At 42.1% G+C, this 71,274-nt stretch overlaps 4 protein-coding genes across 9 annotated transcripts; 1 reads left to right on the top strand and 3 right to left on the bottom strand.

Annotated features, from left to right (window-relative positions):
* Positions 1–2,223: 2,223 nt before the first annotated feature.
* On the bottom strand, positions 2,224–4,936 carry LOC102716207. The gene is made up of 4 exons (XM_006652027.3): positions 4,763–4,936; positions 4,224–4,336; positions 2,388–4,139; positions 2,224–2,295 (listed from the first exon to the last, which is right to left on the bottom strand). The coding sequence occupies exons 2-4, from the start codon at positions 4,332–4,334 to the stop codon at positions 2,266–2,268; spliced, it is 1,893 nt and encodes a 630-aa protein (XP_006652090.2). The 5' UTR covers positions 4,335–4,336; positions 4,763–4,936; the 3' UTR covers positions 2,224–2,265.
* A 4,762-nt stretch (positions 4,937–9,698) lies between these two features.
* LOC102705527 (LRR receptor-like serine/threonine-protein kinase RGI1) lies at positions 9,699–13,186 on the bottom strand. Its single transcript, XM_040523746.1, has 2 exons — positions 11,005–13,186; positions 9,699–10,207 (listed from the first exon to the last, which is right to left on the bottom strand). Exons 1-2 carry the CDS (start codon positions 13,184–13,186, stop codon positions 9,699–9,701), a joined length of 2,691 nt encoding a protein of 896 aa, XP_040379680.1.
* Positions 13,187–21,311: 8,125 nt separating this feature from the next.
* Positions 21,312–31,136, bottom strand: LOC102715933 (protein AAR2 homolog). 4 transcript variants are annotated; one of them, XR_001550024.2, is made up of 14 exons: positions 30,959–31,136; positions 30,807–30,889; positions 30,061–30,118; positions 29,293–29,352; positions 28,222–28,351; positions 27,879–28,105; positions 27,622–27,714; positions 27,484–27,555; positions 26,220–26,252; positions 25,972–26,112; positions 25,470–25,526; positions 24,962–25,048; positions 24,786–24,871; positions 21,312–21,532 (listed from the first exon to the last, which is right to left on the bottom strand). XR_001550024.2 is itself a non-coding variant. In XM_006652026.3 (13 exons), exons 1-13 carry the CDS (start codon positions 31,085–31,087, stop codon positions 24,839–24,841), a joined length of 1,203 nt encoding a protein of 400 aa, XP_006652089.2. In that variant the 5' UTR covers positions 31,088–31,136; the 3' UTR covers positions 24,183–24,838. The 4 variants fall into 4 exon arrangements, 2 of the variants coding, with proteins under 2 accessions (XP_006652089.2, XP_015691653.1); XR_001550023.2 differs by lacking the exon at positions 21,312–21,532 and adding an exon at positions 24,183–24,597; XM_006652026.3 differs by lacking the exon at positions 21,312–21,532 and having other exon boundaries at positions 24,183–24,871.
* An 8,960-nt stretch (positions 31,137–40,096) lies between these two features.
* Positions 40,097–63,477, top strand: LOC102715654 (sterol 3-beta-glucosyltransferase UGT80A2). 3 transcript variants are annotated; one of them, XM_015836594.2, is made up of 16 exons: positions 40,097–40,178; positions 40,915–41,586; positions 43,530–43,638; positions 45,819–45,891; positions 46,628–46,864; positions 47,001–47,112; positions 47,203–47,373; positions 48,409–48,472; positions 48,561–48,618; positions 51,165–51,342; positions 53,528–53,658; positions 60,147–60,249; positions 60,346–60,422; positions 60,721–60,768; positions 60,877–61,026; positions 62,921–63,440. In XM_015836594.2, the coding sequence occupies exons 2-16, from the start codon at positions 41,541–41,543 to the stop codon at positions 63,095–63,097; spliced, it is 1,734 nt and encodes a 577-aa protein (XP_015692080.1). In that variant the 5' UTR covers positions 40,097–40,178; positions 40,915–41,540; the 3' UTR covers positions 63,098–63,440. The 3 variants fall into 3 exon arrangements, with proteins under 3 accessions (XP_015692080.1, XP_015692081.1, XP_015692079.1); XM_015836595.2 differs by having other exon boundaries at positions 40,915–41,183; positions 62,921–63,439; XM_015836593.2 differs by lacking the exons at positions 40,097–40,178; positions 40,915–41,586; positions 43,530–43,638 and adding an exon at positions 44,679–44,963 and having other exon boundaries at positions 45,710–45,891; positions 62,921–63,477.
* Positions 63,478–71,274: the final 7,797 nt, after the last annotated feature.

Raw genomic sequence — 71,274 nt, 5'->3', positions numbered from 1 at the left:
ATTGACAAACCGTTCCATTATGGCAATCCCTCCTTTCATAAGGTTTCCCTAGAATCATCAACCTTATGCTCTGTGTTGTTTCCTGTATCTTTGGTTCTAATCACCTGTGCACATGGGTCGTCGGAACGAACAGGCCACTAGAACCCCACTCGCTTGAGTACCTGCAAGGGTAGACGAGCGATCAAGTTTTTGGGGAGCACATTCTTGCACGCAACTACTCGCAATCTTCATCGACTTCTTCATCCACTAAATTGTCATGTCTACTAGTGGAGACAATGGTAGCGACAACAGAGAAGAAGATGGCAATGGTATTGGTGGAGCTAGGAATGACTTCACCAATAGAGGCAACAATAGTAACAATGCCTCATCCAGCTTAGGAGCATACTCCGGATACTTTATTTCTGTCATCCTTGTATTAAACTTGCTACTAGTTGATGTTTTCCTATTATTAACATGTGCATGTTTAGCACTACCAATATATCACTTTATATACATGTCATTTCTAGTATCATGTTTTTCTAGATTAAAATATATCAATAATGACTAGATTTTCAACAAATGCCCCACCAGTGGTTACGTACATCCAGTGGATGTAGAGGCCAAGTCTTACCCCATTTCAAAAAAAATCTCACCCTAGAAAAAAGAGAGAATCCTAGAGGCACAAGGCTAGTGGAAGGTTGTATACCTTGGAAGAAAGGCTTTCCAAAGTGGACGGTAAGACTGCAGAGGAGGCTCACTTGTGAAAAAAGATTACTGTTGATATGATTTGTTACCAGATACACTTTAAACATGACATAATTTTGCATATTTACCAAAAAAATTAAATAAGGTAAACGGTCAAACATAAATTCAAAGTCAACGGTGTCGGATAAAAAACAGGAGGGAGCATATGGAACCATGCTTCAAGATGGTTAGGCGGGACTGGATTAAGGCATGGCTTCATTTGGAGTTTGTTAAGCCCAAGCACATGAATGAAAGGCTATCCATGTTTGTGAGTCGAAGAATCAAGAGGGTAAAAAATATTGGTTAGGCTATCCTTGTACATTGCTCATATTTTCTTAGTATTTATTCTTAGGATGTAGTGCAAGCTAAGGATGAAAACAGCTCAAAAACTAACGGAAACCAGCTCTATCATTTTCATTTCTGTATTATTGGACATAAAAATGGAATGTATCATTTTCATTTCCGTATTATTGGACATAAAAATGGAATGCATACAGTAAGGAGTATTTGTCGGAATATAGAGACCCTCATACTGATTCCAATTTTTCTATAAAACAAATCATCAGAAATTCCAAATATTAGCAACTAACAATAACACTGTATATCATAAGGATAATATCACAGTTCACGTATCTCAGACTCATGTTTATAGGGTAGAAGTGTACATCTCAATACCACATTTCACAATTATAGATTAACTTCTCCTGGGGTGACATTGTCAAATTTATAGAGTAGGAAGTGCATAACACAAAACACAATTACTCACTGACTCACAACACAGACTAAGTTCACTTCCATTTCGGGAAAAAAAAAAGCTAAATTCACTTTCAAGAAATTATCCGAAAAGTTTCTAGCCGATTCTGCTTTCTAGCAGATAGGTGCTCCCTAGTCAATGAGAAAAACAGGCATGATAAGGGCTCTAAATGGAGACACAACCATCCAAATATGGCACTCTTCAAGGAAGTTAACAAAACTGCAATGATCATAGTAATGACTACATCAAAAGGAACTTTTTAGTATGATAATGTCGAGGCACTGAGGTCTTGACAAGTAATCTACAAACGAACCTTTACAGGCAGGATAGTTCATAAAACAACCTTATACATAACAGCTTAAATTATGGCCTAATGTTTTTTTATATTTTAGTCTTTTAGAACAATTGAAGTTATGAAAAAAGGTCCCACATTGTAGGGATGATATAGAAATTTTGAATGACAGGATGTACAACATCAGCACATACAAAGCTACAATTTAGATGGTTTCTGTGTGTCTTCGGTCTTAACAAATCCAGTTCCCCATGTTGTTAACGCAGATATGTTGCTTTCTAACAAAAGTAAAAACAAGACATGTGACGATACTTCCATTGCCTTGTCCAAAATAATCTTTTACCCAAATGAGGCTGATCATCTACCATTCTGTTCACAAGAAGAAAAACTACTTGTGAAACAAAAATTACATGCTCATTTGTTCCCACAGATCTGCACATCGGCTGGATTTGTCTTTTTTTTTTGTATTGACCAAGTTCTTGCACATCAGTGAACATCATAATGATGCGAGAGAATGCATAATGACCTGAATGTAGATAAAGAAAAAAATCAGAAAATTAGCATCTATAGCATATAATATGATGTTTTCATTAAAGAAATTTGGATATGAGGAGCCACCTGTATTTTCTGTTTTTTCCCCTTCTTCGCATTCTCTTTAGTCCGTAGGTGTGATGTGATAGGTAGACTACCACTCGTCTCCTTCGAATCCAACAGCATTGGAGGGCCCATCAGTTCTTGTTTTCTCTTCTGTGACGATGTTGATTGCATCATATGCGTAGATTTCTGAGTATTACGGTGAGATCTCTGTTTTCTCATCTGTGGAGGTGGAGGGGGGTGGGGAGTCGGACTCTTCTGTTGCGTTTCATGCACTGGTAAGATGCCTCCATGATGTGCTGGAGAAGACACAACCTCATCATCATCATCCAGAACAATGTATTGTTTCAACCATGCGATGGGATAGTGTACAGCTTGCCCAAGAGTTGTGACATTGTCCTCTGGTGGTATATCTAGCAATCTGTTGAGGTACTGGGGCCTCACAAGCTCCAAATCTACCCTCCCGTAACCATCCGGAAGTGGACATCCATGTAAGACCTGACCAACCTCGCACGGGTATGCCATGCCCGCGGCCACCTCTTTGCTAAGGTGCTTCCATGGTATGTGGAGCTTGCACGAAGTTGGTTTCGTGATCTCATCCACGGGAAAACTAGAGGGGAAATGTACATCGTGCTCAGTAGATGCACAACTGTTCTTCCTAAGACCAGCTAGGTTCGCTCCTGCTGGGCTAGGTAATTTTGTGCTGTTAGCTTGCATCTGGCTAAGAGCATTTTGTAACTTTTCTTCAAACTGCGCAGATAATAATGCTGCATGTTCATCAAGCCTAGCTTGGAGCTGTGACGACACCGCTGCAGTGATTTCTTGCTGCAAACTAAGACTCTCTACAGCCTTGCCCCTACTACGCGATCTATAGCTATTTCCTGAGTCTGGAAAGCCAACCTTCCATGGAACCAAACCCACTCCTCTCGTGCGGCCAGGGTGCTCTTTGTTCCCAAGGGCCAGCGTCAGCTCATCATTCTCACGGTCTGGTACGAACTCGCCTTGCGATGATTTGTCATAAGCCTCAACTATCTTATGGATAACTTCCGCTTGTCGAGTACCTCTTAATATCAAGCCACCGTCCTCCGAGAGAGTCAACCCCCTAGCCATGGAGTAGTTTCTCATTCTCCTAGACCATCCTTTCACCACTGGTTGGATACCCTTCGACTCTAATTCCTTTTGCTGCTGATCCCATATTGCCTCCTTATTGACATAACCACCAGGGCCAAGACGGTGTGGGTTTGTATTCTTTAGAGAGTTCGCCTTATTTCGTTCACTAATTTCCGTTGCCTCTTTAGATGTCTTGTATTCGACGAATTCATCCCAGAAGTCTGCCAATTTTTCCCACCGTGGAAGTTTAAAGTTTGGTGTCTCCCCCTTGGCGACGAACTTCTTGAAAAGGTCACTCTTGAACTTCTTAAATAGGATACCCATTGATTGCAAGCTTGCTCTCTTAGCTATGTGTTCCGAATCTGGCGGAAAGGTGATCTTCTCCTTCAGCTTGTCCCAACATAGCTGTTTTTCAACATCCGGCACCACTAGCAGATCTGGGCATGTACGATTGGGTCTCCACGCTTGGAACTTGATGGGAACATAGTTTTTGACAATGTAACCACACGACGTTCTCCATGCCTTCACCGCTACGAGGGGCACGAGGGGTTTACCATTCGCCGCGACTTCCGTAACAATGTAGTGCCCTCTCGGCATTCTATTCGGTCCTCTTGGAGGATGTGCCCTTTGATCATTGCTGGTGGAGGTCTCTGAACGCCCAGATGCCTTCAAACAAGGAAAGCACGGTAAAATTTAGCACTAGTTTTGAGCCCCCAGGATTTAATTTACCAACATTACTTATTTATCTACCGGGTCATTGTCAGGGTCCTGATTCTCGTTCAAGTTCAGGTCACTGGAGGAGCTGCCTCCCAGGCTTGAGTCGCCATCTGCCGCATCGTATCGTTCTTGTTCGTGCACCATTCCTGTCAGTATAAATCAAATGTATATGAATAGTTAAGAAACAACGATAGGTGAAAGTTAACAAAAAATCATGTACGCATGTTATCAATTTCTTTTCACAAATTCCATGTAGGAGATGAAATTGTAAACAAAAAAGAACTGTAGCCACATATCATCGCGTTCGACGAAGTCCATGTACAAGATTAGGGATGAAAAAACGTTGTTTCTTTCGAACAAAAATGTGGTTCATCCACTGCCAACAAAAAAAATAAATAAATAAAATAAAAAATACTAAAACACAGCCCATATCCAAGATCATATACAAGATGGCATTAGCACGATTCAGAACACAAGCAATCCAACTCATCGATTACCAACTTGAAATTAAAGAAAGAAAAATACTGAAAAGTAGAGCAGATCCGGGGGAGGAGTAGGGTGGAGAGGCGTACTCTCAGCTAGCGGCGGTGGTCCAGTGCCGCCCGTGGTCGGGGGTGAGGGGGAGGGCGGTGCTCCTGGGGCGAGGCCGGCCGGCGGCGCTACGGCAGCTCGGCGTCGGGGGTCCGAACGGCGGCGTGGATCCGGGGGTGGGGGCGCCACTGGGTAATTTTTCGTCCCACGCGACTGTGCCGGGTGCTGGCCACACCCGCTACACATTGCCCCTATCTTATCTCTACCGGGTGCTCTTTTCTTTTTTTTTTTTCCCTTCTCCTTTTCTCAGTATTAGTGTAAATAATGTAAGACGAGTGTTTTGGTTCCAAACATCTTATACTTTAAATAGAGCATCTAACTTCAAATACTTTTATTACTTGATTGACATATATCGGGAAAATTCTGACTAAAAAATTACGTCGATGTAGCATTTACAAATAAAAAATACTCCATCCGGTTTCACTCTTTTGTTAGAGGTTGCAATTCTCCCCACAGGGCCGGGGTGTTTTCGCCCTGTGGGTGACTCACGAGTGACCCACGAGTACCCATAATAGTCATTGTTACTATTACTCATGAAATAGTCAAAAACTAACTCAAAGTTAACATCCAGTTAGTCCACTAGGCCTTTACTAGAGACAACCATGTAAAATCATATCCAACCGTAACCTTAAAAATATTTCCATTGCCACACCACAGCCCCTAGCTGTCATTACCCCTTGACACCACCGCCACATGCCTTTCCCAATGCAGCTGCTGCCAAATGTAGTGCTATGCCCATATGCAGGCGTCATCACCCGTCGTTGGATGCCGTTAGTTGTCACCGTTGTTCGATACGTCTAGCCTGCTGCTACCGTTAGTCAACTTTGCCGCTTTCTGTTGCCACCTGACAAAGCCTGTTGACGCCGTCATCCACTACCGCTTAACAAAGTCGGTTGACACCGCCCGACGCTACTGGTTGATGTCGTCGGCTGATGAAGCCGGTCGATACCACTCACCGTCACCCAATACCTTTGGATATCGCATGCTCTCATAGATAGCCATGGAATTCAGGCTGTCGCTCACCTGCCAGGTCTCTAGTGGGATCAGGGTCGGATGATGATTTTTCCCCATGATGGTCTATGGGGCTAGGGCAAGGGCGAGGACGTTCCTGCCCAACGGAGCCTTGCCCACCCTGTTGCCAACACTAGAATCTAAGAGCATGTTCAGATTGTTGCCTAAATAAACCTTATGATATATTGGCAAAGCCAAATTTTGGCATTGCCAAAATTTTGGCAAGGTCATGATATGTAGCCTATATTTAGTTTGATACCTTGCTAATTTTTCGTATACTTTTGTGTGAGTAGAAATTTCTAGAATTACCAAATATTAGTAAGGTTATGATGGTAAGGTTTAATTTAGTTGGTTACTTACCAAAAATTTTGGCACCGCAAATATTTCAACTGGTTGATTTTGGCAACAAACTTAATAGACCCTAAGTTTGACCATTTGTTTATTCAAAATTTTCGTGCAAATATACAAAATTATAAATCAAACTTAAAATACATTTGATGATAATGCAAATCGCAACAAAATAATTCATAGTATTTATGTAATTTTTTAATACAATGAGTGGTTAAACATATATCCAAAACTCAACGGTATAAAATAAAAAATTGGAGGAGGTAAGTTCTTGTTAGAGCTACCTAGCAAAGTATCTAGGTTCAGACAATAGTGTATTTAGACACTATTGCTTAACTCCTCTGGTGGATCTTCTTCACCCTCCCCAACCACTTATTCTTAACCCAATGGTATGTTTATATTGATTTTACACTCGTGCCCATGGTAGTATTTATGTCCACACTTCCCCAAAATGAACACTACAATATGTGACCATGAGTGTCTATGTAGTTGCACCTTTATTTTATAACACACCGAGACACTGGTGACTTAGGGTATATACAACAGTGAGACAACAGCCATCTATATATGTCCACGTCAGATTAGCAATCCTACGTGTCATCATTAACTCAAGAAAAACTAGATTGCCATCTCTTTGCTCGACTACTACTTGGACACATGCTCCCATGTTGCATGAAACCTTTTTCTAAAGAAATACTTCATACATTGGTTGCATGCAATAAATATAAACATAAAAGATAAAGTATTAAATATGCTAGAGACAGTCAAATAGACAACTTATTGTACAAGTTGTCTATTTAGCTGTTGTCGACGATTTGGATGTCGGCAATATATGGGGTGGCTAGCGAGACGTAAAGATCGATGGTTAGGATGAAGACACAGGGTTACCCAGGTTCAGGCTCTCGACTAGCAAGATAATACCCTACTCCTGCTTAGCGATTGTATTGGATTGTGGGCAGATCAACTAGAAGATAGCCGATCTAAATATACCGTCTGTCTGACCCTCCCCATGAGGGGTGCCCCTATCCCCCTTATATAGTAAGGGATAGGGCTTACAGATAGAGTCCTAATCTGATGAGACTAAGATCTATCCTAATTCGGTTACAACTCGGATCCGGTACATGCGGCATGCAATCCTACAGTAACCAAACTTCGGTTGATACCATACAGATATAATCTACTTCCTATTTGGTACCCCTACGACTATATGTATACATGTAGTCTACGGATACCTCTAATACAGGTATTCTATAGCAGCCCCCGAAGTCGTACATAGCCGCGCAAATCATCTGTGTAGATTGTTGATCATCAGGTGTATCTTCACACAGTATGCTTGACATTACCCGAGTGCTTCCCAGGCGCTCCCCGAGTGCTTCCTGAGTGATCCCAAGTACTCTGTGATGATTGTAGAGGCTGTGGATGGCTCCGAATGGAAGTAAGGAATAGGTGTTTCGATGCACCTATTAGGTGTAGCCCCCGACTCTATGCTTAAATGTGTAACAATTAAACGTAGAGTCTTTTGAAGACTGTATAAAAAAGGCTTAGGTGCATCGGAGATGCACCTAATAGGTGTAGCCCCCGACTCTATGCTTAGATGCGTAACAATTAGATAACAACCGTTTATACTGTTGTACATGCCCTTAGGGGGTTTCTCATCAATTATCTCTAGTTCATCTTGACCGACTTTTTTTATTTTATACCTTTTTTAATAAATAATTTTAATACTAGACCTTGTAGCAACATATTTTCAAAAATAAAACTTTTTACTGAGCCATTGCAACAAGCGTATCCAAAACTATACTTCCACGCCGCTAGTCTTGGCATGGCTAAAGGTCCACGGTGACAGTCTTTTCCATTGAAGTTATATATAAATGTGCAAATGCAAAATAAGTGCTAGGAAGACCTTTTAGTATTAGAATTTTTATTTATTTTTCGGTTACAGAGAATGGTGTCGAGTGGTGGTGGTGGTGTTGGTCTAGGACTAAAATCCGAATTGGATGTGAATTTTATGCTCGATTCAAGCAAAACATCTGCCTTTATTATTTTTAAAAATAGTAGTATCGGAATCGTAGCGTTGTAGTGATTTCATTTTTCATGTTAATTGCATTTCTACTTGGTCTCTTTTTAAAATATAAAAGGTTATTGCATCCCCACTTTATTGATGGTAGATACTTATCGGATATAAAAACCATAAAAAATAAATCATGATATTAAAAATAATAAATCAAAACTGCACTGGCAGTGTGCAGGTAAAAGGCTAAAAAAAGTTAAATACAACTCCTAGGAGGATGGAACCCTAGATCTAAGGTTAATAGCCCAATTATCCATTGGGGGCCAGAATCATTTTGTATTAATGTCTAGTGCGAGTCAAATTGAACGAACAGACACTCCATGTGATTCGGAGAGACGGACGAAAAAAAAAAAACTCTAATTTTTATAATAGTAAAGATAAGAAATTTTGTTGTGTGACGATTTTTTTAATAATTTCAAGGCCTGTATGGGTTATGATGAACATGTGAATTCTTTATTTAGAAAATTGGTACTAAATAGGTAGCGATGGGATAAAGTATCTGCGTTATTTGTGAGGTATTATTAGGAAACTTCGTATGCGGTTGTGGGCTTGAATTATGTGTCGAAGAAATGAAAGGTTCTGGAATTGTCCCTTAATGGATGGAATTTGGATACGGTGTATCTCATATCCATAGCATTATATCCCTGTTCCTTGTTTTCACTGCAATTTGGACGGATGGAAATGACAAAACATGTCATAAGCAATCACCTGACGCGGAGGCAACTTTATTAATGAAAATGAAATAGATCCATTAGTTCTTGATTCGTGAATCATACAATAGCATCAACCATTAGGAGCATATGATAATAAAGGTAAAAAAAAGTCTCATGTATGAATGATATTAGTTTGTATGCGGCGATGAATCTAGCTTGAGCTACTTTCGAAATATTTATAAACGAAAAACAGTGTGAATAAAATTTTTATATACATATTTTTGGTGTTCTAAAAGCCAATGTTATAAAATGAACTTTGGTGAGAAAACATCAAAATCAACTTTAAATTTAAAATTTTAATTTTAATTTTTAGCTTAAAAATATAAGCATAACGAAAAGTTGGGGTATAGGTTTCCAGATTTTAAAACTGGGGCCTGACAAAAAAAAAACTTTTCTCTTGATTACATTGAAGTCAATAATCCTGGGCATCTGCGTAGACAAATTAGGAATACAAGGTAATCTTGGATCTTTATTCAACTGTCATGCATACACTGAAACACTAACAAAACAAGGCTTCTTCAGGTTCTAGTTCTTCCTAATTCCTCAACTTCTACTACTACTACTACACTCTCCAAGAAAAAATAAAAGAAGAGACAAATGCAAGCAGCCTATCCTTCTCCTCCAACCCCCATTCATTTACACAGCTCACCACCATCTGACAAACTTGAAGCAAATCTGCCATTGCAGACACAGATCAAACAGGCCCAAAATGCACAAGGTTTTCTTTTGTGTATTTTTTTTTTGTTTCTGTTCACAGTTTGGCATTGGTTTGGTTCAATCGAATGGCGACTTGGCCTTGGATGATGGGTAGATCATGCCGGAGAAGCTGCTGCTGCTGCAGCTGTTGCTGTTGCTGTTGCTCGGGCCGCCCGACTGCCGGCACGGCGGCGTGCTCGACGTCGACGTGGCGGCGGCGCGTGGCGGCGAGGCGCCGGCCTTGAGGAGGACGTCGACGTTGGCGTACTCCTCGCGCTCGAGGCGGATCTCCTTGAGCATGGCGGCGACGTCCTTCATCGTCGGCCGGTCGTCGGGCGTGGGGCTGACGCAGAGCAGGGCGACGCCCATCACCTGCAGCATCTCCTCCACCTCCGTGTCCGACCGCCCCTGCAGCGCCGGGTCCAGCACGTCGGCGCCGCCCTTCCGCCGCCGCACCCAGTCCACCACGTGCTGGCCGTCGGGGATCGTCGGGTCGATCGGCTGCTTCCCGGTGAGCACCTCCAGCACCACCACCCCGTAGCTGTACACGTCGCTCTTCTCCGTTATCTTCATCATGTACCCGTACTCTGCATCCCCAAAAAATACCATTTTGTTCAGGTTGTTGATCAGATGATCCAAGATGGATGTTTAATCAAAAGATGATGTTAAGTTCAGATCGTTAATTAATCCCTCTATTCTTTAATATTTAACCTTGTTAACTTTTAAGTCTAACTGTTAATCTTATTCAAAAATTTTACATAATTCTTAATTATTTTATCATGATTAATAAATATTTTAAACATGACTTATAATTTTGCATATTTGAAAAAAAAATAAATAAGACGAAAAATTAAACATGGATACAAGAGTTAACGACGCCAATTAAAAATAAACGGACGGAGTACCATCAAAGATTAAAGCTTTCATAAAGAAATGATTTTAAGTTCGTATTACTAATCAAAAGATCAAAGATTGAAGCTTTAATCAAGAAACGATTTTTTTTAGTTCAGTTAGTTAATCAGAAGGTCAAATATTGAATCTTTAATAAAGAGAGGGTTTTTCCTTAATCAGAAGAGATTTGATCTTTGATCAAGACTGAACTGATCAAAGAGATGATACGACTTCTTTTGGTTCAGATTGTTCATCGAGAGATCAAAGATGAGTAATAAACTATCAGTTTGCTGCCACATTACCTGCACATTTGACAAAACTGCAACAATAGCTAATGATTTGTGTTCAGATTATTAATCAGAACAACAAAGATTAAAGCTTTAATCAAGAAATGATTTCTAGTTAACCACAAGATGTAAGATTGAAGGTTTAAGCAAGAAACGGTACATGTTGTTCATCAGATCAGGAGAGAGCAAAAGATTTTGTGAATTACCGGGGGCGATGTAGCCGTAGGATCCGGCGACGGTGTTGGAGGAGCGGCCGAAGTCGCCGTCGTCGACGAGCTTGGCGAGGCCGAAGTCGGCGATGTAGGCCTCGAAGTCGAGGCCGATGAGGATGTTGTTGGCCTTGATGTCGCGGTGCACGATCGGCGGCACGCAGTCGTGGTGGAGGTAGGCAAGCCCCTGCGCCGCCCCGAGTACGATCCGGTACCGGACGTCCCACTCCAGCTGCGCACCGCCGCCGCCGCGGCCATGGCGCTCGTGGAGCACCGCGCCGAGGCTTCCGTTCGCCATGTAGTCGTACATGAGCAGCCGCGTCGTCTTGTTCCAGCAGCAGCCGAGGAAGCGGACGATGTTCTTGTGCCGGATGGATCCCAGCGTCCGCACCTCGGCGGAGAAGGAGTCGCGGACGCGGACGCCGCAGACGGCGTCGTCCTTGGCGTCGGCTGTGCGGGTGCTCGGCCACAGCTTCTTGACGGCGATCACCTCGCCGGTGTCGAGGCCGACGCGGTACACCACGCCGGAGCAGCCCTTGCCGATGATGTTGGCGTCGACGAGGTTGCGCACCACCTGCTCGACGTTGAAGCTCAGCTTCTGGAACGGCGTGAACTGCCACGGCCACGCCAGGTCGCTGCCGGACTCTGAGTCACTGCTCCCGCCGCCGTGGCCGCCGCCGCGGCCTTTCCCGCCGATGGTCATCCCGCGCGCCCGAAGGATGCCGATCATGCCGAGCACCATCGCCACCGTCGCCGTCACCAGCAGCGCGATGGCGAGCTTGAGCCGGTGCATGCGCTGCACCTCCTCGTCGGCGTTCATCACCGGCCGCCCGTTGGCGTCGATGCTGACGAAGCAGACATCGCCGCCCTTGGTGCAGAGCCCCGAGTTGCCTGCGAGGCACGACGTCGAGAGCTGCCGGAACAGCTTCGTGTCGGGGAGGTACCCGGTGAAGTTGTTGTTGGACACGTTGAGCGTGACGAGGTTGTCGAGCCCCGCGAGCGGCGCGAGGCCGCCGTCGAGCGCGTTGTACGACAGGTCGAGCACCGAGAGCTTGCTCAGCGCCGATATCTTCGCCGGGATGGGCCCGGTGAGGCCGTTGTGGCTGAGGTTGAGAGCGATGTCGAGGCCGTCGATGGCGCAGAGCTCGTCGGGGATGCCGCCGGAAAGCGCGTTGTCACTGAGGTCGAGGAGCTCGAGGTTGCGGCACTTGCCGAGCGCCGCCGGTATCGGGCCAGACAGTGAGTTGCCGCTGAGCACGAGGCGGCTCAGCGACTCCAGCCTCCCGAACGCGTCGGGGACGCCGCCGGTGATCTGGTTGTGCGAGACGTCGATCTCCTGCAGGCCGTGGACGCCGGCGAGCGACTCCGGCAGCACGCCGGTGAGGGTGTTGTTGCTGAGGTCGAGCATCTGGAGCTGCGAGCAGTTGCCGAGCTCGGCGGGGACCGGGCCAGCAAGCCGGTTGCTGCCGAGGTCGAGGAAGTTGATGCTCTTCATCCCGGCGACCGCCGCCGGGATCGAGCCGGCGAGACGGTTGCCACCGAGCCGCAGCCGCACGAGGCTCGCCGCCTTGCCGATCTCCGGCGGGAGCGGGCCGGAGAGGTCGTTGGAGAGGAGGAGCAGCTTGGTGAGGTTGCGCAGCAGGAAGAGGCCGGGGGGGATTACGCCGGTGAGGTGGTTGTGCGAGAGGTCGAGCGCCTGGAGGTTGGAGAGCGAGGCGAGCGTCGCCGGGATGGCGCCCTCGAGCTGGTTCTGCCACGCGAACATCACCTGCAGGCCGGCTAGGCGGCCGAGCTCCGGCGGGATGAGGCCCGAGATCTCGTTGGTGTCGAGCTGCAGCTGCACGAGCGCCGTCGCGTTCGCCAGCCCCGGCGGGATGGTGCCGGTGATGTTGTTGTCGCTGAGCATGAGGTCCTGCAGCGCCGGAAGGCGCCCGAGCGACGCCGGGATCGCGCCGGAGATGGCGTTGATGGAGAGGTCGAGCGAGACGAGAGAGGTGAGGTTGCCGAACGAGTCCGGGATGGGGCCGGTGAGCGAGTTCTGCCACAGCAGCAGCTTCTGCAGCTGCGGCAGCGCGCCCAGCGACGGCGGCAGCGGGCCGGAGAGCGAGTTCTCGTAGAGGTAGATGTTGGTGAGGTTGGCGCAGTTGCCGAGCTCCGGCGGGATGGAGCCCGAGAGCATCGTCGTGTAGATGGACAGCGTCTGCAAGCTCTGGAGCCGGCCGAGCGACGCCGGGAGTGGGCCGGAGATCTTGGTGTCGGCGAGGCCGAGCACGACGAGGTTGGACAGCTTGGAGAACGACTCCGGAATCTGGCCGGACAGGTCACGGTTGCCGCCGGCGCGCAGCGACTCGAGCAGTTTCAGCTCGCCGAGGGACGCCGGGAGCTCGCCGGAGAGGCGGTTGTCGAACAGCAACAGGTCCTTGAGCGACGACGCGAGGTTCCCGAGCGACGCCGGGATGGGACCAGAGAGCTGGTTCGAGTTGAGCACCAGCGACGCCATGGCCGTGGCGTTGCCGAGCGACGGAGGGATGGGGCCAGAGAGCGAGTTCCCGCTGAGGTCAAGCACAGCGAGGCGGCGGCACAGGTACAGGTCATCAGGCACACTCCCGGTGAGGTTCGCGTCGGAGACGACGAACGACACGAGCCCCGGCAGCGCGGCGCAGATGCCGGCGGGGAGCGGCACGGCGAGGTGCACCGACTGGAACGTGACAGAGGTAACACCCCCCGTGGTGGCGTCGCAGGCGACGTGCGACCACCTGCACGGCGACGCCGCCGACGGCGACCAGTCCGGTGGCCGGGCAGCCGTGCTGGCGTTGAGCCATTGCGTCAAGAAGGCGACCTCAGACGAGGTGGAGGCGGCAGCGGCGGCGGCGAGGAGGAAGGAGAGGTGGAGTAAGAGGAGGGGAAGGAGGAGGAGGATGTGCATGGGGCTTGGCAACAATGGCAGCAATGGCAATGGCAGCCCCCGCATCAAAAATTGTGCTGCTTGCTTGGGCAGTGCACAATACTATCATCAATGGAGGATTGGTGATGATCTCTATGAACACTACACTATGGTTGCATTGCATGCATGAGGAAGGAGTGAGAGTGACAGACACACACACACAACACCTTCTCTCTCTACTCTCTACTCTCTCTCTCTCTCTCCCTCAAAACCCTCAAACAGGTTGAGCTGTTTGCTTGTGTCTCATTGCTTGCTTGGTGGTGGCTGCCATGGTGAAATGGGTTCTTGTTTCAATGCATTGGGCTTCTCCCCCAACAATTTAACAATCTTGTCCTTCTCTCTCTATTCAATTGGTGGTGAGTGTAGAGAGAGAGACAGGGGATGCATTGGGGGGAGGGAAGGAGGTGGAAGAAAATTGGGTGTGGCACTGACATGAGAGAGGCCAGCACTCATGTACTAATTAGCAAGTATTTCTATTTGCAAATTGCAAACAACATCCATGTAATGCTTTGGTCACCATTGCACCAATCTTGATGCATCATGGCTTTGTGAATCTATGACTGAGAATTAAAGTCTTGAACTCTTGACTCAATTACCTTTCATTTTTAATTAGGGGTTTTGAACCGTCATAGCTCTGTCCCAGAAAAATGTATCTTTAGCGTTTGACTATTTGTCTTATTTAAAAAACTTAAAAAATAGCGTAAAGTATTGTTCGTGTTTTATCATCTAATAATAAAAAATTAATAAAAAAATTAAATTAGAAGAAGAGTCAAAAATTGTATCTAAAAACTAAAAAATAAACTTATTTTAGAAACGAAGAAGTGGCAGTCAAACTTCCTAATATGATAAACGATATGTCCCATGCTAAATGGTTTAATATAAAAGTTTTTTGTCTAAGTAAATTTCTAATTTACAGTAGATTCGTTTATAACAAAAATTACTGTCTTTCGATCATTCCATTTTAGCTATACTAGTACACGATATTTGTGGCTTTTTCAGTTTTTCTGGTACTGCTGTTGGATTAATAGGATGTTTTTCATGGCTTTATAAAGCAAGCGGCTTGTGGGGAAGCCAGTCGGTGTTATGTTCCCTGCATAATTTGATTGTTTGACAATTTTAATTGCGTGGCTTCATCAGTGAGGACGAAAGCAGCATTAAATCCCATGAAACGCGCGGCAAAAAGGCAGGGTTTGTTTGTAAAAAATTAACCCCAAATTAATTAATTAAAGCAATGTCCGGCCGTACAGTACAGGCAAATATTTTTTTTATGCCAAATAGTTGTGAAGTCAAGTCAAGGGAGTAATTACATAGGTTAATTACGATTGTTTTCAGAGAAAAAAAGCAATGTGATGATAAGAGACTCCAGCTTTGAAATGCGTACATACAAACTTATGTATGTGACAAACAAATCACGTGACCTACTACTACATTTATCTCAATATGATCATAATATAAGAAGAAAAAAGAAATATATATCAATTTGGTAATCATACAAGGGAGAGTTTATTACACCGGTTTACACATATATTCAACGTTTGCATGCATCCATTCAATTGGCTTGCATATAATTTGTAAATTTTTGTTTTACAGGTTACCCTCTTGTTACTTTCCTACCGGCTTTGGTATATATGTAAAAAAAAAAAAAAGGCAAAAGACTCATTTTGTTCCAGAAGATAAACATCAGGTTAAGATCATGGCTATTCTAAATAATGTATCTGATTGATTAGTGCAAGCTAATATAGTAGATTTATATTCTATATATATTACTCCAATTAATTACAGTGTGTTAGCTAGTAGGTCGGAGCCTCTAGCTAATTGTATAATGGTATATTTCCAGCATAGAAATGCCAAGATGCTTCACTGGTTAATTCATTGGATCACGTACAAACCACGAGCACAGCAGGCAGCTGCAGATTTAAAATTACAGTACGCCAACAAAATTAGTGTATTGTTTAACATTGATGCAGTGCAATTAGGTTAGCTTTTTTTTTTTACATGCAGGTGCCTATTAATTAACCGTGTGCCAACCTTGAGGTTTTACCTTCAACGCAAAGCCTGCAGGTTAACTACTTGGCTAAACTACTACTAGAGCTATATATATCTCACTGAATGGTGGGCCTAATCGTTTGCATTTCTTATCGTGGGACCATATGTCAGTGAGTAATTAGAGGTGGCTTTGCTTGTTTAGTAAAGAAATCATATGGATTCACGCTAGTGTTGAGTTGGATGATGAGCAGAGCAACCCTCACGACATGGAGCATCTCTCCACAGTGACAACCTTCATTGCGTGCAGCCACTAGTGATTATTTAATTAATTAACTAGATAGGTAAACGAGGGTTAATAGTAGAAATTAAGAAGCACCGCTCTAGTTAAGTTTGTCAGGGCTAACCAAATTAGGCCAGTATTTCTTTTCCATTGAGCTTTTTTACCGTACCAAAATTTTTAGTCTAAAATTTTTAGATACCTTAAGATACCTTTACTTCGAGATACTAAATTTTTATACTAAGAAATATGGACCCTCAAAATATTTTTTTAAAGATGATAAAAAAAACTCTTTTCCATAGTATATACTTCACCTATTTTCCAGAGAAGAAAAATATGAGCACACCTCTATCTTCCTGTGATAGAAAACAAATTAAATTCGATTTCAATTGCTGATAGTCAATTTAAATTCATGCTTCCAATTTAATCATCATGCATGCTTGGACTTGCAAAGAAATCTTGAGTAATCCAGTGTGTTCTCCGCAACACATAGACATGTAGATTAATTTAACAATGCAATCGAACTGTCAAAGTAAAAGAAAAACTAATGTTAAATTCAGAATGAAGGTGGCGTAAGTGTGACTTCTGAGAGGTGTTCAATACTTTTAACAACTTTCCCACGTTGGGCTCATGATATCTTATTCCTAACCGAGTACTACTACTACTAACTACTCTCTAGCTAGCTTCTACACTTAATTAGCTACTACTTGAATTAACAGTGTTCATACAGGCTAGAGTCTAAACCCCAGCTCTCTGCCTAAGCTATACAAATTAAATATTAATTAACAGCTAGTCTTAGCTTAGATGGCTCAATGGTAGCAAAGCTTGGTCTTGGGCTTTGAGCTTGTGGCTACCTATTTAAATTGGCACCATGTTAGGATGCAGCTACCAGTCAATTGTGACCTAAGAAAGGCATCTCAAAGTGTTTTTATTCATTTGAATGTGCTGGGTTTTCTTTTGAGGTATGGTGTCAAGCATAAGGCATGCATTAGTATGCATCAAAGGATTAGAATGACTTGTGGTGGGGTTAATTCCCTTCCTCACTGTCCCCAAAATATAGGTCCCAGTTAAGAATATGGAGTAAGAAATAACATATTTTGATGCTCCATTTTTTTGGTAAGAAGGGATAAATTAATGTATGTAATACTGCTGTATACGATCATTAATTAGTTGTTAAGCTAGGTGTTAATCGATGCACTAGAATTAGAATATACTCCGTAGAAGATATCATGCAAAGTTTACAAAAGGCGTCCTCAATCACGATGGCAAGATTGTCATTAGTCAAACAATTTATATATGGCTTTTAATATAAAATTTTGTATGAAACTAGAACAATGAAAAAATAATTGACAAGATTTGAGAGTGTGTACGCAGGAAAAAAAAAGACTAATATGAGTGGGGACAAATTAAGAGACTTATATGTCTGTCAAAATTAATTGTATTTGGTCAATATATAGAACTTTGTTAAAGGAAATAGTACAACGGTAAGAAAATATGAAAAGAATTAATGGATAGAGAGTAGTAAATTTAATAAATATCATTGTTGATTTTTGACACATATTTGACTATTTATCTTATTCGTAAAAATTATATTATTATCATTTATTTTGTTATAAGTTGCTTTATCATTAAATGTACTTTAAACACTACATATATTTCCATATATTTGTATTTTTTAATAAAACGATTGGTCAAGCATATGTCTAAAAGTTAACGATGTCATATATTAAAAATCGGATTATATAGTTTGGATCACTGATTCAATATGATTCGTTTTGGGTGGTGACTCATTGCATCCGGATGACAGGTGTGCATGTTATAACAAATTATCAGGTGAATCCGTGCGTGCCGGCTTTTGTTGACACAGCAAACTATCTATCCAATCGGTTTTGTAAACCTTAGTCGTCATGTATAAACCACGGTTTATGGTTTATATGGTACCACTCTAGCCCGCAGTTTGTATTTCTATTAAAACATATGGCAACAGCAACCACGAAAATATATGATCCATAACTGTATGGGAAAAAAAAGATCCAGAAATGGCGAAAACTAGTACTAGCAACAATGAGAGATGGTCGGTAGCGTAGCTAGTCAATGACTCCTGGTAAGTGTAATTGGAAACACTAGAGCAGGTATAATAGTAGGCTATAAGCTAGTTATAAGCATATTTTAAAAAGATAAGAGATAAGAGAGAAGGGCAGCGGGCTATAGGGCTGGATAACGAGCCAGCTCGGCTCGGTTCGGTTCGGCTCGGTCCAGCTCGTTAAGATAACGAGCTGGCTCGGCTCGGCTCGTTATATATCATAACGAGCTAAAAACCCAGCTCGGCTCGGCTCGTTATAAAGCTCGAGCTGGCTCGTGAGCCATACATAAAAAATTAACATAAATAATTTTTTAATAGGTTATACAGCAAATTTTTATTTCAAACCTACAAATCATATGAAATTGTATTTAAATATTAAAGTATGAACCAACAAATCACATGGTGAACCTATGAAGTACTAAACACATGCATTTCAGGGTGAAATCAATGAACACCGATGAATTTTGTGTCTTTGGTCTAACTCGTTAGGCTTGCGAGCCAACTCGAGCTAGCTCGTTATCTCTAACGAGCTAAAATGCTAGCTCGGCTCGTTAGAAAAATGAAACGAGTCGAGTCGAGCCGAGCCGAGTTTGTCACGAGTCGAGCGAGCTAACGAGCCACGAGCTTTCTGTCCACCCCTAGCGGGCTACTGATTTATAGTCAGCTGCAACACGAACTCTAAGACACATGTGTGTATGACAGGTAGGACGAATATTAGCTGTATAGTCTATGCTATTATATGAATTGGCTATTAAGTTGGCTATAGACAAGTTAGAGCCAACAGTTGGCTATACTATTGAACTTGCTCTTAAGGCCCCGTTTGGATGGAGAGCCATAAGTTAACTTGTGAGTGGCACGGAAAACAGAGTAATAGATTAGTACATGATTAATTAATTATTAATTATTACAAAAATATAAAATATATTGATATGATTTTTTAAAACAACTTTCCTATAGAAATTTTTTGCATAAAATATACTATTTAACAGTTCGGAAAACGTGCGCACGGAAAACGAGGGTGGGTGGGTTAGTTAACTTGTCTGCATAGCATGAACGCGGCCTAAGCCAGCTGGCCAACTTCATGTCAAATTCTATTAAATTAATGCCAATATTTTGCTAGGTTTGGACCAAAAGTTGAGTGGTTGTTTCAAAAAAAGAAAGAAAGGAAATGGTTTTGAGTGTGGTTGGTTTGTCTTGTCACTTGATTGGCTATATACATGGGTCAAGCCAGCTAGTTCCTGGTTTTCAGGAGTTCAAAGAGGCAGTCCACATTGAAAAGCTTGAATGGGGACCCATTTGACGGCCAGATGATCTCCTGGATAGCGACAAGGCAATGCATGCTGTCGATGAATTCATATATTAGTTCTTCACTCGTGTGCATTTAAGACATTATGATTGGGTTTAAATACTTGGCACACTTTATAGGTACTCTGCCTTTTCTTGAGAGAGATTTAGGCTCCGTTTAGTTCACAATTTTTTTTTCAAAAATATCACATCAAATATTTAGACACATAAATAAAGCATTAAATATACATGAACATTAAAAGTAATTACACAGTTATGCGAAAAATCGTGAGACGAAGCTTTTAAGCCTAATTAGGACGTGATTAGCCATAAGTGTTACAGTAACCAACATGTACTAATGACAGATTAATTAAACTCAAAAGATTCGTCTCGCGGTTTTCAGGCGAAATCTAAAATTTATTTTGTAACTAGAGTACGTTTAATACTTCAAATGGGTGCCAAAAACTTGATTTGATGTTTTTGCAAAAAATTTTCTCAAACTAAACGGGGCCTTAGGGTGTATTTGGTTTGGAGAAATTCCATGGGAGTCGTAATAGATTGATTTTTTTTTCTATGGAAATCATGCAAAATTTGTGTGTTCCAAAGAAACACCAAGGAATGAGGGAAGAGATTATATGATTGGTTGAGATAAGAGATAGTTGTGGTGTGTTGAGATGAAAAGGTAGATGGAGAAGTTTTGTTTTTGAGACAAATTTGAATTTTTAAAAGTAGATATATACATAGAGTAGAATGAAATCTTTTTAACAAATTTTCCAAATAAAATTTCTCGAAGTATATCCATGTAAAATACCCCATCTCTATTATTCTGAACAGTGAGGGAAGATGATTGATAGCATGACGCTCATACTTACTCATCGGTCATTAATCTTTTTTAAGCCATAAGCAGTGTGTGTTGACATGGCAAAAATGTTGAGTTAGCATAAGACGAAGGCAAAACCACTTTACAAAATTCTACATTCTATATCTACACAAAAAAAAAATGCTTACCCCAAAGATAGCCCTAATAGGAAAAACTGGAGGTACTGACTGAAGGTAAAACCCATCACAATATTGTTGATCGCTTCTGTTTTGATCGGAGTGGAAGTAGGAGACACTGATACTCGAACCATCCTAGAACATGTCGGTGTATACGTCATAGTGTGGTCGCGGTCACCGGCTTGACCCCGAAGGCGCCTCCGATGATCTCTAGAGTAGCGACGACCTTTGAGTCGCCACCTACACTGTCCAACGATTGCTGCATGTACTCCTCCATCGCGCTAAGTGATCGCTTAGTTCTAGAGAAATTTTGGGAAGAAGATTATTGTGAGAGAGAGGTCTCTCCTCACAGCTCCTTATATTTTTGGCGTTAAACGAGATCGGTAGTAATTGTTTCATAAATTGAAAGCACATTCGATCATAGCACACATTTGTTAAGGAAAGTAATCAGAGAGCAACGGTGAAAGGTGCCCTCCATGAATTTCTCCAGTTACCCTACCAAGAGATCAAACTCTAACAAAAAAACACTTAATTAGCGGTTATTTTGGACCAAAACAGAAAGTTCAAGGAGCGTCTCAATCCCCGGATTAATAGTTCAATGTGCTAGACAAACTCTCAGCTTAAATTCACGTGGTATTTAGACCTTTTTTTTCCAAACTTTAGGGAAATGTTTCAATAATAAAAAATCGAGATATATATTTTTATTTCTATTTCCAATAACGGTCTATTATAACTCTTCCAAATGGTGGGTTCTCATCTCAATCCATATTCACGAAAAAATGCAGGGTTTAATTCCCAAGATGCATTTTAATGCCAATGTTAGAACTGGATATAAGAAATACAGAACTATGAAAGAAAATGGTGACAGAAGCCTTCTCACGGTCTCGATTAGCAATTTCATTCTGATTAATGAAACATATAGGAACTTCCAAACTTCAAGAACTCATCTAACAAGCTGCAGCAGAGAGAATCATGATCATAGGTTAATTGTTGTGGGTAACACAAGGAGAGATGTGGAGAATATGCTCCATGTAGAAATAAAAACAGTGAAAACTCCAAGAACTGGATCATGCATGCAGTGGCATGTGGATGCAGGAAAAAAGTACTACAGACCGGTCGAGCTGTAAAAATTCTTCTTAACCGAATGCCACTAAATTACTAGCTTGCTCTGCAGCGCTGCAGGCAGGCACAAAGCTAACTGGGTTTACTGGTAAAAACAAGAATTCTAGATCCCAATGCAATGGCTGTTTGTTTAACCTCAAGTCGTTTCTGTATTAGACTTACCGCAAGATATGAAACTGGTAGGTATCTGTATTTCTTTTACTGCCTGAATTAGTACATAGTAGTGTATGTTATGTATGAGATGATACGATTCACTCTTGATTAGCTGTAGTTTACTTGGGTAATTATATGCATCAACAGAACAAATCAAAGGCAGTACAATTCATGGAACAAGTCACTAGACAGAGATGCCCATGAACTTGTGCTGGTAAAAAAAAAAGAAAAGAGATGGGGTTAAAAAAGAAGGCCATAAAAAGCATCTCAGCATGCAGTGACCATGCTGTAGAATCACCAGCTAAACACTACACAGCATCCATCCCGGTCAGCTGCTGCTTTTGAAGCGAGTTTAAAGGCAGGTTAAAACACTGGCCTCCCTCTCCAGGCTGATTAACTATGCACGCATCCCAAGGTTAATTAGGAGGCCACATGCTGTTAGATTCCATCTCACCACAGGCTTAACCCCACTTAAGTTTATTGTCTTACCATTCCATCTCTCTTTTTCAACGTGTGTGTACTATATAAAAAAGCTATGAGGAACTAGCTAGGCTCCTAGCCACGTGGAACTGCCGCCAAAAGATCCAAATTTATTTGGTGCCTCTTAGAAAAACATTAGGATTCGTGATGACTCAATTTCTGAATTGTTCATGGGCCATAATTTTTGTCTCGTGGACTGGGGCGATGTGATGTTTATGTTGGATGTAAATCTATTTCGTTTTAGCATTTTGGATCATATAATTCTATAGCATTTGTACGAGCTGTCCACAGCCTTACTCCGGATGTTTTAGCTACAGCTAGATATAACAACGGGGACCCAAGACCCGATGGGTATTTACTCCATTAGGATATGTATATGAGCTAAATATATTACCCGTGGGTAAGTAATTAGACAAATACTTTCACCCGATGGGTAAACGGGTATGGAAACGTTCTTATGATCCCCATATCCGTTTACCCATAGGTAATAAATACCCGCAAGTTTAAATGCATGTCATGGCGTAATATCATGTTAGCCTAGCCTAATTAACCAAAACCATAGGTATTTAAACCATCCATACTTTTTTCACTACACTATATGAATGTGTGATGTTAAGTATCTAGTGTCTATGCATATACTATATGGAAACTGTGATATTTAGATTGTTTTGAACTTTTGCGGGTATACGGATGACCCGACGGGTAAGTTTTACCCAAGCGGGTATGGGTATGGGGAAATTTTCTTACCCGTGATGGGTATGGGTATTTTAATGGTACGAAATTTTACTAGTGGGTATAGGATAGCAATACCGGATGGGTATTTACCCGTTGCCATCCCTAGCTACAGCTGATAAGCTATTGAAAAATAAACCAACATACGTAGATGATGTACTCCTATAAGTAAAACTGTTATATTTATGCTATTATTAGTTTAAAAGCAAATGCTAGAAATAAACTATAATAAAAAATCTAAAATTAGGGTTTGAAATTTCGTTTTGGTTGTGGCAAATAAGCTAACAAGCAGACCATAAGACCGAAAACATAAAAGCATTACTTCTAGCATGTCAGTCAATAACTATAATTAAAGATGGAGAGTACCTACAGCAGTGGATTTAGATTATACAATATGGGATTGAGATCCTCTATAGTCCTACCTAAGCTGATATGTGGGACCAGGATCATGAGGTTTCAGTGTCAACCTGTGTTCTAGTATTGTTCCTTCCATAAAGGTGTCATCAGTATTATTGGCAGAAGTAGTAGAAATCACCTATTGTCGTCTGGAACTGTGTATGGTCATCTACATGGAAATCTGGAACTTCCATGGTCTGAGAGCTTCTGTCACTCATTTTTACGCTTCTGCTTACACTTACAAATCAAAATTTAAATTTTCAATATTAAATTTAAAACTAATTTTGAAATTTTTTTACCGAAGTTTATTTTTCAGTCAGCTTTTAAATCACTAAGAAAAATTAACCCCTCTTCTACTGTGTACAACACACAGTACGCACCAATATTGTACCGATAGCTCTAACCGATAGCTCTAGCTCTTATTTAAAGATCTTGTATATAATACTCCATTCCTCCTTAAATATTTAACGCCGTTGACTTTTTTTATAACGGTTCGTCTTATGCAATTTTTTATAAAAAAATAAGTGAAGCTATATATATGTGCATAAAAGTATATTAACAATAAATAAAATGATAATTAATAATATGTCATTTTTGAATAAGACAAATAGTCAAACGTGTATAAAAAAGTTAACGGCGTCAACATTTAGGGACAGAGGTAGTAATATATATAATAATACTAACTCGACACTTTCTGAGAACGCTCTTAGATTAACCTGAAACATCTAGATATTGATTATGTAAGTAGTATTATCACAACTGTAGATCATGCTAAGAATTAATGTTAAATACAATAAACAGGAATATACAGAAGAAGAAAAAAGTACTGTGACACATAGGTCACACGTACTGCATGCTAACTGTATACGGATTATATGCATGGTATCTCATTGTATTGTGCATGGACTCTATTTTTCACTTATCTACTCAAAATCACGTTTAGCACACGCACACAGATCAACTGGACTTTGGACAACATCTACCATTGTTGGTGCAAGTAAGACGTAGTATATTTACAAACAGAGTTTTCGGACACCGGGATACTGCCATAAAATCCTAATTGTATACATCTCCATCGACCATCACTCATCAAGTAGCCAGCTGGTAAGCAAGCCCTACGTTAGTCAGACAGATGTCCTAGAAATACATATTAATTGAACATTTCAGTACATTTTTAGATGCTAGTAAGAGCAGAGTAAGTCTGTAGGAACAATGGAGATTCCAGTCGCAACCTAAGAAACCAAGAACTAGTTTCGCTGGCATTCCATGTAATTTTATATATGGGTGACTGAATAGAAGGGGGAAATTGCGTATTGTCGTCAAACCTATATGAACTTAAGGGAATGTGGCTTCAAAAATCCCCCAGAGTCTGTGATCATCACCCATCCATTTCCACAACCACAGGAGCAAACTGCATTCAGATGGAAAGAACATATTTACTCTGTGAGTGCAGCAGAGAACTGCTATAACTTGATCATGAATCACCTTGATTCAAATTTACCTCATCATCTTCATCAATTAGATTCACAGTATTGTTGTCAAGATCCCATCCAAAAGTGGTCTCCAGAAGCGATTTCAATTTTCGAGTCTGGATAAGCAAATGTTAGAGATAGTCTCTTTTGAAATTAGCCCTATATTTACTACAGAAAAAGTGAGATTGTTCAACTGTTTCAATTTGCAGGATACTTTTGTTTGCTCTGTATTCTAGTGATGCAAAAAAATTCATTTTATTTTCAATTATTCATATAAACAGTCAACCACAAACCAACTTCATTCAAGTGCATGGAAACTCTTTCTCAATAACTGGTCCAGGTCCATCATTTGCTGTCTTCTGGACATTAAACCAGGGATATGAAGTAAACAAAATCTTAAGTCCAACGTGGAGTATTTTCAGATATTGCATGAAGTTTCTGTATTCAGTTTAAATGCAATAATTCAAACATAGGGCCATGGGCTACAGAAGTGCTTATGTAGTATGCATAAATATGAGAAGGTCCAGGAATGCTAACCCATGACAGAAGGTCGCCGTCAACAATTGGGGCTTCAAGTATCACTGCAACAAAATCCTGATAGTAGTAGTAAAAGCAATCAAATCATGCGAGTTGAACAAGTTATTCAGCTGCTATTTGTACTTCTAAGCAAACCGCTTCTTACTCCATAATTCAAATATGTGATGATAAATCCTGTTTGATCATAACTGAATATAACAATTCCTAAAAAAATCATTAAGTCAAACGAGCTAAAGAATATCACACATTCCCTGATATTAAAAATTCTCATATATATTGATAAGTTACTATTATAGTTGTTTTGAGGCATCCAATCTGATCTAATGATCAATATTACCATTACATGATACTTATTTTCTTAATTTGACACAATTCCATAATGTGTAGCACTATGCTTTTTCTTAGTCATAACTAAATTTAGAAAATATTTACCTTGAACATTAAGAATATCTTGTTATGAACAGGTTATTGTGGAGTTATCAACCAAAGATGATAAAATTACCTTGGAAAGACGATATAGAAATATGTCTTTCGAAAACCATGCTTCATCCAAGAACAGAGAATTCCCCATGTCCTCATGACCCCCAGAATCATGTGTGCGCTGAAAGCCATGCTTGAGTTGATAGTAAATTACCTTAATAAACTGAACAAGCACAAGATGATAAACAGGAAAAAGTCAATTAGTCATTCTCATTTCAGACCACTGTAAAATATGCTCCACATATGCACAGGACATAAGACACATAATACCTTTACAAACATGTTGGTCCTTGTGTGAAGAGGCTGCAAACGAGGAGAGAGAAAAAAATCAAATAAGTATATAAATTTATAAATACACTGTGATCATCCATTTTTAGAAAAAGATATGGTTTAACTAGTCAGGGGTGTGCATTATAAATGTGGATGGAATGAGTATTGTATAGTCAATAAATCCTCAAAATGGTATAATAAACTCTCATGTTTGTGCATCCATTCCCTCGATTTTTGCACAGAAAAGTTGCATTTTGAAGCATGCACTCAGCTTCGTCAAGATGTAACCTGAGATGACAGTTGTAACCAACAGTCTGGTTACTGCAGAGCTATTGAAACTATGAAATATAGGATATTCATGGTATTTGGTTGAACTATTACTTACAGAAGCATAGTGGTTCTGCTTCATCCTGACCTATCTCCCTTTTTTTTAAAAAAAAGGAAAAGTAACCTCTAGCAGTCTAGCAATCTGGGTACCAAGCTACCAGCAATTAATGGTTTTCAGAATGTGGAACAAGCAGCCCATAAAATAAGGCTCAATAACACTATTTTATGTACTCTGATTTTCTGCTTTGATAGAAATTAGTTAAGATCTTCATATCTTTAAAAAAAATGAGTAATACTATATTACTATCACGGTTTTAAAAATGTTGCATTGACGTCCGAGCAGCCGCTCGAGGCAAAGCATCGCCGATGCTCAGCCTTCCGCGTCTTTTGAGCAGGCACGAGCAAGGAGGAGTCATGGGCCACACATTGCCCTGCACATGAATTAGAGAGGGGAGAGACGAAAGAGCAGAGGCTGGCCCAGAATTAGAGATGAGAGAGAGCACCCTGGCAGCGGCAGTCACTCACGCTGCTTCTGTAATCAAATGGATCTGTGCCTTCTCCCTGCCTGCAGCACCATTGCCATGATCTTCCTCTCCTCTCTGTTCTGTCTCTTGGATCTCTACTCTACCTCTTCTCCAATCCTCTGCTCTTCCTCTCCCCTTCTCCCTGCTCTGCCTCCTAGATTTCTGTTCTTCCTCTTGTGCTCTCATATTTAAATTGCCGTCTTGACTGTCAACTTAAACACCTAGTCATCCCCTAGGCAATTGAGCGGGGGTGGGTCGCCTTACCTCACCTTAACGCCTTAAGAACCATGAATACTATTTAGAAGGCAGTACACTGATTAAGCAAATCACGTGCATTGTATGCATCAATTTGTGAACATGCAGTAGGTGCTGTGTTTAATTTTAACAAAAGGTCGAGATAAATTGGTACTTACAGCTTCACTACAGCTCAAAAGAAGACTAACTAGTGCTTTCCATTGCATAAAAGCCTCCAGTGACTGTCCCATCTAAATAACACAGAAATGTTAGACAATTATGCTTTATGGATACAATTAAAAGATGTCCAGTAGTACCATAAATGCTATGAATGCGAACTGCAGCTCTCCCAAGAGTAACTCCTCTTGGCCTTGATAATTCTTGGCCAAAACACACTCCAGCAAGCTTGTCTGAAAAATAGAACAGCTTCATCAGAAAATAATAATACAAGTTTTTGACTTGGTGCATTTTACATGAAGCATGTGTAATAGGAATCAATTCAAGCAATCCGCCATTAGTAGATGCCTAATGTAGACACCAATAGCAAACTAGAACATGAAGTCCGAGACATTACTTTGTCCAGATTTAACGCAGTCAGCTCATTCCCAGAGATGCTACTATGTTTAATCGAAGCAGGGATAGTTGTATAGTAGCATCCTTTCCATTCAGACCGCACAGGAGCATTCTTTGTAAACTTGCCATCTTTTAGTTGGTCCATTAAACGTCTCTCCAAATCAGTTTGGGGAGCTCTATCTATCCATGATGACTCCAATGCAATTGTAATTTCCCCACCAATTGGTTCTGGATAAATCAAATATAAATCATGTCTCATTAGTTGACTTCATCGAATATGTAATAAATAGGCCTGCTTCCTAACCAATATGAGAATAAAAGAAGGAATGCATCATCTTGCATACCAAGACGTTCAATGATACTCTGTGAAAAGTAGCTTGAAAGTTGTTTCCAATCTCCAAATGAATCCAAGTTATATGGTCCAAGCTCACTGTCAAACTCGAAACGCCTTACTGCTTCAGAGTATCTGATTTCCTACCAGAAAATAAACTTCAGTATACAAGAATAACAAAGTGCACCTGTCCACTATTTGCGTTTTATTAAGTCCTAGAAAACTAAAGTATGTTGAATATGCACAAATTGAGGATATTAGATAAATTTGATTTTATCTATTTCATATACCGTATCATGTGTCTCACTAATAACAGCTGCGGAAAAACAAGTTCAACATAGATCAAGTGTGTTCTGACTAGTCCAATTCAATTTGGTGCAAACATTAGAGTTTATGTCTTTAAATTGTACAAGCACAATACCATCGATACCTGGTATACTTTTATAGTTTGACAGTGAATGAAAAAAACAAGAAAATTACAGAATTTATATGAATTTGAAGCTGTTATGGTAATGTTCAGCAACTTGTGAATATTGTTTTATATTCTTGAAATATTGGTGCTGCAAGACTAGTCTTCATCTAAGTTCAGCGTAATCGATAGTGATGTGGCCTGAATAAGAAGGTAAGAAGTAAGAATGAGGGTGCTTATGTGATCATCCCACTTTGATTTGAACTAGTTTTAAAAGCAAGATTCCATGGTGGATGGCTACTACATGCCCAAACAAATTACTCCACAAAAGTTAACATTGCAGCACATATACTATTTATGCATCGGAGGATTACTTGGATCCTAGTACTGGAAGTGGGTGAATTGGATGAATATATAGTAATTTTGTTTCAAATGCTCCATTAGCAACATATGAAAGAAGATATCATCATTTTTGAATTAGCAATCGAAAAGAATTCCTGGCAATGAAAGAAACAAGACATTAATCAAAGCAAACAAACCAATGGAAGACAAATCAAGAGTTCATATTTTAAGCTACAATTCTACCCATTACAGAAGTTACTAAAAAACAAAGTGATATAGTAGGATTAATTAGATTAAAGACATTCTATCTGACACAATCATCAGATATGTCACCTCCTCTTCTGACAGTTTTATTAATCTCTCCTCCTGTGTGTGCCACTTTCGAACAATGACCTGGAAACAGCATACAGAAAATGGGTAAAGTAAACATGCAAGTTACTGTCATCATCAGAATTTTCCAGAAAAAAAAAACAATCTTTGACTTCAAAATTTAAAAGACAGATGAGAATATTAACCGTCACACATTATAGCCACATTTATTTTCTTCTTTGCATTAATGTATAGTACATCTTACAAGAGAGCTCTTTCAGCATTTCATTTGTATATTCTACTGACCAATGTAGATTTTTCTTACCCAGGCATACAGATCTATAGATATGTACTCATTATTTGAAAATAAATGATTGGGTTCACATAATCATGCAAGCTACAGTTCAGAAAGTTATAGTATCAGTATCCTGTTTGCTAAAACGAAATAAAAAAGAGAAAATATATGTACCTATAGTAAAAGGAGAAAAAAATATGTACCCATAGTACAAATAAAGGGTACAGATAAGATAAACATAATACTACTTCATTTAGCAGAGTTTTGCATTTGAATTCACTGCCCTATCTGAATTTTAATGGCTAATCCTAATAAAAGAAATATTAGTCATTCATCAAAGAATAAACATATTGGATACTTTGATGGTTCATCCAGACCGTGCTTTTAGATAAATCGTCAAAACGAATTCACTACTTGATCCTAGTATGGGTAACATCAGGTGTCATATTATCTCTGCAGGCAATATGAACTTGCTTAAGGTCAACAGGAAAGAGTACCTCAGAAGGGTGAGTAGTAAGAAAGAATCCGACAGTAGGTGCAAACTCGTTCCCGTGCCTAAAAGGATCATAGATTGTGGAACAATAATCAGTATGAATAACTCATGTAAGTAGTATTGGCCATAAATGAAAGATATAGAACGTGCCAGCAAAGGGAAACAGCATGAGTTGCCTGAATGTCACAACTCCAGGTCAAGTAATCAAAATATTGTTGTTGTTGTACCCTGCCGTTAGGTTTTCGGTTTTTCAGTTTTTGTTTTTGTTTCTTTTTGGGTTCTTTTCGCTCTGTAGTTTTTGTTCCCTTACTTGCAGTTTGTATCTGTACCTTTTCTGGTAATCCAATTTATTCAGGTGGGGAACATCACCCCCCGTGATTGTTTCAAAAAAAAAAAAAATGCATGTCCACATGCCTTCTGCGTCACATCGACATTCATAGCACACTATTCTGCTTATAAATGTGAGTGAAGATCGGGTACACGAGACACTCTGGCATAATCAAGCTAGCTATTGCAATTTTGCAAAGCAAAGAAACGCTATGTAATTATTTACGCTACTCAAATTCTGTATTCTGTCTCGTCAAAAATGAATGTAAAATGGGGCTATCGGACCCAATTTCTGATGCCAAATTAGCAACGGATCTTTTCTTTAAAAAAAAAACAAAAGGCAGACCCTCCAGCTACAACAGCGTTCATGTTCAAGTTGGCTGACAGTGCGATTGCTGTAAGAAAGCGAAAGGTGGGTGCGACCTGTTGGGGGAGCAGTAGTAGACGAAATGCGGCCCCGGGGGCACCATCTTGATCCCCTTGAACTTAGGCCCGACGGAGAACACCTGAATCAAGGCAGCGTAAGCCTAGCACAGCGAGTGGAAGGAAGGAGCCTGGAGGAGGCGGGAAGGAACCTGAGCGTCGACGCCGAGGAGGGTGCGTTGGGGCACGTCAAGGAGGAAGAGCGTAGCGCCCTCCCGCACCAGCTCCGCCGCCGCCTCCGGGTCCACTCGCGCCGCCGCGCCGCCGCCGAAGCCGGACATGGTGGTGACGATGGACGGGAACGAAGGCCGCGTCGAGAAGGGCCGAGAAACAAATGAACTTATGAACCGGGTGGAACCGACGCTGCGCTGGGCTTCCTGCCTCGCGCCTCCCAACAAACCCGGATTTTTTTTTATTTTTATTAAAAAATTTAAAAATAGATATTTTTGTTTAAAAAATTATCCTCCCAACACCCGCCGGTGGGCGAAAAATATAAAGTGTCCATTAGCTAGGCATGAAATCCAACGTGACAGATGACAACTGAGGAAGGGCAACGGTCGTCCGATGGAAGAGGGAATATTTGCAGGTAGCCCCCTTGTCATTCATGATATGGGTATTTTATCCTCTGGCATTAGTTATTTGCAAATGTAGATTTTCATGTTTAAGTAACTTTGTTGTAGATTTAGGATATGTTCAGTCATCTGGATAACATGTAATTGAGTTGTATCATAAGGCCTAGCTCATATGATCTTGCCTTACATGTTTGGTATTTGGGTCTTTCGGTCAATGTTGAATAAATAAGTTGTTCGATTGCTATATCACATTGAATGGTTTTGGAGTAGACATGATGTTGCCACGTCATGGTTTTTTTTACCCAATAAAGCTAAACTTTGTCCCACCATCGGCCAGGCTCACCGCTCTCTTTTGCACCGTTAGAGACAAGCCCATCATTTGGACCAGGCAACCAAAATAATGGCATCATACATGTGAGCCTAGTCAAGGCCATTTGCAACAAACCAAACATGTCCTTAGCTTCTCCTAGAATCCATGTGCTTCTCAAACATGCAACCATTTCATCTAGATCGAGTGTATAATTAAAAAAATAGAACGTTAAACTCAACGTACGTTAGAGACAAGCCCATCATTTGAACCAGGCAACTAAAATAATGGCATCATACATGTGAGCCTAGTCAAGGCCATTTGCAACAAACCAAACATGTCATTACCTTCTCCTAGAATCCATGTGCTTCTCAAACATGCAGCCATTTCATCTAGATCGAGTGTATAATTAAAAAAATAGAATGTTAAACTCAACGTTTCTAGGTTCATGCTTGAATGCAAGTCGAAATGCCTTGTTTAGAGAGCTCGGATTCTGAGAAGCATATCGACGAGAATCTAAAAAGGCAAGGTTTATTGACTTTTGGTTTATTTTCTAGATTCTAGAACTATAGATTCATAGAATCTGAATAGTTTGGGGAGCTAATTTTTTTAGAGAAGTTGCACATGCCAGAAGCTCCTCAAATAATGTCTAAAGCTAATCAAATAAGGCCTAACTCATAGCAAAACCTAGGGTTTTCTTGGTATTAAAGGAGAAAATTCGAAAATCAAAGGTCCAAGAACATTTTTTTTTCAATCGGAGGGTAGGAGAGGATGAGTTCCTCGGTGATGAGCAATAGTTTGTCAATTGAGCTTGTTTTTATTTGTCGATAACGTAGCTCACAGTGACATCCATAAAGTAGATGTTCTCACCATTTCCACTCCACCTATATTAGTTTTGTAATCTGCCAACGACCCATGCTTGAATTCAAACTCAGGCTCTCCCACGTAGGCTCGAGCTCTTATCTACATGTTGCCTATGTTGCTTTGTATATAGATACCAAGGAGCTACCGCGTCTGTCTTAAAATGTTAAAATCTAGTACTGGATGTGACACAACCTAATAATATGAATTTGGATAGGTCATATATTCAAATATGCACTACTAGGCTATGTTAGTCCAGTATAGTAATACTATGTGTTAATATTTTAGGAAGAACTTTAAAATTAAGGACATGTACTTGAGCAGAGACTAGGGAGGAGGCGAGATGGTTGGAATGGGAATTTGCATGGCCGACGCTAAAGTTGAGAAGGAAGAATAGTCTTGAACACTTACACATAGCGTTACTAGTCCTAAAGCAAATCTTGGCAGAAAAACCTAATCAGAAGAACCTAATCCAAAGTGAAAACATGTGCCAAGACCTGGTCTGATGTGAAACTTAAAGCTATAAAATATGGTCAAAAGTGCAACTTATGTTATGCAATCTCACAAGTCGCAATAATCACACTTTCTTCAATTCAGAATCAAAATTGTTCTACGGTACAAGGAACCATGTAAACTATTTTAAATATGTAACCTATAAGTAGGAATATGTAACCTGTAAGTAGGAAAAAAATGAAGAAAACATCAAGATGATGGTGGACAGGCAAGGCAACACAACGATATTAGTGATAGTGTGGGAAGGCCCGATGAGGATGCAAGAGGAGTGAGTTTAGGGAGAGTTTTCCAATCTCATGGGGGCTTTTGACTAGAAGTGGGCCTCATAGGACAACTCGGGAAAATTGGTGTACGAGAGAACCCTAAGCTACCTTGCAGACCGATCTTTCTTTTTTTTACCCAATAAGTTTAGAAACCACCTGCAGTTCACAACTGCGATGATGGAACTTTCCGAGGCATGTGTGTATTACTACTGGGTTGTCAGCCCTAACAACTAGAAGACTTTGAGTTGATTACCTTTATCCTTGCCACATGAGTTCACTAGGATGTAGGAGTATTTTGTTTATTTTGGCACCTAAAAATATTTGAAACAAATTTGTAATAATTAATTTATAATAAGCCGTCCTATAAATAATTAAATAAATAGTTAAATGCACAAGTGGATTCTAGACTTGTCACATGTCATATAGGTTGCTACACTTTAAAAATACAAACCTACACTTTAAAAATACAAACCTATATAATAAACTATTAAAAGTACTTCCTCCTTTCACAAATGATCTACGCATTAGATTTCTTTGCTTTTCCATAATTAATCTACTTATAGCATGTATCTATATTGAATAGACATCAAACGATCTGAGCATGCATACAAACTTGATGCATTACTATTGTTTTGTTCTCATAGCATGCGACATCACCTTGAAATTAGCGATGTGGGGAATAATTCAATGTGAGATATAAATCCACTCTTGATCTTGGTGCAAATCGAAATGTAGATCATTTGTGGAAGGAGGGAGTATATTAAGAGAGCAAAAACTGTCATGTCCCCTTCGGGATCTTATGCTACAAAATCCAAAATTGAATAGATCCTAAAATAATCTTAAGTACTGGGTTATCCCTTGTGATTTCTTTGTGGCGATTTTGTCATAACTTTAATCTAGCATGAAATTCTTCTCTTGCAACGGAGAATACTAATGCGACCATAACATTTTTTTATACTCTACTTTTGGTTTGTCAAGGCTTTACCTTAGAGAAATTAAGAGAGCTAGAAGCGTACCTGTTCCCTGGTGTCACGCCCAGAAATTACTCACACGAATTTCTAAACTTAATTGTGTATTAAACTCCCTATCCAGGACCAGTCAGGATACAAAAAAGACAATGTTGATTACATAACCATCGTTCTTAGAAACAACTGAAAATAACACTTATTCTAACTAAACTGCAGCGGAAAGAAATGTATACTAGCTCCAGCGGGTACGGCTCCAGTCCACAGGCAAAGCTTCGACGGCAGACCAGCTCACTCTTGAGAGTCACCTCCATCGGATTCCATTTCTAACTCTGGAGGGGGGAAATTGGGCAAGGCTGAGTACAAACCACCGTACTCAACAAGTAGCACGGAAAAGAGGGTAATAAATGATGCATAAGGATAATCAAGGACAAGCTTAGGGTTAGTTGCAATAAAGCAGCACTTAAATAAATAACAGAGAATAAACCGAATAAAGGTAATTAAATATGTTAAAGGATAAGTAAATAACAGTTGTAAAATACCACAACACTGTCCAATGTTACACCACGTTGCAGTAGTCCCAAGTAAAAACCAGTTTACCCAGGTCATTAAAGGTTCACTAATCACAGTGAAGCTGGGAGTTCGCCCGTAACCGTGGGCACGGCTATTCGAATAGATTATACTCTGATCAGAGGTGTACTACTGTACCCACAAGACACGACTCCACTACACTTGAACGTGCGCCGACATACCACCATGGCATACCAGAAAGGAGACCGTGATAGGACCCGTCACATAACCCTCCCTATTTAATCGCACCACACTTCAGGTTTCACCTCCTCCTTTACACCAAGTTGGACAGTCCCCTCTTGTGCCTTGGTAGATCTGGAAGCAGCAGAGGCTTTCGTTACACCACGATTGCCCATCTATACTCCATCACGCCTACTCTTGCCTTGGTACGTCAAATAGTTCGAAGCCATGCTCTAGATCCCACCTTACCCATTCGGCATGTGGTTAGCACTTAATTACTTCTAGGGTTTCCCGTGAACCGGTCCTCAATTGCTATGAGTGCGACTCAAAACCATGCACCCACAGCCCACCCTTATCAATATTTTAGTAGACATTAACCCGAACCGGGTGATGAATCATTATTACAGCTATTCTGAGCTAATCATGATTATTAAATGATCTCATGAGCTACTTGATCTAAGCACGGCTAGACGTTAACCTAGGCCTAACTCTAGTCAAGTTACCCCTGGTCTTACAAGTATAAAGTTGGATAATCAACGGCATAATAATAAGGATTACCCGGGAAATAAATACAGTAAATACTTTAATTAAAATAATGCATATTTGAATAAGTAAAGCAGGGAATTTGCAATAATAGGTTCAATATGATCAAAGATGTGTGCCACTTGCCTTGCTCTGGCCCCTGGGGTACTTCGGCGATGATCTCGAAGTAAACCGGCTCTTCGGTGGGGTCCGAATCTAAGCGACAAAGCACAAAAATAAATAAAACAGGCACAAACTCTACTAAAACAGTAAAAGAAAGTATTTTTAATGGATTCTTGACAATTTTATGAATTTAATGAAATTTGAATGGACCTAAACGGAGACTAGATGAATTACTTATGATTTTTAGAAGTTTTCTGGGTTTTTAACTAAACAGAAAAGTCCTAAATCAATTATTGTGCAACTAATGGGGCTGCTGACGTCAGCGGAGGAGAGAGGGTGGCGGCGCTGACAGGTGGGGTCCACCTGTCGGTGAGGGAGAGAGGGGAGGAGGGGCTGATAGCTGGGCCCGGGAGGAGAGAGGGAGGGGACCGGCTGACGCGCGGGACCCACGGGGAGGAGGAGGGGCTTGAGGGACGGCCGACGGATGACGAGTGGGATCCAGTCGACAATGGCCCAGAGCAGAGGAGGAGGGGGAGGCGGCCTCGGCCGGGAGGGGAAGACGGCACCGGCGGTGTGCGAACGGCGACGATGAGGACCGACGGCGCGAGGGCGACGACGGCAACGGCATCGGCTAGCGACCGGAGGGCAATGACGGCGACGGCGGCGACCGGCGCAAGGTGATGGGCGGCGGCGCACGGAGCGGAGGGGCGATGGCGACGGCGCACGGGAGGTGGAGGCGGGCCGGTAGCGGCGGCACGGCGAGCGTCGACAGCGGTGGCGACGACGACCGCGTGGCGACGACGACGACGGGCGGAGATGCGGCGACGGCGGGGAGGCAGCGAACGGGCAGGTGCGGCGGCACGGCGAGCGTCCACAGCGGTGGCACGGCGACCGCGTGGCGACGACGACGACGAGCGGAGATGCGGCGACGGCGGGGAGGCGGCGAACGGGCAAGTGCGGCGGCGAAGGGGACGGAGGGGCGACGAAGGGCGCGGGGTGCCCACCGGCGGCGGTGAAGGCCGGCGGAGGGTTGGCGACGTCGAAGCGGAGATGACGGCGCGGCTGGACGGCGACGACGGGTGACAGAGGGCGAGGTCGCGAAGGGGAAAAAGGTGAGCGGCGGTGCGAGGCAGCAGGGATTTTATAGGGGAGGTGGCGCCGGCTAGGACGGGCGGTCGTTGGAGACCGAGTCGGCCACGACGCGGTCTCGGCGGTGGCGGTTGCGGCAGCCGTTGCAGCGGCGCGGACTTGGCTTCGGCGGTGGCGCAGAGTCCGGCTCGGCCGGGACGGAGGAGGGGAAGCAGACTTCGGCGGCAGCGAGCGGGCAAGTCGGCTAGCTGGCGAGCTGGGTCGGGACGGCCTAGGAGAGGAGAGGGGGCGCGCGCGGGGGAGGGGTGGAGGAAGCGGGCCGGGTGGCTGGCGCGGGCGAGCGGGAGAAGGCCGGCTCGGCTGGGTCGGCCCGGGAAGGAAGAGGGGAAAAAGAAAAAGAGAAAATTGGACTTCGGCCCAATTTGAGAAGGAAGGGAAAAGAAAGAAAAAGGAGGGGAAAAAGAAAAGCCTCACTTTTGCCAAGTTTTAAATTTATTTGTTTGGCAAGATTTTATACTTTTTCAATTTGAGTTTAAATCCTGTTAATCAATTTGGAACCTCGATTTAATTAAATTACTTTCTTTAGAGAGATTTTTCTTGAGTTAATTAAGCCAATTATTATTTACGAATTTCCTTTACGAATTTAGGCTTAGGATAAAACTCTGGGTGTGACACCTGGGTCGCCTTCCCGTCGATATAGGATGAAGACAACTGTCATCGTGGCTCATACATAGGAATCAACTTAGACGACTAGTTGATCTAGAGACTAGACCTAAAGCCTCCGGTGCATGGCAAACGTGTAGTACCACTAAATGCAGGACCCACCCCAGAACTTGGGACTGTTAGAAGGCATCGCCTATTAGTATTATCCTGAGCCCACGTACTATGTAGGCACGCCCACTTAAGGCCATTTCACTAACTATACCATACCTCCGTATCCCACTGTCCGGTTTCATTTCAAGCGTTCAAAAACCTCCATTCAATTCTGTTCAAACACTACCACCATTAAGGGCCTATTTAGTTTGGACAAAAATTTCTAGGAATTAATTTGTATAGAAGGCATTTGGTTTGTAGGAATGAAGCATAGGAAAATATAAAAAATTTCCTTTCCTTCAAGTTGTATAGAGAAAATGTAGGAATATTTCTATTTACTCAAACATCTTAGACAATTTTTTTATGGGTTGATGCGGACATGTATTTCTATTCTTTTACTTTTCTATTTCTACGAGCTAAAATTCATTCACACTGTATACGCCCTAAAAGTAAGATTTTGAATCTTCAATGTAGTAAGATTTAAATTTTATAGTACAGTAAAATATGTGCTGAAAATTTTAATTGCAATAACGTATGGCATCATAGATATTTGAGTAAAACCTCAAGCAACCAACCAATTAACTAACTGCACCTAATTAACTATCTTCGCTACTAACCGTCTGTCCTTCTTCTCATCCCACGCCACGCAAAAAGATTGCTTGTAAAAAACAAAAAAAAAATAAGTAGGTTGTTAAAAAATGTTCCTTTTCTCTCTGGGCATGTGTACCCATCAACAGTTATATGCTATAAACCTATTACAATATACGAGTATATTACTATCATCTCTATTACTTAAAAACGAGTCGTTCATTCTCTTTTCCATCACACACCATGCAGAATAAAAACATAGTTTCCACAAGATGAAAAAAAAGCAATAATCAAGTTGGGTTATGTAAGAAACCATTTTCTTTTCATGAGCCTGTACAGTAGTTGTAGAAGCTTGTTATATTGCAAGACTATATTAATGATTAATAAGAAATGGAACGAATCCATTCCTTTCCCTCCTAAGCTGCTTAGGACTCATCAGTTTGGATTTTGTGAGGGTGATTGTCTAAGTTTTTCATGAAAAAAACCAGACGACATATTTACATATAAAAAATAGCTTATAAATAAAACATTTATGTACGTATTCTTAGTAATTTAAAAGCTAATTCTGAAAAATAAACTTCGATGAAAAAAATTCAAAATTAACTCCACATTTAAAGTTAAAAATTTAAATTTTAGCATATAAACATAAACAAAAGCCAAAAGTTTAAATTTTAACATATAAACGTAAGCAAAAGCCAAAAGACGAGGACCCACTCCTAGACCATGTGTGGATATAAGTTAACTTACCCCAACAAAAAAAAGTAGTGCTAGATTAGTACACAATTAATTAATTATTAATTATTAAAAAATATAAAATATATTAATATGATTTTTAAAAATAACTTTTGTATAGAAATTTTTTATAAAAATATACTTTTTAGCCGTTTGGAAAACATGCGACCCAGCAGTGAGGAGAAAGCGAAAATGGAAAAAAAAAAAGAAAAAGTTGGGTGGAAAAGAGGCGAGAAGAGAAGAGAAAGGAAGAGAGCAGCGCACGTAGGCAACAACGAAGCGTTCGGATTGGAGAGCCCATCGGCCGTCTCCTCCTCGCCGCCGCCTTCCTACCTCCCCGCCCTCCTCGTGAGATAGAGAGGCTACGAATGGCCGCCGTGGAGGGCGGAGGCGGAGCCAGCGCCAGCGCCAACGGCGGCCACCCCGACAACCCCGCCGCGGCCTCGGCCTCGCCCCCCGCTGGTGATCCCTCTTCCCGCCTCACTCCTTCCGTCGTCTTCGCTCGTGTGCTGCTACCAGGCGGGCAAGATCAACCTAGGATGGCGGCTGTTTTTTCCGCTCCAGTACTTCAGTTTTTACCCCCAAATCCGCCGCCTCCGTTCCCGTAGTTGCCTGCGCTGCTGCACTCACGTTGCTGCACTCCTGCTTGTCTGATTGGGTCACGCTGCTGGATATCAGGACCAAGGAACGCTACGTTGTAGTATTAGACTATGCTGATTTGGTGGCTGTGAATTCGGTGTTGTTGTGGTGTTGGGTGCTAATTTCAGGCATTGCCTCCGGATATTTAGTGTTCCATTTATTTAAAAAAAGGTTAATTGGATTCACGTCGTTATAATTTTTACGGTTTGGAAACATACCATTACAATTTATTGCTATTACGGAGTACAACAATATGCGATTGCTTGCCTCTTCTTCTTCCTTCGTCCCCTTCTCTCCGCCGCTGAGGATGACCGAGAGCGGGCACCTGCTCCTGGATTTTTGGGTGTTGTTGTTGAGTTGTTCTGTCCTGGATTGTGGTGGTGATTGGTTTGGTTGGTTTGAGCAAGAGGAGGAGACGGTGGAGAGGACGCCGGAGTCGGAGGCGGCGGAGGAGGAGAGGCTGAGGTACCTGGAGTTCGTGCAGCAGGCGGCGGCGTACGCCTACGCGAAGCAGGCGCCAGGCCGCTCCGCCCCGGCGTCGACCACGACGAGGGCACTGTAAAGGCCGTCGTCGGCCCCGTCTACGACCGCTTCGATGGTGTCCCCCTCGACCTCCTCAAAGTTCCTCGAAGATGGTAGTACTACAAATCTCCATATGAAATTACTCTCAGCTGGTTCATCTTATCTACTGCCTGATCTATCATTAAAAAACAAATCAATCTTTTTAGACATGGTGCGCATTCACTCTCAAAATGGGGCTAAAACCGCTTGATTAAAATGGTTTGATAGCTGTTTGAATCTACTAAATTTGGACGCCAATTTCGTTGGTTAGTTGAAAAGAAGTGATGAATTTTTTGGCAAAATTTACTATAGGGCATCGAAAAAATATGTAATTAGTCGGTGGACACCGTAAGATCACGAATTTACTGTAAGCCATCACAAAAATATGGTAATTAGTTGGTAGTCACTCCGATCATTATTCTATTAATTTTGAACTCAAAAGTTTTAAAAATAACGAGATTGTCCTTGGTGGCCAACCCGTTATGCCGACTGGGTTTAGTCGAACAAGACCGGTCTCAGCACGCACCCTAGCATATAGGGCGACTGAGTAGGCGGCGGCCGTGGCGACCCAACTACGGTGCAAGGGCGGCGACAACCCGGTCACCGAGGGCAATCTCGTCATTTTTTAAAAAAAATTACTTCGAAATTAATAACATAATGGTCGGAGTATCTATCAGCTAATTATCATATTTTTGTGGTGCTCTACAACAAATTCATGATCTTACTGTGTCCACCGGCTAATTACATATTTTTTCGATATCCTATAGCAAATTTTACCAATTTTTTTATGTGTTGTTTTGCGCGCTGCAGGTTGGTGAGTCTGTCCAGGACCTGGACCGCTGCGTGCCACCGGTGGTGAAGGAGACGATGGGGCTTGCCCGCTCCGTGGCGGCGGAGATGCGGTAGGCGGGGCTCGTTGGCACCGCGGCCGTCGAAGCACCCGTACAGGGAGATGCTCTCACGGCGGGGAGGTTGAGGCGGTGGACCCGCACTCGGTCGTCCTCAGCGGCGGGGAGAAGGGGACGAAGGAAGAAGAAGAGGGTAGTTTGGTCTGAAAAAAATTCCCGAGCGTTGAATAGGTAAGTAATGCCACATCTTGAATACACGTTAAATTGTAATGACATGTCTATAGATAAATTGTAGTGGCATATTTTGAAACCGTAAAAATTATAATGACATGAATCCCTTAAAAAAAGACGCTACCGTACGGTAGCCTGTTGTATTAACGGGATCCACTCCGATTCTGATACGTAGTAGATAGCGTATACAACCGCCATACAAACGAAAAAAACTACTTCCCGCCATTTCTCCCCTGCGCTTCTCCCCGTCGTTTCTCCCCTGCGCTTCTCCCCGTCGCCGCCACGGTGCCCCCGGTGCCCCGTCGTCGACTCCCCTGGCACCATGCTTCCTCGCCGCTGATTCCGGCTTGGTCTCGCATGACTCCGCGTGCTCTACCTCGCTCAACGTCGCTGGTGATACTATGTAAGTATTACTGAATGCATGATCTTTTTTAGCTCAACATGTTTTTGATGAAATGTGCTCAATAGTTGATAGCTAGGAAGTGGCAGCTGGTTATTCCTAATTTTTTGCACTGATACTAGGTTAAGTTTCATTGGGCGTATTTTTAGTTTAGTTTTGTACCATTAATGGTAGCATGAGTAACCATGGTACCACGTACCATGTTTGAGCCATGGCAACAACCATGGTATCATGTCTGCTAACATGGTTTCTCTAAGGTAACATGGTACCTGAATGGACCATGATTGATACTTTAAAGGTATCAGCTCTGTTAACATGTCTAGTACACATGGTTCCTCACAAGTAACTCGGTACCGCACAAGTACCATGTTTATTACCTCAAAAGGTATCACCTATGGTACTTGTCTAGTATACATGATTTCTCTCAAGTACATGATACCTAATCGGTACCATTCATGATATCATGATTAAAACATGTTACCACAATGATACCTCAAGGTATCGACCATGGTACATGTCTGGTAACATGGTACCTCTCAATTAACATGGTACCTGACATGTAGTATGTTTGGTACTTCAAAGATATCAGCCGTGTTACCATGTCTAGTATATTTGGTTCCTCACAAGTAACATGGTACTACACAGATACCATGTATGATACCTAACAGGTACTAGACTATCAGGAGTAAACATGCTACCACATAGATACCATGTTTGATATCAACCATGTTACCATGTCTGGTAGCATAGTATCTCGCGGGTAACATGTTACATGGCATGTAGTATGTTTGATACTTCAAAGGTATCGACCGTGTTACCATGTTTAATACATTTGGTTTCTCACAAGTAACATGGTACCACACATATACCATGTATGATACCTAACAGGTACCAGTTATGGTATCAGGAGTAAACATGCTACCATATAGATACCATGTTTGATATCAGCCATGTTACCATGTCTGGTAGCATAGTATCTCGCGGGTAACATGTTACCTGACATATAGTATGTTTGATACTTCAAAGGTATCGACCGTGTTACCATGTCTAATACATTTGGTTTCTCACAAGGAACATGATACCACATATACCATGTATTATACCTAACAGGTACCAGTCATGGTATCAGGAGTAAACATGCTACCACATAGATATCATGTTTGATATCAGCCATAGTACCATGTCTGGTACCACGGTATCTCCTGGGTAACATGTTAACTGTACTAGCACCCCATGTTACCTCTGTTAACACTGTACAAAAAATGTCAGGTTGCCATGGTGCCATGACCAAGTGATGGTGAGTGGCATAGCATATCAGATATGATGCACATGGTTATATTTTTGAATTAAAAAAACCAATTCATCACATGAAACAGTAACACACAAATATTATCAAAATCAGATTTCAATTTCATCGTCCCAAATTCCCAACAAAAGAAAAGGATAAAAAAGAGGTCAGGTTAGTATTACATAGGGCTATTACATATGTGGGTCAATGCTATCTCACATCCAGTTGAAAAATATAGAACAAAGGAATCCCGTTGCTCTTTTCTCCTTGGGGTCATCGTTACTACTGATACCGTCCGGTAGCATCTCCGTTAAAAAAAAGGCATTGGGTCTAGATTGGTTCTATTGGCTTGGTAGGGTGGTAAACGATATCTGTTTTGTCCTTGATTATTCTTTTACTTCCTCAATATTACATATTTGGGGGCTAGGGTGGCTTATGAATTGTGCTCGATATATGATTATACAGTGGTGCTTCTAATCGTATCATTTTTGAAAGGATAATTTAATGTACCAACTCCAAACCATAGAGCGCACGCACGCATATGCGTGTGTATATATATTCATACATTGTACTGTCACTTTTTTCAGTGAGCTATGATAGTGTAAAATAAAAGAAATGGTCTCAGCCATACTTTTCATACCATTGCTTTTTTTCGTAGATGACAGAGGCCTCCCCAGATCGAGCACCATGCCAGGCGGGATTAAGGATGCTGAAATAACGAATGAAACTGCTGGACCATCAAATCTGGAAAGATCTAGAACTGAGAGGCGTTGACAAAACAATCCAGCTGACGATCCTAATGTATTTTATACTGCTAATGTATTTTAGGATATGCCCACTCCTTTCTCTGCACATGAATTCTGTTTCTGAATCCTTATTACCTCGTACTACAAGTGTAGTATATTCTATTGCTCATTAGCTCATGGCACTCATCTTGGACCTATTTAATTTGTAGCGTAACTCCGTGTAAGAGCAGTACAATAGTAGACTATAAGCCAACTATAAATATATTTTAAAGAGATAAGAGGGGAGAGAAGAGAAGTGAGCTATTAATTTATCGCCAGTTGTAGTACGAGCTCCAAGACACAATATGTGTACAAGAGCAGGTACTATAAGTCAGCTATAAGCATATTTTAAAAAGATAAGAGAAGAGAAAAAAATGTGAGCTAATTAGTCAGCTGCACACGTGTTCCAGGACAAAATATATGTATGACATGTGGGACCATGTATTGATGTTTTATAGCTAACTATTGTATGAATTGACTATTAGATTAACTATAGATGAATTGGAGCTAATAGTTGACTATACTATTGAACTTGCTCTGACATGTGAGACCATATATTAATGTTTTGTTGGTAACTATTATATGAATTGACTATTAAATTAACTCTAGATGAATTAAGCTACTAGTTGACCATACTATTAAACTTGCTCTAAGATGGGTTTCGGTGCTCTTTGGTTGGTTTAGACTTTGAGTAGCAGCTGAACAGGTCCAGACTTCATGTAGTATCTGAACATGTTTACTGATCTTGTTTTGTGCTATGACATGCGTAGAAACAAACATAATCACAGGATGTTACTTCTGTATATTACTTGTTTGAGCACACTATATGCCCTTTTTGATAAACTGAAATGACGTCTGTTTCTATCCCGCTGAGACTATTCTTACCACAGAAGGGATACGTTTGTTTTCATATTTAGAAAATCCCAGCCAAAACTAAACACAGGGGATTTATAGTTAAAAATTTTAAACTTTAGCATATAAATATATAAATAAAAGTGAGAATCCAAAGGGGAAAGTGAAAAAGAAAAAAACGGAAAGAAAAAGTAGAAAAGAGAAGAGAAGAGAAGAGAAAAGAGCAGAGCAGCGCACGCATTCGGATCGGAGAGCCGCAGAGCGCATCGGCCGTCTCCTCGCCGCCTCCGCCTCCCACCTTCCCCGGCCTCCTCCGCGTGAGATCGAGAGGGTACGCATGGCCGCCGTGGAGGAGGCCAGTGGCAAGGGTGTGGAGGGCGGAGGCGGAGCGAGCGCCAGCGCCAACGGCGGCCACCCCGACAACCCCGCCGCCGCCTCGGCCTCGTCCCCCGCTGGTGATCCCCCTTCCCACCTCACTCCTTCCGTCGTCTTCGCTTGTGTGCTGCTGCTACCAGGCGGGCAAGATCAACCTAGGATGGCTGTTGTTTTTCCGCTCTAGTACTTCAGTTTTTACTCCCGGCCCCAAATCCGCCGCCTCCGTTCCCGTAGTTGCCTGCGCTGCTGCCTTTGCTTGTTGGGTCCAGACTCTCACCTGCTTGTGAGCTTGTCTGATTGGGTCACGCTGCTGGATATCAGGACCAAGAAATGCTGCGTTATAGTATTAGATTTTTGCTGATTTGGTGGCTGTGAATTCGGTGTTGTTGTGTTGTTGCGTGCTAATTTTAGGCATTTCCTCCGGATATTTAGTATTCCATCTATCTAAAAAAAAAGGCATTGGCTCTGGATTAGTTCTATTGGCTTGGCAGAGCAGGGCAGGTAGGGTGGTAGACGATGTCTGCTTTGTCCTTGATTATTCTTTTTACTTCCTCAATATTAATAATAGGAGGCTAGGGTGGCTTATGAATTGTGCTCGATACGATTATACTGTGGTGCTTCTTCTAATTGTATCGTTTTCGAAAGATAATTTAATGCACCAACTCCAAACCATATCACGCGTGCATACGCACACATATATATATGTGTGTGTGGGTGTGTATATATATTCATACATTTTAGTGTCACTTTTTTCAGTGAGTTATGATAGTGTAAACTAAAAGAAATGTTGTCATCCATGCTTTTCATACCATTGCTTTTTTCGTAGATGATAGAGGCCTCCCCAGATCAAGCACCATGCCAGGCGGGATTAAGGATGTTGAAATAACGAATGAAACTGCTGGACCATCAAATCTGGAAAGATCTAGAACTGAGAGGCGTCGACAAAACAATCAAGCTGACGATCCTGCTAGACAGTTATTCAATGATAAAATTCCCCTAAAAAAGAAGGTGCGGATAGCTTTGTCCTGTATGTTCTCTTTCATTTCCTTCATTTGCAATGCACTTTCTTCTTCTGTATACACTGTGTACCTGTCCTTTTCTTTCTGCACTAGACCTTTGAAATTTGGAGTATGTATGTATTACATAATAACAGAAGCCATTTTTAACTATCGTGTGAATTGTCAGCCTTATCTGCTGTCAAGATAGTTCTATCTGAATTTGAAATATTTTAGTAGAATGCAGCATTGTGGAAAGTAAGGCTTGAAGCCTGTTGCACAGATGAAGAACATATGTACTTTCAAAGCAATTGCATTGCATGTGATACTGCTCATAATCAAAACTTTCATGGTTATGCCATACTAGTTTATTTATTTTTATTTATAACTAAAGTTGATTGGGTCATGAAAACTATGACGTGTTACAATAACTCAAGAGAGCATTATCTAAGTCTGATGTTGTATTTAGTGCTTCATCTCAGCAAACATTATTACATGACATTAGAAATTAGAACACTGTAATTAGTAGTAGAATTTTTTACTATTAAACATGAAAAACAGGCCGAGTAATTGGAAAAATAGTTGAACATTGAGATTATGCAGCCAGATTGGCCTTTTTCCTACAACAATGGTGTCTTGTGGTACACTCTATGGTAGCTTGCACTTGTCAGGACAGTTGTACTATTTTGTATCTGGTTGTTTGATATTGTGAAAAAGCTTTTCTTTTGATATTTTAAATTTTCTTGTAGCTCAAAATGCTAAATCGGATAGCTACACTGAAAGATGATGGAACTGTGGTTGTTGATGTGCCAAGTTCTCTGGAAACAACCGTTGATGGTGTAGATGAAGGCTATGGTGATGTTACTGTTGAGGAACCGTTGGATGCAGCAGACATACCTATGAGGCCTCCTATGCAAATTGTTATACTTATTGTGGGTACAAGAGGAGATGTCCAGCCATTCATTGCTATAGGCAAACGCTTACAGGTTAGATCAAAAGATAACATTTTTTTATTTCACATTATGCCATCTGTTGTCAGTTAGCTATTTTGCTTCTCAAGCTTAATGTTTCTAAATATGTGGTTTCTGTATGACTATGATTATTGGTTACCTTTTTTTTTAGGATTATGGACACCGTGTGAGATTAGCAACCCATGCAAACTTTAAGGAGTTTGTTCTAACTGCTGGTCTGGAGTTTTACCCTCTTGGCGGTGATCCTAAAATTCTTGCTGAATGTATGAAAATAAATCCTTGTATTAACATAGTTATTTTTTCAACTTCTACATGTGAGGATTAATATATTTGGTGTATTCATATCTGAGCAGACATGGTGAAGAATAAAGGATTCCTACCTTCTGGTCCATCAGAGATTCCTATTCAGAGAAAACAGATAAAAGAAATTATATTCTCTTTGCTACCTGCATGCAAGGATGCTGATCCTGACACTGGTATTCCTTTTAAGGTTGATGCTATTATTGCTAATCCACCAGCATATGGTCAGTATATCTTACCTGCTTTGTATCGATTTCTTGTGCTTTGGCTTTGTTTTACTTTCGCGCTAGCTACTGATGGTAATTCTAAGTATGTTCATTGATATTATACTCAACTAAGTTGTCCCTCCATCCAAAAATATAAGGACACAAGGGTATGAATCTGGACAAGCGCCTGTCCAGATTCATACCCTCATGTCCTTATATTCTTGGATGGAGGGAGTACCAACTATTCTACTTTGATAGTAAAGACACACATACTCAAATAAATTTCTAACACACATGTACAACAGCACAAGGTTTTGAGGATCAGGATCCAAGGAATGAATTTTCTTTTTGTCTTGGCATGGTTACAATTTTAGGATTGCATTGTGCAAATTGTGATTGTGAAGGTAATACGTATAGATTACTATTCCCTCCGTTCCATAAAGCAAGACTTTCTAGCCTGCTAGATCCATCCATTGATCAATGTACTCCATATGGTTTGTATATGTATCTAGCTCTAATTAGCAAGTCATATATTGCACATAGTTTATCATAATTTACAAGACTATATACATGATCAGGATGGGAATTGTACAACATAATCAGCACCATCATATTCTATGGAGCAAATCAAGATCATATATTTCTTAAAGCAAAAAGTTCTAACTTTTTATGTTCATGTACAATTCATTCTTAATACTTTCAATTTGCTTTACTTTTTCTGATCTGACACATCCATCACAGAATAATCATATCTTGATTCATGCCTTATGATGATCATGCTTTTCTGTGCTGTGCAATTAAAGGCAAGCTGACCTAGTAATATACTTGGGAAGTGGGCATCATTAAAAGTTCTTTCTGTTACCACTCTTCTAGAGGCATCTCTTTCAGAAATTATTTTGTGTTAATTTCAGTTTGGAACCAATTGTAATCTTGCCAGTTCTGCTCTAGTGTGCATCTTGTTTTTGTATGTGTAAAGTTATTCTATTTTATGGTCTATACTAGCCTATTGTAATTCACTTCTTTATCTGTCCTGCTGACCTCAATATTATTCAGGACATACTCATGTGGCAGAGGCACTAAAAGTACCCATTCATATATTCTTTACCATGCCATGGACGTGAGTCGCTGTTATGCTTCGTCGTTGAAAGTACTCATTAGCTGAGGAATATTCTCATTTGGATATCTAACTTTTGCTACTTGTTCAGGCCAACTAGTGAATTCCCCCATCCTCTTTCTCGTGTAAAACAGCCGGCTGGATATCGCGTGAGTTTGCATCTTACATATTTTGTTCAGGAAATATTTAAAACTTTTGTCTCTTAGTACATGTTTGTAACAGTTTCTTAATCAGTAAAATAACCCTACCAGCATAATCCAGCTGTGTTAGCTTAACCTGATTTTGTTATTGGCAGCAAATGCGATTAACATTTTGCTAGATTAGGCTGGTTTTCTTGATTAACAGTAGGAAAAAACAGAATGATCGGGGTTTATTGTTGGTGGTTGGCTTATTCTATATCTTTTTGGTGGTTAGCTTAGTTATATTTTTAAACCCATAACCATCTCTTAACCTTGAATCAGACACGCGGTATCAGCATATATTCCGAACTGGTGCCATGGTGTAGATCATTGCAATTTCGCGGAAAGGATAAAACACATCCTTGGGTGATGTATCTTGTAAATTTCCTTTCTAAGCTACACGATTACATGAAAGACCAAAAGCAGATAGCTATGGAAAATTATTTTAAGAAGAAAGAAAGAATACACTTGCTGTTTGCTGTTATACATTTTTGCCTTGATAGTTTGAGTTCAATATTTTCAAGTTAAGTAGATCTGTTCTATTCATTTGACACCTATAGTTGATTTAGAGAGGTATTCTGATTTGGGATTTGGAAGAATAGAGGCAGCACTCTAAGAGCTTTAGATATTTCCCATTTTGCTCAACTGCATCTCTATTTGATTAACTATAATATTTTGGGACACTTGGGTTCATCCAAAAATATAGTTAGTATTATAGCATAGACCTCAGGAATATTTGTTTTGGTTAGTGCAACATTAATCATATGTAGAAAATGGCTGGCAAGGATGGTCTTCGATTTATCATTTGTCGACATGCAAATTGATGAACTGAAAGCAATACTGCAAAAATGTTGCTGTTCTCTTTTAGTCAATACATAATGATGCTTAGACTATTATTTGTGGTAGACATTGCCAGGAGGATAGTTGGCTTGGGAGGAGAAAATATACTCCCTGCCATTTTTTTGGTTTGACGTTGGCTAAACTAACCAACGTCATATGTTTGCACATGGAGGGAGTACTGTAGATGAGGGAGATGATCACTTAGATGAGATTCATTAGACTCTGTTTGTTCTTTCCTGCATTCAATTGCTATCTGGTTGCCTGCTTAAGTAGGTACCACTACCCCATGGTGTAGCAAAGACTTTATCCAACTGAACAATTTTCCAGCATAGAGATTAAGGTTCAGAACATCTGTCTTCCATATGAATGTTATCTAGATGGCTAGCTAGCTGGCTGGCCATGGTCATGGTCATGTGAACACCTTTGCAAATATCATAATATTTGTTGTTCTATTGATAGCCATCAACATGTTCCTTGCTCAAGGAATTATTATTACACTTGTTAATGGCAGAGTAAATTTCAGAAAACTGCAACTATTCTGTCAAAACTATTTGCTACAACTTTAGCTGGGCATATCAGAAAAACTGCAACTACAGATGTAGGTTTTATTAGAAAACTGCCACTCTGTTGGCAACAAGGTCAGTTGGTCTTGAGACATCAATCCCACACATCAGACTTGCATGCAATACTTGTGCCTTTACAGGTTGGGCCCACCTATCAGACTTGCATGCAGTTTTCTGATAAAACTGTGCACTATTGTTGTGGTATTCTAAAATGTCTGTTAAAGTTGCTGCAAACTGATAGTTTGGATAAAATAGTTACATATTTGTGTGATTTATTTACTCTTTTGGCAATGAGATTTCCTTTGTAATTTATTCATTTATATTTTCTTGCAAATACTCGATTCATATTATCTTGGTGTTTTCATCTGGAGTTATTTAGGACCTCTTATGAATAAGCATGAAGTGTTCTTTGTCATATATGAAATGAATTCAACTTCTATTTTGTAAATGGCAATCAGACAATAGGTTTTGTCACGCCTAATTGTATGCATGCTCTCCTTTGTTTTGTAGGGACAAATGCAAATTTGTCACTGCTTTGAAACATTATTGCAAAACTGCCACTAGAAAATTGTAAAAATGCCACTAGAACTATCATTCGAGTGACATCCTTGCAATTTAGAAAAAAACAGCGGCAAATTTCCAAAAGCCCCTTGTTGTGCATCTCTGGGATAGGGTCCCAACTCCGACAATATTGTTCTGCCTGCTTGTTGTGAGATTGCTGGGTGGTTAACTCAAGTGAGTTACCATATGCAGAGAGTTAATTTCTGTCTTCAGTGGGTGTTGTTGGTGCTGCATGGTGTTCTTGATCGTGCTCTTTAGGATGCAAGGGACCTTAATCCAACTTATACTAGTTCATGTAGTTAATAGGATGCAATCTTCCTGCATTCCCCCAAAAAAGCCATGCACTTATTATTACAGTTTGAGTTCATGTTCCTTATCAGCGGCTGAGATTTTGCAAATATATTACAATTCAAGTTTTTATCTCCCTAACTTGCATCAAGCATCTCATTGAAGATACATACTTGAATCACTGTTATCTACTCATTTGTTCTCGTACATCATTTCTTCTGATCTGATGTGAAACTAATCTTCTATAATGGCTTACTTTTGCAGCTGTCTTACCAAATTGTGGACTCTATGATTTGGCTTGGTATACGGGATATGATAAATGAATTTAGGAAGAAAAAGCTGAAGCTGCGTCCTGTAACATACCTAAGTGGTGCACAGGGTTCTGGGAATGATATTCCTCATGGGTACATCTGGAGTCCTCACCTTGTTCCAAAACCAAAAGGTTCCTGATGAGTATTAGCTTTATCTGAAATTTATTACGTCATGCTAAACCTTGTCATTCTTTGATTGTTTTAGTTGTTAAAACTTGCAGACCTTAATCGTGTGCTTTGGTCCTATTCATTTCACTTCTTATAGCAGTCAATAATAATATTTGAAGAGAAGCTTGATTGAGTATGTTTGCTATGATAACATCATGAACCAAGCCAATATTGGTAATGCCAACTGAAACTTGGACGTTTTGGTTTGATACCAACATTTTCCTATTTTGTAAAGAGCACGGAAGTTTGGTAATTGTCTATTAATTAGACTTAATGTCTGATACGGGCAGTTTGTGTACAAAGAAATGGTTCTCCGGAATTTTGGCTTGGGTATATCCAAATAAAATTTGGCCTTGCCCAAGTTTGAGCCAGGCCATATAGACATGGTCTTGGTCCGAGAAAGGGACAATCCTAGTGCAAAACACAATAGTCATGGTTAGATGAGTTAGTGTCAGGGCCATTTGGCCAAATTAGGCCATGTTCTCCATCTATGCATGGCTATGTGGATCAGCAAACAACAAATACAACTTAACTGTGCACTTTATCAGAAATTACATCAGTGGCAGGTGCAGGATTTTTGGAATGGTACAGAGCTAAAAAAATGTCGTTCAATAGAAAAGATAAAAGATCCATGTAGCAAAACTTAAAGCATAAATAGTATATAGTAACGCATATATTCTACATATACATAAAAATATTATGTAGATCACACAAAAATTGGTTGTTCAGAATCAACTACTCCCTTCCAAAATATAGCCACCTTTTGATCTTGACAGCCTTTGAGATGCTGCTTCGACCAATAGTATATCTAAAATATGTTATTTAAATAAAAAGAGTTGCATATGATGATTGTTTGTTTAATGATAAATCTAGTAAGATCATTCTTACATGATCAATATTTTTCTATTTTTTCGTTATTAATAGTCAAAGTTTAAAAAATTGAACTTAGCACTATTCTAGATGTAGCTATATTTTGGAAAGGAGGGAGTAATAGCCTAAACACCTGCCATACATATTGCGTACATGATGTTTTGCAAAAGAAATGGAGGTACTGCTTAAAAACTTGTGATGCTTTATGCTGTCTCATGGCATCAATCTTTTAAACTTCTTATTATTGTAGCAAGTTTCGAGTTGCAAGTGCCATGTAGTTGACTAGTTGCATACCATACCAGTTGCCTATATTGTGTAGTTAGTGACTGAATTGTTTCTTTGAAATATGGGAAAAATCACATACACCACTAGGTTCATGCATTTTGTCAACCTGCCTGCTTTTTGCCTAATTGCTGTGGTGTGACTGAATTTGGAAGTAGTTTGCCAACTCCATTGTTTATAGCGAACTATGTGTTGATGAAGTTTGGTCAAAGGACACTGAGATGCTGAATGAGGATGATGTTGGAGTAAGAGTACTGGAGGGGAGGAGGCACGTTGGAGAGGATAAGAATGGTTGTATGCTGGAGAGCAGGCTTCTGGTGTGCTAGGTTCCCTCTCTTGTACGACTTATGTGCGGGCAAACTGGTATGCTTTGTCCTCTTTCGCCTGCTGTTAGTGGCTGTTGAGGCATTGAGCAGTTGTTGGAGTAGTGACTCTATGGTGAGTGGTTATCAGAACAACACCTGTGCCTTCCCCCTTGGCCAGGTCGGGTGGCTTGCAGAGGTGGGGGTGTCCAGGGAAGATGGCACCATGGAGGGTGGATCCGCATCTGACAAGGAGTGCCATGCATGGTTGGCAATGAGGGCAGCCGATTGATGTAAGAGAAAAAGAAATGTGACTATGAGAGAAAAGAGGGGAAATGAAGAATAGTGTGGAGGTCATTTTTTGTTTTCTAATGATAGAAAATATACCAAAATTACCCTAAAACTAATGGCACTGTAGCAATTAGCTCATTTCCAATGGTAGATCCACTTGGGTCAAATATCCATTTTCCCCTAAAATATAACATTAGGAAAATGCTTGGTAAGTATTTTATGCTTTTTTCAGTAATCACTGCTGTGTATGTACTGAACTTTCATACCCATTCAATAATTGGATGTATTAGAGTGTTAAGAAAAAAAAATCTTGTTCCGGATGAATTTTGTTATTAACAGAGTATTTCTTTTTGCTGTTAATTGTCTGTAATTCAACTATGAATTGTCATCTATTCCATTGCAGATTGGGGCCCCAAGATAGATGTTGTTGGATTTTGCTTCCTTGATCTCGCTTCCAATTATGTGCCTCCTGAACCACTTGTGAAATGGCTTGAGGCTGGTGACAAGCCCATATATGTTGGGTTTGGTAGTCTTGTAAGATCACTTTGATCCTGGTTTATAGATGTTTTCAGTTTTCTTCCCCCTGTTCTGATCTAGGCATCATTTGACTATTATGTTTCTACTCTTCTATGTATGCTTGTACATTTTGTTGACCTTTTTGTTGTGTCTATAGTTAAACTTTGAAATGTTTATCACTAACTAGATAGGATTGTTTGCATACATTATCTTTTCTATAGTTGTCTGAATGAAGTTGGCACTCAATGCGGCTTGTGGGTTAAACAACATGTTTACGTTGTGTTCACTTTACCATTGCATACATTGTTTTGTCGCTTTAAAAGTTAGTAGCATCTTAGGGCAAACATTAGTTGTGTTATTTGCATTACAAATGTTTGTCTTACTCTAGAAATGATATATGGATGCCGGGAGATCAAATCATTATGAAAACCATAACTTACATGGACAAGGGAAACATGAACCTAAAATTCCATGCTTAATATGTATAGAATAAATTACTGAAAAAAAACTTCAACCATAGCCACTCAGGACACTTAGCTATGATGTAATCTTTTTAGCCATTCTGCAACTGTAATTCCATTGTACAAACAGTTGTGTATGAAGGAATAAGTCTTGGGCTGTTTGGTCTTAGTCTTGTGGTGTCCTACCCTTATTTTTCAGCTTTTAGTTGCTAGGACAGCATCTAGGACAAGTTGTTAGGATGCTCTAGGACAGGTGGTTAGGATGCTCTAGGACAGGTTGTTGAGATGCTCTAGGACAGCATCTTTTAGACTAGTAGGCAGCTATAAATATGTATCCAACCCTCCCCGGGAAGTTCATGACATTTGGTGATAAGTAAACAGAAAATTGCCCCAAGTTTGAGTGTCATCCTCTCACCAATGAGAGTAACAATAGAGATACTAACATCTGGTATCAGAGCCACACTTTCCTGTAGGTTGAACATCTCTTGCTCCTCCCCTTCCCAAGCTCGAGTGAGCACTCAGCCACCATCAACAGCAGCACCACCGGCTGCTCCTCCTTCCCCTTTCCCCTTCCCTTCTCCACGTAGCAGCCCCCCGGAGGCGCGCCATGTCCGACGGACAGTCTCGGCGTTCGGGCGCCTCGAGCACACGCCGTCAGCAGGACGCCGAGCTCGCTGCAGCGCAAGAGCGCAGGCGAGCAGCGGCACAGACCGCAGCAGCAGCAGCAAGGGCAGCAAGGCTGGCAGCAGCGGAGTTGGCGGCGATCAGGGCGGAGGCAGAAGCAGAGGAGGCGGAAGATGCAGCACGTGCGGCGGAGGCTGAGGTTGAGACCTTGCGTAGCAGCATCAACGGCTCCATCGTCGGCGACATCACCGCCGACAGGGACCTTGAGGAGCTGGCGAGAGGAAGGGTGCGGGAGCGGACAATACGGTGGGCAGCAGCCCACCCCCATGGCGGCGGCGGTCCAGGGGACCACGCATCCGCCGACGGCGCCCCAAGCAAGGGCGCGTGCGGCAACGGTAGCCCAGATGGGCGCAGGCGTGCCGGCGGCAACCCAGAGAACACACGCCGCGGCGGCTACCCTCCCGGTGATGGCGGCCGGATCTACGGAGAGCGCGGCCCTCACAGGCAGCGCGACTCTCCCTCCCCTGACCGGCGCCATGGCTACCACGGCATCCAAGCGGTGGTCAGGGACTTTGGTCCCGGTGGTGGGTGGCCTACCCTCACCAAGACCAACTACATCGAGTGGGCCGCGGTGATGAGGGTGAGGCTCCAGGTGCGGCACATGTGGGAGGCAGTTCGGTATGGCGACGTCGACTACGATGAAGACCGACGGGCGCTAGATGCCCTCATCGCTGCAGTTCCATCCGAGATGCAGTTTTCCCTTTCGCAAAAGCGGACTGCCAAGGAGGCTTGGGATGCCATCGCTGCGGCACGCATCGGCAGCGATCGCGCCCGCAAGAGCACGCTGCAAGCACTCCGCAAGGAGTGGGAGAACCTGGCCTTCAAGCCAGGTGAGGACATCGATGATTTTGCCCTTCGTCTCAACACTCTGTTGCAGAAGATGGTGCAGTACGGCGACGACACCTACAACGAGGAGAGAGCTGTCGAGAAGCTCTTCCGCTGCATCCCAGAGAAGTATAAGCAGATTGCCCGCTCCATCGAGTCTCTGCTGGACCTCTCCACGATGACGATCGAGGAGGCGATTGGTCGCCTCAAGGTCGTCGACGACGATGAGCCACAGCCCCTCTCCGGGCCCATCACCATTGGCGGGAAGCTCCATCTCACTCGGGAGCAGTGGGAGGCCTGCCAGGGTGATGGGAAAAAGGGGGAGTCCTCCTCGGTAGGCGGCCGCAAGCGCGGCAATCTGCACAAGGGGCGCGGAGGCGTCCGGGTCAGGTTGCGAGGACGCATCCGGGGTGGAGCCCGCGGAGGCGTCCAGGGCGGCACCACCGGCAACCGCAGGCCGACGCGAGACGACGCCTGCCGCAACTGTGGCAAGTCTGGCCACTGGGCCAAGGACTGCCGACAACCACGACAAGGCCAAGCCAACGCCGCACAAGTGGAGGAAGAACCAGCCCTGCTCCTGGCACACGCAAGCATCGAGCTATCTCCAGCGGCACCGGCCGCATCGGCTTTCCTCCACCTAGAAGAGCCGAAGGCACGAGCCCTTCTTGGCGACGACTCCAACGACAAGACTGATGGATGGGTCCTCGACACCGGGGCCACCCATCACATGACCGGTCGACGGGAGTTCTTCACCGAGCTTGATCCCAGCGTCCGAGGCTTCGTCAAGTTTGGGGATGCCTCTGGCGTGGATATCAAGGGCACCGGCTCCGTCATCTTCACCACCAAGTCCGGCGAGCACAGGCTGCTCACCGGAGTCTACTACATCCCCGCGCTGAGGAACTCCATCATCAGTATTGGACAGCTGGAAGAAGAGAAAGGCTCATGCGTGGTGATCAAGAACGGAGTCATGAGGATTTGGGATCGGCGCAAGATCGGGGAGCGCCGTGGTCGCCTCCTTGTCAAGGTAACCAGAGGCAACAACCGACTCTACATCCTCAACGTGCAGGTAGCACAACCCGTGTGCCTCATCGCCCGCCGGGACGACGAGGCGTGGCAGTGGCACGAGCGCTTCGGCCATCTCCACTTCGAGGCCCTGAAGCGGCTCAGTACCAAGGAGATGGTGCGAGGCATGCCATGCCTTGACCACGTGGAGCAGTTCTGTGACGTCTGTGTGTTGACGAAGCAGAGGCGGCTCCCCTTTCCCCATCAGACGAGCTTCCGAGCCAAGGAGCGGCTCGAGCTCGTGCACGGGGATTTGTGTGGCCCGGTGACTCCGGCCACACCAGGAGGACGACGCTTCTTCTTGCTGCTCGTCGACGACCTCTCTCGCTACATGTGGGTGACGGTCCTCGGTAGCAAGGGAGAGGCTGCGGACGCCATCAGGCGCACGCAGGCTGCTGCGGAGGCGGAGTGCGGCCGCAAGTTGCGCATCCTGCGCACCGACAACGGCGGCGAATTCACGGCGGCTGAATTCGCGTCGTACTGTGCCGATGAAGGTATTCATCGCCACTACTCCGCGCCGTACAGCCCACAGCAGAACGGCGTCGTTGAGCGGCGCAACCAGACGGTTGTGGGGATGGCTCGAGCTCTCCTCAAGCAGAGAGGAATGCCAGCTCTCTTCTGGGGGGAGGCGGTGGTAACGGCCGTCTACATCCTCAACCGCTCACCTACCAAGGCTCTCGATGGCAGGACGCCGTACGAGGCTTGGCATGGGCACAAGCCATCGGTCTCCCACCTGCGAGTCTTTGGCTGCCTCGCGTTCGCCAAGGAGCTTGGCCACATCGGCAAGCTCAACGACAGGAGCATCCCAGGGGTGTTCATCGGCTACATGGAAGGCTCGAAGGCCTACCGCATCCTCGACCCGGCGACACAGCGTGTGCGCACGGCGCGCGACGTGGTGTTTGACGAAGGGCGCGGATGGACATGGGACAAGACTGTGGACAACGGCTCTACTCCGACGTATGACGACTTCACTGTCGAGTACATCCACTTCAGGGAAGCTGGGGGAGTGGGCAGCTCCCCTTCACCGAGCGTGCCTACCCCAGTCTCCGATTCTCCACCAACTCCAGCACCCACCACTTCGGCAGCGCCACGCTCTCGAGCCATGACTTTGGCTGCGCCGCGCTCTACGCCGACACCACCACAGTTGGCGACCCCACGCACTCCGACACCACCAGCCACCCCTCCGGGCACGTCCACACCAACACCAGCTCACGTCGAGCGCAGCCCGGTGCAGTTCGCTACTCCGCTCTCACACGATGAGGAGCGCATCGACGCCTACCATGATGGAGAGCCCCTGCGGTACCGTACGATGGAGGACCTCCTCGGCGACCAGCCAGTGCCGGGACTGGTGCCTCATGACCTGGAAGAACAGTTGCACCTTGCGTGCGACGACGGCGAGCCTCGGTCCTTCGCAGAGGCCGAGAGACACGCGGCATGGCGCGCCGCGATGAAGGCGGAATTGGACGCGGTTACGGAGAACCGCACCTGGGAGCTTGCTGACCTCCCTCATGGTCATCGTGCGATCTCTCTTAAGTGGGTGTTCAAGCTGAAGAGGGATGAAGCCGGAGTCATCGTCAAGCACAAGGCTCGCTTGGTGGCACGTGGTTTCGTGCAGCAGGAGGGGATCGACTTCGACGATGCCTTCGCCCCAGTGGCACGGATGGAATCCGTGCGACTCCTTCTTGCGCTGGCAGCTCAGGAAGGCTGGCGCATCCATCACATGGACGTCAAGTCGGCGTTCCTCAACGGCGACTTGAAGGAGGAGGTTTACGTGCACCAGCCGCCGGGTTTTGCGATCCCCGGCAAGGAGGGCAAGGTGCTACGTCTGCACAAGGCCTTGTACGGCCTGCGACAGGCACCGAGGGCGTGGAATGCCACGTTGGATTCCACGCTCAAGAGGATGGGCTTCGAGCCAAGCCCGCACGAGGCTGCTATCTACCGGCGGGGAAATGGAGGAAATACCCTGCTGGTGGGTGTTTATGTTGATGACTTGGTGATCACCGGCACCAAGGATACGGAGGTGGCAGCGTTCAAGGAAGACATGAAGGCCACTTTCCAGATGAGTGACTTGGGGCCCCTCTCCTTCTATCTGGGGATCGAGGTGCACCAAGATGACTCCGGGATCACACTTCGCCAGACTGCCTACGCCAAGCGCGTAGTTGCGCTCGCTGGGCTCAGCGATTGCAACCCAGCCCTCACCCCGATGGAGGAGAGGCTGAAGCTGAGCCGGGCCAGCACGGCGGAGGAGGTGGACGCTACGCAGTACCGGCGTCTTGTGGGGAGTCTTCGCTATCTCACCCACACACGGCCGGACTTGGCATTCTCCGTCGGCTACGTTAGTCGGTTCATGCAGCGACCGACGACGGAGCACCAGCAGGCTGTGAAGAGGATCATCCGCTACGTTGCGAGGACTCTCGACCACGGCCTCTACTACCCGAGGTGCCCTGGAAAGGCACAGTTCATTGGGTACACCGACAGCGACCACGCCGGCGATATCGACACTAGCAAGAGCACGAGCGGGATTCTCTTCTTCCTCGGCAAGTGCCTCGTTAGCTGGCAGTCGATCAAGCAGCAGGTGGTGGCCCTATCCAGCTGCGAGGCCGAGTACATAGCGGCTTCCACTGCTTCGACCCAGGCACTCTGGCTTGCTCGACTGCTCGGTGATCTCCTTGGCCAAGACACTGGAGTGGTGGAGCTTAGGGTGGACAGCAAGTCCGCTCTGGCCCTGGCAAGGAATCCTGTTTTTCATGAACGGAGCAAGCACATCCGGGTGAGGTACCATTTCATTCGCGACTGCTTGGAGGAAGGGAGCATCAAGGCAAGCTACATCAACACCAAGGACCAGCTTGCGGATCTGCTTACCAAGCCCCTTGGTAGGATCAAGTTCCTTGAGCTTTGCTCTCGGATCGGGATGGCTCAACTTTCTCCCAAGACGACGCACAAGACTTAGGGGGAGAATGAAGGAATAAGTCTTGGGCTGTTTGGTCTTAGTCTTGTGGTGTCCTACCCTTATTTTTCAGCTTTTAGTTGCTAGGACAGCATCTAGGACAAGTTGTTAGGATGCTCTAGGACAGGTGGTTAGGATGCTCTAGGACAGGTTGTTGAGATGCTCTAGGACAGCATCTTTTAGACTAGTAGGCAGCTATAAATATGTATCCAACCCTCCCCGGGAAGTTCATGACATTTGGTGATAAGTAAACAGAAAATTGCCCCAAGTTTGAGTGTCATCCTCTCACCAATGAGAGTAACAATAGAGATACTAACAGTGTAAACGTAGAAAACAAGTAGGAATTGTCTTGTTAGTTTTGCTGATGATAGTGAGTTGTTGGTGCCTTAGTGTTAAGTTGTGCCTTACTAGATATGTAGCTGCTTGCAAGTAGTGATGCCATGGTTCAGTTCTTGTCTTACTGAATTTTAGAATACTATGATTGTTTCATATTGAAAATGAACTCCTGTTCTTTGTTGATACACTAGCCAGTTCAAGATCCAGCAAAGATGACTGAAATCATCGTCAAAGCACTTGAAGCAACTGGTCAGAGAGGTATCATCAACAAGGGATGGGGTGGGCTTGGAACATGTAAGTTCATCTTGTAAGTTGTGACCTTGTTTCTTATTGCCACATTTCTGTGTGCGTGTAACTCGCTTCCATCCTGAACTTTACAACATGTGGCAGTGGCAGAACCAAAAGATTTTGTATATCTACTTGACAACTGCCCCCACGACTGGCTCTTCCTGCAGTGTAAAGCAGTGGTAAGCATTTGCTGCTTGTCATTCTTGGGCCTCTTGGCATGAAGTAAGATCTTGTATTGACTTAAAAAGTTTAACTTTCAGAGGTTACTAGTGAGTTTTAGTACTGAAATTATCAATCAAAATCTTACGCCAGTTATTAGTTTTTAGCAACTTTCATGTGCTAAGTACATGTTACGGACTAAAGTTGTACTTGAGGAATTTATAGAATTCGATTAAACAGAATTTATGGTGTTTAGTTTGGGGATATGTCATATGTTCAGGGAGAGGCAAGCTCACTCCTTGTTTTTGACATCTGTAGGTACATCATGGTGGTGCTGGAACAACAGCTGCTGGCCTCAAAGCGGCGGTTCTCCCTCAAACCCTGTTTAACGCAATCACGGCATATGATGTGCTATTTTAATGGACTAATTCTTGAAATTGATTCAGCTCTTCTAACCTTTTTTGTGATTTGCAGTGCCCTACAACCATTGTACCTTTCTTTGGTGACCAACCATTCTGGGGAGACCGAGTGCATGCTAGAGGGGTAGGGCCTGCACCTATACCAGTTGATCAATTCAGTTTCCAAAAGTTGGTTGATGCTATAAATTTCATGATGGAGCCAGAAGTAAGTTCTACAAACTCAGTTGCATGTTTTTGTATGTCTTTGCAAGACAGTTGAAATATATTCTTGCTGTTTGCTATGTTGGTAAGATGGAAACAAGAATATGGATCCAGATGTGTGAAGAAGATTGTAAATATGTACATGATATTCTTTCTGGATTGTTCCAAATTGATAACTAGGCATATACATTTCAATCCTTGTACATTCGCAGAATAGCGGGCATATTAACTTTGGTTGTAATTCTTCCCCTTTCATACATAACATTATTTCTTCCATTCAAATTTTGTGTTATTATCCAACAAATGTAAATAGTTAACAAGGTATCTACTATCTCTGATCTCAAATAGATGTCCTAGAATGCCCAGAATGCTTGCAGTCAAACTTCGAAATCTTAAATCGTTAATATGTACCAAATTGATATGTGAAAATAGTGTTAATAGGTTTTATCATGAAAGTTACTTTCATATACTTGTTTTAACAAAGTTAATATATAATTAGAAAGGCAGTGATGGAATATGTGTACTGGAGACTCAGTTGATGTCCAAACTGTGAAGTAAAAAGAACAGAGGTAGATGGGTTATCGTATCCTGTAGCTTGGGTGTCACTATTCTCTGACATTTGGTTAATGAAAATAACCAAGATTGCATATCTACTGCTCTTAGTCTGTGATAGGGGAGTTGCTAGCATTGTCTGTCTTGAATTCACGTGGGTTTGGAAAACCGGATTTCACTGGAGCCTTGTTCATTTTGATTTTTATTTGCCTAGCTAGTTTTCTGTTTTTGTGTGTATTTGCAGTTCGATTAGAATTGATTTGTGTCACTTTTTTATTAGATATTATATCACTTTTTAGCATTCCAATTTATTGGACCAGTTTCTGTGCTGTAAATCACCTGTTTCAGTATGGAAACCAGAAGTGACCAGAATCTGTTTTTTCTTGGGGCTCAGAACGGTTATTTCAATCCTCTATTTGTTGGTGTCGATTTACAGTAGTTTGTAAATTCGTCACCAGTCAAAGCTAATTAAATGCTTTATTTTTAGTCTCCAGTATTATGTCCTTGTTAGGTACACAGTATGAAAGATTCTTTTTCTGCCAAAAAATTCTTGCTATTTTTTCCCCTACAAGGTGACTCACTATCCCCTGCTTTCCTGGTTTCTTCCCTCAAATGAAATACTAAAATACCTAGTTGCTGGTTCGTTTCATTAGAAGGAAATTGTTTTCAGAATGTGATACTTGCTACAGACAGTAGATAATGGTTTCTAGCATCCTACCCATTCTAGGTTTGGGAATTCTTTTTGAAATAATAAAATAATCTGAAGATATGATAATAACAACATTTAGAATTGAACCTGCCTTGATTTGTTCATATGATAGCATACAAGTACTTCCTCCGTCCCAAAATATAGTTACCCAGTACTGGATTTAACACCTCCTAATACAATGAATCTAGACATGCATCTGTCTAGAATAGGAAGTGTCAAATCTGGTATTAGGCAGCTACACTTTGGGACAGAGGTAGCAAATGGTAGCTGACACAATACTGCTGCGTTAACTATGGCTGGAATTGGGTGGCAGTAAGCACCAGGATATTTGTTGCATTGCACAATACCGTCACTTTCCACTGTTGTCTCCGGTTGCTCCTGCCACAACTGTTTCGGTGGTATGTAACAAGCTATCTTGGCCAATCATGTGCGAACCAGACGGTGTAGAGAGAAATTTTAGTTTAAACTTTAAATAATTGACAATTAACAAGCAGTGAATTATTTGATAGTGTTGAAAAGTAGTAATTTTCCCACAACGTAGATAAGGATAATTATGGCCTGTGGCATGGTGCACATTGTATGAAGGGCCTGTTTCGTACTTGATCATTGACTTTCTCGGCGTGCCATGTAATTTCAGGTGAAAGAAAGGGCTGTGGAGCTTGCCAAGGCCATGGAATCTGAAGACGGGGTGTCAGGTGCAGTTAGGGTATTCCTCAAACATTTACCTTCAAGAACAGAGGAAGCAACACCTCCACAGACATCAAGCTTCCTGGAATTCTTAGGTCCTGTAAGTAAGTGTCTTGGTTGCTCATAGGTGTCAATTCGGCAATTGCACAAAGACAAAAGGTATACCATTTCTCCTTGCTCAAAGAAGAAAATATGGAACACCCCATGTAAAGAGCATGAGAATGGACGCCCTGGAGAGTGTGGTTTACTCTTTTCTTTCCCCTTTTTTTGTGTATTTATTTTATTTTATTGTGTACAGAGTGCTTGTTGATACATCATTTTGATGTGCATATTTGTCCTGCTCCTGCAGCAAGTAATTATCTCATCCGTCGACCAGTCCTTTCTGTGTATATGGAGAAATGGAGAGGCACCAATAGTTGACCTGTCCATTTCTGCAATGATTCAAACCATAACTACAGGTTTATTGTTTTGGTTGTCGCCTTTATTCCATTTCTTTAGTTATTCTTTTTTCGATATTTTGCATCTCATGGTATTGCATACAATTATATGCGCCAACATCCCCTAGGCATCTGTATCTGTCTCAACCAGATGACTAATCCTTGTGGATTCAACTGAAACTAAACACCAGGAAATTTGTCATATCCTCCTATTTACGCGCATATATTGGAGTCGGCGTTCACTTGCATCTAGGAGAGTATCTAGGAGAGTATGATGTTCGCGCCTTCACTAGGAAATTTCATCGTTTTTTTTGGTTGTGCTGACGCCCTCCCGTAGTCGCTTGGCACTCCCCCGGAGCCGCTTGGAGGCCTGTCGTCCAGCACCCCTCCCGGCGCCACCCCGACATCCGACGAACTCGCAGCCGGCGCCGCGTGTCCGCCCACGCCGGAGCCATCGCCGAACGCGTCGCCATTCCATAGCTCCCACCTAGAGGCCCCCGTGTCGTCAGCGCGTACGACGTTTGTGCCTTCACTAGGAAATTTTATCATTTTTTTGTTGTGCCGACGGCCTCTCGTAGCCGCTCGGCACTCTCCCAGAGCCGCTTGGAGGCCTGTCGTCTAGCACCCCTCTCGGCGCCACCCCGACATCCGACGAACTCCTCGCAACCGGCGCCGCGTGTCCGCCCACGTCGGAGCCGTTGCCGAACGCGTCGCCATTCCACAGCTCCCACCCGGAGGCCCTCGTGTCGTCGGCCGCGCTGACGTACTCCGTGGCGAGAACCTTGGACCGGAACCTGACGTGCTCGTCGACGACCTGGTCATGGCGCGAGTGGAGGTCAACGGAGTCCGGGCACGGGAAGTCGAAGACGCGGTAGGCGACGTGCGGCTACTGGAGCCTGGTGGAGGCGAGCGTGCGTGTCCACTGGCTGCCGATGGATGCTCCAGCCTCGAACACCACCGGCCGGGAAGCCCCTCGCTAGGAGGTGCTTGCACGCGGCCACGCCGCTTGTGCCGGCGCCGACGATCTCCACCCTCTTCGCCCTGTGCTCCATTCAATTTGGTCCAATGGTATGGTATGTCACAGTTCATATATTCCTAACGTTTATACTGTACTTGGTTTATAAATGGGTCCAAGTCACGTGGAGGCATTTATTTATTGTCAGAGACTTGCCAATCTATGATCTCGTCAACTACTAACCGTTTTGGTGAATATATCTATTTTTGGCAAGTGAAATTTGCGTAACTGTTGGAGATAAAATAATTTTTCGTTTGCTATCAAGTTGCTAAAACAACAGATTTGGCAAACTATTTTGCCTAACTGTTGGAGTTGCTCTTACTAATCCAGATTCTCTCGTTTTTTACACGCACACTTTCCAAACTGGTAAACGGTATTTTTTTCAAAATTTTTTTATATGAAAGTTGCTTTAAAATACCATATTAATCTATTTTTTATTTTTATAAACTAATAATTAATTAATTATGTATTAATTTATTAAAACGTTTTCCACCTCAAATAATATAACCCTAGCCGAACGTGACCAAAGTATGTTTTGTTCTCCGTGTTATTTGAGTTCGTGAATATGTATAGATTTGGATATCGACACCATTGTGTGCCATAAGATATTTTCTCCGTGGTCGTGAATTTGTAGTCTTGGACATCAGCACCATTTTCTAAACTAAATACAAGCCCCATTTGGTCAGTTGATTCAATTGCAGTGACATAATTTACTCCCTTTGATCTAAACAGGCTTCATTTAGAGCAAGTTCAATACATGCTTCATTTAGAGCAAGTTCAATAGTATAGCCAACTACTAGCTCCAATTTATCTATAGTCAATCTAATAGCCAACTCATATAATAGTTACTTACAAAACATCAATACATGGTCCCACATGTAATACACATATTTTGTTTTGGAGTCCGTGTGTAGCTGGCTATAAATTAGTAGTCCACATCTCTTCTCTTTCCTCTCTTATCTCTTTAAAATATGCTTATAGTTGGCTTATAGCCTGCTATTGTACCTGGTCTTATAGCGTTCAACACGTATACCTATACGAAGTAGGAAAGACCAGAATGCCCTTTATTTTTTTAATCCTAAACTATTTGTCACATAATTTTTCAACTTCTAATGCATGAGTTTCTTACTTTACCAAAACTCTGCAATAATAGTTTAAAAAATAGCTTTTTTATAGGACAACTTTAAAAGCTAAAAATAAAGTTTTTATGAGACAGATATAGTACTTAGTTATGAAAATAAACGTGGTTTTATGCCACTGTAAAGTTCTAGTAACACAATTATGTGCTACTAAATACCTAAAACGGTGTTACTGGAGCCTACGTGAAAAAGAAGTGATCCTACTAGTTATGTTACGGTATGATATAGTAGCACATAAATAATATTACACCTTATAAAAGAAATGGTTAGATCCATACTATTACAACTTTGATGGTTTTGAAGTCTATAACTATTATTTGCACAATTAGAATTGTGTCACTATAATAGTTCTAAAATCAGATACATGCCACTCTGGACATCTAAGCCACATTTTAAATCATTTTTCGTCAAATATATTTTTGTATGTATCAAAATACCTGTGCCCTGAATCCACTGACCAACCCTAGACATATGCAGGCAGCGGCACTAACGATAGTAGATTGAGCAACGGGAGTAGAGGCTGCAGCAACTGAGCAAGCAACGGCAAAGCAAGTGGCACTGTGGCGACAACGACGTCAGTAGAGGAGCAAGCATCGGTGGCGGTAGTGAAAGGCAACGTGAGCAAATCAAACGACAGCGATGGCAGCAGTGGAAAGCAAGCAGCAACACCAGCGGCAATGTTAGGGCTATGGACGGCGATGTCGGCAGATGGTCCTGGATCCACTGGCTGCAAGGTCAGAGACGACGGGTCCAACAGTTGACGGGATCATTCTGAATCGAAGGAGGAAGAGGATGATGTTGTAGTATAAGATGTTTGAGTTTGTAGGAGATAATTAAGGCCCCGTTCAGTTATTTCTCAAGAGAGAGGGATTTGAGAGGATTGAGGGAGAATAATTCCACACCACAATAGGTGTGGAATAAATCTCTCTAACCACAATAGGTGTGGAATAAATCTCTCTCTAATCCCTTTGAATCCTCTTGTGATTGGGATTAACCGAACAAGGCGTAGGGGGGGTATATTGGTCAATAAGAAAATAGATTAGACAAAAAAATATGAAAATGTGGCTTAAGCATATAGAGTAGCATGGATCCTATTTTGGAAATATTGTGGTGTCATAGTTCCAATTATGCAAATAGTAGTGGTAGATTTCAAAACCATCAAAGTTACAACCACGTAGATCTAATTAACCTGTAACACGTATTAGGTGTTACATTTGCGCAGGTAACACCACTTATTAACCCATTCTTTAGTCCATATGTGAAGTCACCAAGTACTATGCTTGCTCTTGTGCTAATTAGGCTTGTGCAATGGTTTTAGTAACCCTAATGTATCTCCCATTTACTCTAAGCATCTCGCATACATAGTATCCACAAAGTAATGAACCTAGTGGTTGCTTAAAGCACTTCAAGAAAAAAATTCTTAAGTTAGTGAAGCATTGATATAAAGACAAAATAAGATATTGAAGTGGATCGTCATTACCAACCATTTGGCTTTAATAAGAAATTCTCTTCGGGTCCTCGACTGCAACCCCTTTCCTTTGTAAAACCTATGAGCACTTTTATTAAAGAAGTAAATACCATTAGTTAGAAACATGTAGTAATATTGGATAAAAAGTAATGCATCAAAGATTGTGTGGACTTATAATTGCATAATGGACATTATTTCCATATATCGTTCAGGATCGTAGTATAATGTGTCAAGGACTATTGCCAAGGACTTCTTTGGGTATATCACCAAATTGCTCTAGTTAAACAAGTCCCTCAAATGAATGAAGCATCTACATCACAAGCTCAAGAAGCTACTCCAATACAAGAAGAACCAACTCAACCTCAAGATGGTGGTTAAATTTCAAGTGTTCAAGTGGAGGATGGCTCAAATCAAGAAGATCAAGGTGTCAATCCGCCACCAATCCCTCCTCAAATCAAGCATAATTTGGTGATAGACAAAGATCATCCTATGGACAACATCATTGGAGACTACTATAAGAGAGTACAAACTCGCTTATCTCGTTTGGCTTCTTATTGTGAGCATTACTCGCTTGTGTGTATTTTCGAGTTTAAACATGTAGATGAAGCTCTCGAGGATGAATATTGGATAAATTCCATGCACAAAGAACTAAATAATTTTACAATAAATGATGTATGGACACTTGTCGATAGACCAAACAAGCATAATATAATCGAAACAAAATGGGTGTTCTGGAACAAACAAAATGAGAACAGAGTTGTGGTGGAAAACACAACAAGATTCGTGGCCTAAGACTTCTCTCAAGTTGAATAACTTGATTTTGGAGAAACCTTCGCACCCATGGCAAGACTTGAAGCCATCGTACCCTCTTAGCCTTTGCATCCTCATAAATCTTTATCAAATGGATGTTAGAAATGTTGTTTTGAATGGTTTTATTTTGGAACTTTTCTTTGTTGATCATCCTCTTCATTTTGAAGACACTAGATATCATTTTGATTTGTCCCTCACCAGCGAGGACACTACAGAGAAAATAGGATTGAGAGTGAGGATGACATGTGAGCCAACTTGTTTTTTGCCGCTTAGCGCTTATTCGGTACAAGTGGAGCCGGACCTGCTTGCCACAATAGCTAAACCAACTATCCATACTGCTAGAGGATCTAACTTAACCGGGTTTTACAAGATGTGGGTTAAGATTTCTGATTTTGTGGTTTAAGAATGTTCTGCAAACTCGATAACAAGACGAAGGACACTCGATAGACTTTTTCCTTAACTAGAAAAAATGCCCGTGCGTTGCACCGCTCAAGTTAATTTTGATTGTCCAAATTAAAATAAGTTTTAAAAGTAAATTGTGCGCTGAGTCAGGAATGGTAAATATAGTCAACATAATTGATTTGACAAACAAACACTATTATGACATTTTCAATCAAGTTATCTAAGTTTTACTCCCTTTTTTTCTTTATTTGATGCAACCAAATAAAAATATTGTGTGTAGAGAAAAGCATAAAGAAATTTGAGATTGTGTAAAAATACTAAATTTTAGATTGTGTAGAAAAAATAATAAATTTAGATACTACTGGAACTATACCTTAAATTCAGACAAATTATTCCATCAGAAGCTTCTGTGTAGTTGAACAATTATCAGTGATAGGTTAAATCCAAGTAACTTGTTGTACTGAAGTCTCCTCTAGATCAACTTTTATAATAGTGTGTATATATACACACACTCTGCATAAACCGAACTTATTCTACACAAAATTTCTTTTTTTTATTAGTGTGATACTCTACTCAATTGTTAACATACCCCACTAAATAAAAAAACATTTCCCCTTATTGTAAAAAAATGTGGAAAAGAAAAATATAATATTTCGTATTTGATATCAAAACCATCTCTATATTATTTATTATATTAAGTTCTCGTTTTCAAATAAAAGCGAACACATATTTTCAATTAATCTTCTAATTGGAATTGTATATATGAAAAAAAAAATCATTGGTAACCTTTCTACATAAATAAAATATTTCTATTCATAGATATAATATTTCCATTCATCAAATTTTCATATAAATATTTATAAACTTTACATATCGATAAAATATTTATAGTCATAAACTTTATACATAGGTATTCATAAACCTACGTAAATAAAATATTTACATGTAGAAATATTTTTGCCAAAAAATCAAAAAGAAGTGCTAAATCATGCACGGCTGAGAGACCGAACGCACGACCTAACATCATAACTGCGTGGGTCCGAAGCAACGGAAACGGTATGGGTCGGACTTCTTTGCCATCACCAGCCGCTATAAAAGGCGCTCCTCGGCGGCTAGGGTTCCAAATTTCTCATCGAAAGCTCTATCGGACAAGGAAAATCCTAAAAATTCTCCAGTCCTCGGCAATGGTAAAATATACAGAAGGAGGAATGTCAAGAAAGAAGAGAAAAGGTACGTCTAATTCAAATTTATGGTGTGATATCTGCAAAAAAAAATCTAGTCATACCACAAATATGTGTTGGAAGAAAATGACTTGCAACAAGTGCAAGAGAAAGGGTCATATTGCAAAATACTATAGAACTCGAGAATTTAATCAGACTAATTTTTCATAAGAAGAAAAATCTGAAGAAATGGTTTTCTCTTGTCATACTGCTCAAGAAGAAAAATATGATGTTTGGGTTATTGACTGTGGTTGTACTAACCACACGGCTGCTGATCCAAAATTATTTCGAGAAATGGATTCAAAAATTCATATGGGCAATGGTTGCATAGCCCAAAGTGAAGATAAAGGTACGATTTTTGTCCAAACTGCAGACGGTCCAAAATTTATAAAAGATGTTTTACTGGTACCTGATTTAAAGCAAAATTTGCTAGGTATTGGGCAACTTATAAAACATGGGTACGCAGTTTATTTTGAGGATTTTTCTTGCAAACTATTGGACTGTAAAAATAATTGTCTGGTTGCTAAAATAAATATGGAGAAGAACAGAAATTTTCTATTAAGGATGAACCATCCAACTCAAATGACTTTTAGAAGTGAAGTTGATATTTCTGATTTATGACATAAGAGAATGGGTCATCTCAATTATAGAGCACTAAAGCTACTCAGGATAAAAGGTATGGTCCAAGGCCTTCCATTTATTACCCCTAAGTCTGACCCATGTGAAGGCTGTGTATTTAGAAAACAAATACAAACGTCTTTTCCACGTACTGGAGCATGAAGAGCAAGTGCACCATTGGAACTAGTGCAACTGATATAGTTGGTAAAATACCAACAATGTCAGAAGGAGGTAATTGGTACTTTATTACATTTATTGATGACTACACAAATGATCTGGGTATATTTTCTAAAAGAAAAATCTGCAACCCTCAAGACATTTAAAAAGTTTAAGGCTATGGTGGAAAATCAAACTAATCAAAAAATTAAAGTTTTACGTAGTGATGAAGGAGGAGAATATATCTCAAAAGAATTTAAGAAGTATTGTGAAAATGCTGGCATAATAAGACAATTAACGGTAGGCTATAGTGCTCAACAAAATGGTATGGCAAATTCTATGCTTCAAGACAGAGGTATGCCTAAATCTTTCTAGGCTGAAGTTGTTAATACATCGGTTTATATTTTAAATAGAAGTCCTCCAAAGGCAGTACTAGACCGTACACCTTTTGAAGCTTGGTATGGTAAAAAGCATGTCATTGGTCATATGAGAATATTTGGTTGTATTTGTTATGCTCAAGTGCCAGCATAAAAGAGAGTAAAAATTTGATAATAAAAGTGATAGGTGCATATTTGTTGGCTATGCCGATGTTATCGAAGGCTATAGACTTTATAATCTAGAGAAAAATAAAATTGTTATCAGTAGAGATGTAATTTTTGACGAAAATGCTATATGGGACTAGAAGGTTCCAGAAGATGCTAGTAATACATCATTGCCAACCACTATCATCACACTAGGCCAACCAATTATGCATGATAATCATGAAGTAGAAGATCATACTCCAAGCCCATAGTCATCAAATCTAAGGTTAAGTTCAAGCTCTAGTTCACACTCCACCCTAGGTAGTGATGAACTTATATCTACACCGGAATCACCTCCAAGACGGGTAAGAAGTATGATTTTCGTATATCGGCTCTGACATGTGCGGCCACGCTGGTGGTGGCTGGTATTGGCGCCTACGTTGTGGTACGGCTCGGCTTGCCGAGGATAACGCGATGGTGTACGCTCCTAGTACGGTTGTCTGGGTCTCTCTGGAGAC

This window comes from Oryza brachyantha, chromosome 4 (genome assembly GCF_000231095.2).
Source record: "Oryza brachyantha chromosome 4, ObraRS2, whole genome shotgun sequence".
Taxonomy (NCBI): domain Eukaryota; kingdom Viridiplantae; phylum Streptophyta; class Magnoliopsida; order Poales; family Poaceae; genus Oryza; species Oryza brachyantha.
This window is presented reverse-complemented; position numbering and strand designations above follow the sequence as displayed.

Coding starts and splice junctions, on each gene's coding strand:
- LOC102716207 (XM_006652027.3), bottom strand. CDS start 4,334: ATGGTGCACGAACAAGAACGATACGATGCGGCAGATGGCGACTCAAGC. Junction 4,140..4,223: donor AGGACCCTGACAATGACCCG/GTAGATAAATAA, acceptor CCTTGTTTGAAG/GCATCTGGGCGTTCAGAGAC. Junction 2,296..2,387: donor GGAAAAAACAGAAAATACAG/GTGGCTCCTCAT, acceptor ATCTACATTCAG/GTCATTATGCATTCTCTCGC.
- LOC102705527 (XM_040523746.1), bottom strand. CDS start 13,186: ATGCTCTCGGGCTCCATCCCGCCGGAGCTCGGCAACTGCGCCAACCTC. Junction 10,208..11,004: donor CTACGGCTACATCGCCCCCG/GTAATTCACAAA, acceptor TTGGGGATGCAG/AGTACGGGTACATGATGAAG.
- LOC102715933 (XM_006652026.3), bottom strand. CDS start 31,087: ATGTCCGGCTTCGGCGGCGGCGCGGCGGCGCGAGTGGACCCGGAGGCG. Junction 29,353..30,060: donor TTACTACTCACCCTTCTGAG/GTACTCTTTCCT, acceptor TGCTGTTTCCAG/GTCATTGTTCGAAAGTGGCA. Junction 26,253..27,483: donor TTTTGAGCTGTAGTGAAGCT/GTAAGTACCAAT, acceptor CCTCGTTTGCAG/CCTCTTCACACAAGGACCAA.
- LOC102715654 (XM_015836593.2), top strand. CDS start 44,846: ATGGCCGCCGTGGAGGAGGCCAGTGGCAAGGGTGTGGAGGGCGGAGGC. Junction 48,473..48,560: donor TTCTTTACCATGCCATGGAC/GTGAGTCGCTGT, acceptor CTACTTGTTCAG/GCCAACTAGTGAATTCCCCC. Junction 61,027..62,920: donor ATTTCATGATGGAGCCAGAA/GTAAGTTCTACA, acceptor ATGTAATTTCAG/GTGAAAGAAAGGGCTGTGGA.